Here is a 65759-nt window from a genome sequence, read left to right as displayed (position 1 = left end):
TTCCAGTGTAACAAAACAACTACAGAAAAATTAAAAAGGGAAATTTGCCCCGTGGAAGAATAAATAGCACTATGACTTCTATTTCACGTGTACTTTTATGTTCTATTAAGCACCTAACAGTTACATTCTCCAAACCCCTGGACTCTGGGTGTGATGTTCAGACAGGGAGGCACACAAGCTTCCACACCCGGCCTCCCTCCCCTTCGACCACCCGTAATCTCCGAAGACAGAGCACCGCCCCGTGAGACTAGGAAAGAACTGGCTATTGGTGAGATGTGCTCTCGGGAGGAAATTCCTCCATTTGAATGAAGGGCTGATTCTTACCTGAGTTCCCTCCCAACTGGGTGTCCTTGGGAAGGGAGGTCTCTCCTGTCCTAGATTCTGTGGCACTGCTCTCTCCCTATCTGCTCATCTTCTGTGTAATTTGATTAGAAATATTTATTTTTTTATGTGCAAGCTCTTCCAACTGTTTATAGCTTTTCACATTTTTTTCTGAATATAATAAGCTCGTTACAAGAAATGCGAATAGATTAAAAATTTAGAAAAAGTATAATTCCTCTATAATTCAACTCTTGGAGATATCCACTGTTGAAAGTTTGGTGTATATTCATCTAGAACAGGGTTTCTTAATCTCAGATCTGTTGGTATTTGCGGCCAGCAAATTCTTTGGAAAGCTGCCCTGTGGATTGTAGAATGATTAGCAGCAACCCTGGCCTCTGCCCACTAGAGGCCAGTAGTAGCCTCACCACCACCACCACCACCACCACCACCACCGCCTAGTTGCGACAACCAATAATGCATCCAGACATTGCCAAATGGTTTCATATTACACATACTTTCGGGCAACTGGCTTTTCAACTTACATTTTTTTTGTTGTTGTATCTTAACAATAGATTTTGGTCATCTTTCCATTTCAGAACATCTGGACCGATTACATTCTTCAATCTATTGTATCATGATTTATTTAACCTGGTATCTTATATGGATGATCATTTGGATCATTTTTAATTTTCTTACTTTTACAAATGTAGCTTGGTGAAAAAAAATATTTAAAACCCAAACTGTCTGTAGCCACTTGTAAGGGAAGAAGAAAGGCATATTTCATAGCAGAGGGAAAACAAGTATCCATATTGCTTCCTTTTACTTGTAAATCTTGGTGGGTAAAAGAGAAAAGGAAGTCTGAAATGTGGAAACCTCCATCCATTTTCTGTACTGTTAAAGCTTGAGGCCAAATTAATGGTCCCTCCAGTAGTCTAGATGTTATCAAAGCTTTAGAAATGCAAAGAAGGTCCAGGAATGGAGAGGGTTAGAAAGCAGAATTGTTCTGCATACCGAGAGACAAAGTAGCAAACAAACGGAAGGAGCGGTGTTTGCCTGTTTCTGCTTGCCAGGGTAATTTTACAAAGCCCCTGATTGTGAGGCCTGCAGCTCTCCAGAAAGATACTTTGACAAAACAGGATAGAGCACATCCCCCATGCCTCTTGTCTGAGTCACTATATTTCTTAAAAGTTAATTGACCCTAGCCCTTGCCTTTTCTTACACAGGATAACATCTCATGGGGTTAGTCACTATGCTTCTACTACCTATAACCAAATGTACTTTAGTAAACTATAATCAAATGTACTCTTGCACCCAAACTTAGATGTGATTTTGCATATACTTAACCTCCACCACCTACCTACCAATGGGCTGAAACACTGCTTTAGAGGAGTCCAACAGACCTCTCTGAAAGACTCCTCCTGGGCTATGGGCCTCAGTCTATAGTCCTCAGTAAGGACTGTGAATAAAACTTATTTTAATTCTTTAAAAGCTTGATTTCTTTCCCCTTGGGTATTTTGACTGTCTCTAAATAGTCCATGGGAAAGCAAATCCTGAAAACACAGAACTGATAAAATGTCAGGAAATGCCTGAGGTGGAGAGAGAAGGTCAAGTGACAAGCAGGATACCAGAGCCCATGGACAAATGTGGCCAGTGAGAAATTCTTCATGGGAAAGAGGACAAGAGGACAAAGGGCCTTTACGTATGAGAAAGTCTAATATTAATTTTTGAATGAGTCAGTTTGTGTGGTTGTAAAAAATCCACATTCAGATGGCTTGGGAGGTGTTTTTGTTGTTCTGCTTTGTCTTGTTTTATCTTGAAAAGGTAGGTAAGGAAAGGGTATTGAATTTCACATGTACATTGGTTCAAGTCAAAAAGACAAGACAGGCTAAAAGAGGTGAGATGCAAGTGGGCTTGAGACAGAACCAGAGCTCTGAGCAAGATAGAAAGAACTGTGAGAAAATAAAACTGCCATAACTCACAGAAATCACAGGGAGGGCAATGTACATCCTACAGGGTTAGGATTCCCAGGTGAACTTCATTTAAATCTCAAGGCATAGGGTGACTGTTGGCTACTGACTCATGCGAATGGCACCGCTATGACATCCTTCCTGAACGTACACCTTTAAGTTTTTGTACAACTTTTTTTAAAATTCATAAGTATGTATTGACTTTCTACCATCCGCAAATGTAGCAATGAGAAAGCTAGTCAATTGTCTGAGATCCATAAAGATGATGTTTGCGTTCTTTTAGTTAAATTGCCGAGTCAAAAAACATGATAACCTAAAAATTTGGAAAGCCATTTCGAAATGTTCTTTCTTATCTGGAGATTTGATTTTCATCCAGGCGTTGCTTTTATATTTTATATTTACTAATGGTGTGATGTGTTTCTCTATATTTAATTCTTATCCATTAAAATTGTATATTGATGTATCATGTGAATCCCTTAATTGATTTTTCCCCAAAACATCCAACTAGTTTTTTAGAGCCACAATTTATCCAGTAGTTCAAGCTTCCACCACTGATTTGTAACGCTTCCCTCATGATATTTTAACTTCTCTGTTTTAGTATCTGCTTCTGAGCTATTCTTTTTATTTCATTGATTTGCCTATCTTTTCTTATGCCAGAACCACAATTATTGTTTTAGCTATTATAGCTTTATGACTAAAGCAAGTACTTCCTCTTTCAGGAATAAGACAAGAATGTCTGCTCTCACCACTTCTATTCAGCAGTGTGCTGGAAGGGCAAGTAGGCAAGAAAATAAAATAAAATGCATCCAGATCGGAAAGGAAAAAGTAAAACTAACTCTATTTGCAGATGACATGATCTTGCATATAGAAAATACTAAGAAATTTACTTAAACTATTAGAACTAATAAATGAGTTCAGAAAAATTGTAAGATTTAAGATTAATAAACAAAGTGGTCCAGGTATATTAGCTTGTGCCTGTAATCCCAGAGCTTTGGAAGGCCAAGGCAGGATGATCTCTTGAGGCCACAAATTTGAGAGCAGCCTGGGCAACACAGCGAGCTTATGTCTCTTAAAAAAAAAAGGAAAGAAATAAAAATAAAAAGATTAATACACAAAATGAATTGTACTTCTACATGCTTTATTAAAAATCTGAAGAAATTAGAAAATAATTCCAGTGACAGCAGCATCAAGAAAATAGGAATTATAAAATAGAAATAGGAATAAATTTAGTAAGAGAAAAGTAAGTCATTTTTGTTTGTTTTTTTTTATTGTTGTTGTTTTAGAGACAGAGTCTCTCTCTGTCACCCAGGCTGGAGCACAGTGGCATGATCATAACTCACTGCAGCCTTGAACTGTGGGGCTCAAGTGATCCTCCAGCCCCAGCCTCCCAAAGTAGGGTAAATCTTGTACTCTAAAAATTAGAAAACATTGTTGAAAGAACTTAAAGAAGATCCAAATAAATGGAAAGACATACATGCTCCTGGATCAGAAGACTAGATACTGTTAAGATGACAATTCTCCCTAAATTGATGTACAGATCCAACACAATCCCTAAAAATCCCAGCTGGCTTGTATGCAAAAATTGAGAAACTAAACACAAAATTCATGTACAAATGTGAGGCATCCAGAATAGCCAAAATAATCTTGAAAAAAAGGAAAAAGTTATAGGATCCCCACTTCCTGATTTTAAAACGTACTACAGAACTATAGTAATTAAGACAGTGTGGTGCTGGCATAAAGATAGACTTATAAATCAATAGTGCAGAATCGAGAATCCAGATATAACCCCCTATAATTATGGTCAATTGATTTTCAATAAGGGAGTCAAGACAATTCAATGAGAGAAAGAATAATCTTTTCAAAAATTGATGCTGGAACTGCTGGGTACCTACGTGTAAAAGAACAAAGTTGGACCCTTCCTCATACCATTTATAAAAATTTATTAAAACGGACCAGAGATCTAAATTTAAGAGCTAAAACTATAAAACTCTTAGGAGAAAATATAGGAGTAAATCTTTGTGACTTTGGTGTAGGCAAACCCTTCTTACATACAACACTCAAAATATAAGCAACAACAACAATAAAAATAAATTAGACTTCTTTAAATAAAAAATTTTGTTTCAAAGAATATCATCAAGAAAGTAAAAAGATAGCTTAGGTAATGGGAGAAAATATTTACAAATCATAGTTTGTAAGAGATGGTAGTGAATTCTTGTCATTTTATGCTGTCTCGGCATCCATTTTAAATACTAGTTGGGCTTTTTTGTACCAGGTGGCTCTCAATTCCTATTGGTGTGCTGCCCTCCTCCCTCTAGGACCTGTGAGTAATACGCTGCTTCTGCTACTTCATGCATTTTGTTGTGCTGCCTCTTACATGGCTCACCTGACTGACACACCCAAATCTAACTTTTTTACTAGCCAGGGATCTCCTAGACAGTGGCCATCTTGGTAGGAATAAACTGGATACAGATCAGACAGCAACAAAAGCATCTGCCAGGATAAAGAAGTATCTCATGAAAGGACACTGTAAGCAGCCATGACCAAATTCCCTACAGCCCAGGGCTAGAGTTTATATAGTCTCTATCCTAAGAGAGATGTCAAGACTAAATTAGAAGGCCCTGGCATGGTGGCTCATGCCTGTAATCCCACTACTTTAGGAGGCTGAGTAGGGTAGATTGCTTGACCCCAGGAGTTTAAGACCAGCCTGGGCAACATGGTGAAGCTCTGTCTCTACTAAAAATACAAAAATTAGCCACCTGTGCTGGAGCACACCTGTAATCCCAACTACTTGGGAGGCTGAAGCAGGAGGATGTCTTGAGACTGGGAGGTTGAGGCTGCAGTAAGCCATGATCACACCACTGCACTCCAGCCTGGGCAACAGAGTGAGACCCCGTCTAAAAAAAAAAGAAGGCTAATTTAGAGGAAAACATATAATGAAATAATAGTTCATTACGTGTATCCATAGCACATAATGAACCCCTACTACTCGACAATACAAGAATAAATAACCCAATTTGGAGATGAGACCTAGATTCCCTTAGATAGCCTGTCTTGCCCTCTCTTCTGTCCAGTGCTGTCAGATCTCTGACCAGCAATGCAGTGTGGTCAAGTGAGAATGTCAAGAGCTGTTGTAGAAGCAGAGATCTAGTTGAAGCTACTTTATCTAATGTTTACTCATGAAATCTTACCTGCCTAGCCCTAACCTCATGGAAAAATTGATCACCTGTGTTTTGGTGCCCCTCTATCTCATTCACACATCTCTTGAGGCATTTGTAGCATTTTCTTATACATTCTTATTCACATGCCTGTGTTTTTCTTAGCAGCCTGATAACCATTAACATGTGTCTTTATCAACTGGCACAGCTCCTGGCACTAAGGGGAAGCTCAATGAACATTTGTGGAATGAAAATCTTTATAAGTGAAGTACTGTAGCCCAGAAAAGACTTGGATGGAAAGCCTAAGAGGGTCTAGAACCTTGAAGGAGACACACCAATAGAGAGGGGCAGTTGGAAGTGGGGGCGGTAGACTGGATCCAAGGACCAGGAGAAAGGTCTGTTAGGCAGAACATATGTTCAGGCAAACAACAGGTGCTGATCCAAACAAATAGTTGGCATCATGAGGGCTGAGCCAAAAGTACAGGGTGTCTCTAGAAGAGGAGAGTGTAGTTCCCAGGAGCTGGCAAACAGGCGCTTGTCAGGGATGCAGGCAGGTGGCTGGCGTAGGAAGATGTGATGGCAGGAAGTATCAACTTACCATCCCCAGCATCTAGCAGGTGCCTAACAAAAATGTTTGAGTGAATCAATGGCCCCTGCCCTCCAGAGGATTACAGTCTGGTTGAAGAACAAGGCTATGATACATAATCTTTGAAATTAAGAGCTGTTAAGAGAAAGTCCCTCAGATAACAACTGGATGAGTATGTCCTGAATTCTCTCCTTGCAGCCAAACCAAAAGTTTCCTGCAAAGCTTTATGATACTTAAGTGATTTTGAGGAAAATACCAATGATAACATAAAATTCTTAAAAGTTTTCAGGTCACCTTTTTCCTGTTTCATTTCATGTCCTTCCTCGTCTACACACTCATGTATTTTAGTTTGTCGTTTCTTTCTTCTTTTAGAAACGTGGCCTCACTGGTTGGGCACGGTGGCTCATGCCTGTGATTCCAGCACTTTGGGAGGCCGAGGAGGGTGGATCACTTGAGGTCAGGAGTTCGAGATCAGCTTGGCCAACATGGTGAAACCCCGTCTCTACTAAAAATAAAAAATAAAAAAAATTAGCCAGGCGTGGTGGTGGGCATTTGTAATCCCAGCTACTTGGGAGGCTGAGGCAGGAGAATTGCTTGAACCTGGGAGGCGGAGTTTGCAGTGAGCCGAGATCACACCATTGTACCCCAGCCTGGCATCAATAGTGAAACTCCATCTAAAAAAAAAAAAAAGAAAAGAAAAAAAAGAAAACAAAACAAAAACAAAAAAAGAAACATGGTCTCACTATGTCACCCAGGCTGGAGTACACAGACACCATCATGGTACACTATAGCCTTGAACTCCTGGGCTTAAAGGATCCTCCCATCTCAGCCTCCAGAGTCGCTGGGATTACTGGTGTGCAATACTGCACCTGGCTCTGTGGTTTCTTAACTGTCCTTGTTATCAGCCCTGAAGAATGAAGCCCATTTTGCACAACAGCACAATTTAGTTTTAGCTTTTTTTTAAAAGTTATTTTCAGGCCAGTAGGGGAGATTCTTTCCTTCAAGCCAACTGAGACCAGTAAGTGTGTAGAACAGAGAAAGTTACTAAAAGAATTTGAGACTCCCTCATTCCCTTTCAATCTTTTCAATGCAAGTATGGTAACACGTTGGGGACAGCTAGGTCAATGATTCATTTAAAGGCAAAAATGACTGCAGAATTCAAAATCCCTAGGCCAAGGATGACATTAAACAGAGAAAACCAATCATGCATATTTTACACATTGATCTCTAGGGTAGAAATCAAAGAAACTCCCGTGCCACCCCAGATTTGTTTTATGGTCTACAATTTGGTTATGATAGATTTCTTCCACTTATAGTCACACAGTGGCCCCTAGAGAAATGGTCTATGAGAAAACAGTCTTCCTTTGTGAGAGTAAATATATGAAAAGCCTTGCAGTCCCCCTGCTAATAGTGCCTGCAGGTCTCCGGCAATTATATTCTCTACTTTGGGATGTGTAGATTAAATGAAAGGTTCTTATGTTATGGTAGTGTGGCCAGACATCTAAAGAGACAACATGCATCTATTAGAAAGGGTATAAGCAGCAAGCCTTACTGTAGTGTATTAAAGAACCAGTTAAGGAAGTCCAGGCTTGGTGGCTCATGCCTGTAATCCCAGCACTTTGGGAGGCTGAGATGGACAGATCACTTGAGTTCAGGAGTTCAAGATCAGCCTGGGCAACATAGTGAAACCCTGTCTCTACCAAAAATACAAAAAATTAGCCAGGCATGGTGGCACAGACTGTAATCCCAGCTACTCAGGAGGCTGAGGTGGGACGACTGCTTGAGCCTGGGAGGTAGAGGTTGCAGTGAGCCGAGATTGGGCCACTGCACGCCAATCTGGGTGACAGAGTGAGACCTTGTCTCAAAAAAAAAAAAAAAAAAAGAACCAGCTCAGGAAGAAAAGGAAATGTTCTTGTATAGCTACACTTCCACAGCTATAGTTGTGAGCCTATGGTCACAGCTCACTGCAGCCTCAAGCTCCCAGGCTCAGGTCATCCTCCCACCTCAGCATGCCGATTAGCTGGGACTACAGGAGTGTGCCACCACGCCCAACTAATTTTTGTATTTTTTGAAGAGATGAGGTTTCACCATGTTGCCCAGGCTTGTCTCGAACTCCTGGGCTCAGGCAATTCTCCTGCCTTGGCCTCCCAAATTGTTAGGATTACTGGTGTGACCCACTGCGCTTGGCCAAAACTTAAAGTTTTATATATAATTCACACCCACTAGAATAGCCAAAATGAAAGTGTTGAAGAAGGTGTAAGGCAACTGAAACTCTCAAACATTATTGGGGGAATATAAATTGTATGACCACTTCAGAAAACTGTTAGGCAGTATCTTCCAAAGCTGAGCATACATAGGCCCTATGACATAGCATTTCCACTCTTAGGTATACGATACGCCTAGCAGAAATGCACCATATATTTACCAAATTTCACATAGTAGAAAGTCCATGGCAGCACTATTCAAAAAAGCCTCAAACTAGAAATAACACAAATGTTCAACAGAAGTAGAATAGATAAATAGATAGTGGTATTTTCATAATGGGATTCCATACAACAATAACAAAAAATAAATTACAATCTCATGTAACAATAAAAATGAATCTCACAATGTTGAGTGAAAAAAGGCAAATGAAGGAGTTATATATGTTGCCATTTATATAAAATTGAAAAACAGACAAATACAACAAGTAATGTATGGTGTTATAAATCAGGATACTTGTTACCCTTGGGAGGGGGCAGTGACTGGGAAGGGCATGAGGTGGGCCTCTGGGATGATATTCATGTTCTGTTTCTTCATCTAGATTTTGGGTACATGGGTATGTTCTCTTTGGGAAAATTCAGCGAGCCGTGCACCTGTGATTAGTGTGCTTTTCTCTATGTACTTTTACTTCAATAGAAAATTTACATAAAATGGTTTAATGTAATTATAGTCTGTATGTTTACTAGGCAGTTTTATGTAATTATAGCCCAGGATCATATTTGCAATAATAATCCAAATCTCAATCCTTTATGCTGCCCATAACTGCTGATCTACTGATCAGCAAACAACAGGTGCAAACAACAGGCTTTTATTTTTTCAGTGTTCAATTCTCCAGCTATATCTGAGAATTCCCAGAAAATACATAATTTTGGGGAACCATCAGTTTTTGGTGATCTCTTCGTCATGTATAATCAGGGGCTCTGTGGACCCTCTCCTCTGTTGTCCACTGTTACTTTCATCATTTCCGGTGCTGGCCTTGCCACTGCTGTCCTTCTCTTGACATCTCTTTCTCTCTCCCAGTCTCCCGTGCCCTCTTCTCTCTGGCCAGTATATCCACATGTCCAGTTCTTTCAGAGAGGACTCCCTCAGCTCTGCCATGTGAGCTCTTAGATACAATTCTAGCATTTCTACCACTGCCTTACCCTCCCAGAGCTCACAGGTACCCTGGGACCAAAGGGGGACTGCATGGAAGGGTAGCAAGTACCACTGGGCATTATGCCTGGAGCTCCTGCTCCTCTGACTCCAGACGCTACTGCTCAGTTGACCCGCTCTAGATACGTTTCTTTATTCCTGGTCATCTGCTCTCGGGGGACCAGTTGAGAGTCCCTAGTGTCCTGCATCCTTCAGGGTTCTCCAGTTCTTTAGATAGCTCAGTAGACCTCTGAACCTCAATTACAGACAAGGCTCTAGTCCTTTCTAACCAGCAAATACATCACCTGAGCCTCTTGTATCCAGGACTTTACCAGTTTTGGAACTCAAAGTCCCACGAGCCCCTCAGTCCCAAGCAAATCAGGATGATTGGTCACCCTACTAATCTGGTTTCTGGGTCCCAGAATGGGCCCCACCAGAGACAGCTGGACATGTACTTCATTTTTCCCAAATCTCCATGGCAGTTAGGAGGCTTATGTGCCCAGAGCACACACAGGACCTTCAGGAACAGTGTTGCTCATGTCCACATGCAAGTCTATTGGTAAGGCCTGGACAAGCAAATTAAGAAACTGAGAATTAAAAAAAAAAAAAATGAACTTGGACCCACAATCAGTTGAAGATTCTAACCTAAATGTGGCAAACCTAATTCTTCCTGGTCAACATATCTAGCCAACACATCTACCATTTCTAGCCAGTTCTTGTCTTCTGGCTTTCCAGTTAGGTCCTTACATAAAGACAAGGCTCACAGGGAAGTCAGCCCTATGATAAGGATTATCAGAGATCAGCAACAGAGGGAGGCAACTGGACACTGAATATCCTGGAGATCCATCAAGGAGAGAGCCCAATTCTTTAGAATGGGTGTCAACCAAGGAGAGAAAATTCTCATTCTAATGGGCTGCAGAGTGAAGTAAATAAGAGATTGATCCAGTAAAATTGCATTCAAGTTGGAAATTTGTTTTGTCATTAAAGCAAAAGAATAATGAAATACTAGCTAGCCCGTTGTTCTTAGATAACACTCTGTGAGTAGTGTTGATCTTAATGGTCCTTAAACATGTTCAGGTGAAAAATAGTCTGAGGTGAAAGTGCTCTTCACCAAAAATAAAACAAAATAAAAATATGATAAAATACTGCTATGTTAAATGTTCACTAAAAGAATATATTAGTGCTCACACTAGATTTAGTATAAGTAAATGGTAAACAATTATAGATAGAACTGAGAAAATTTTCCCATTAACTTTTTTTTTCCCTAGAGAAATGCCATTATTTGATTCAAATTCAGTTAAAAAAAATTCTGGTTTACAGAATAAGTAGAGGCTGAGTTTGAGAACTACTGCTTTAAGGAACAAGACTCCTTAGGATTTGTACTTGGGTTTGCTTCAGATCTGTCTGTTTTCTTAAGCTAATAGAATACTTCCTACCACAGTCTTGGTTTTGCTCTTAATTTACCTTACAAATTCTATTATTTATACAGTTCAAGGAGGAATCAGATGGCCAATTTATTGAGGTTTTACTCTGTGGAACAAAAGCTAGTTTCCCCTTCCTCAACATGGTCGGGCTTACTTCTTATTCTCATGCTTCTAGTATTCGCAGGCGATGACAGAGGGCTCCTGGGTGACTGTGTATACTTGCTGCAATGCAGAGCCCAGGGATGTGGTCCCACAGCCAACAAGCCTCATTCAGCAACTAAGGAGGTGATTTATTGGCGGGGGGAGAGGGGATGAAGAAGAGCCAGTTGCAAATGAGTGTCCTGTGACTCTAAAGGACGATGTTGTTGGTAAAGAGCCATGAAGGTCATCCTGTTGGCTAGCTTGGCTTACCAGCTGGAGGGCTGCTGTGCCTAGAGCTTAGCAAGCTCAGTTACAACTCTTTTGCAGTGGGAGAGGCTTCAGTGAGAAAGGCTGATGATATCTTACTGTATTTCAGCGTGATATGATGTTGACAACAGGTCCTACATAAAATTGTGGGGCCTGGCAAAGCATCCCACTATTGGCCCTGGTAAGCCTTCTCCACTGTGTCCCACCTCCATCACCTAGCCTGCTCTCTCTAAATTGCTTTGACTTATGAAGTGCAGACTTGGCCCAATTCGTAACTACTTCTTTTTCAATTTCCTCAGGAGCAAAATTATCTCACAATGCAGTTGTTGACCAAATGAGGTAACACAGCCAGGCATGGTGGCTCATGCCTATAATTCTAACACTTTGGGAGGCCAAGATGGAAGGATGCTTGAGGTCAGGGGTTGGAGACCAGCCTGGGCAACACAGCGAGACTTCGTCTCTACTAAAAATAAAAATTTATCTAGGCATAGTGGTGCACACCTGTAGTCCCAGCTACTCAGGAGGCTGAGGCAGGAGGATCAACTGAGCCCAGGAGTTCAAGGCTGCAGTGAGCCATGATCATGCCATTGCACTTCATCCTGGAGGACCGAATGAGACCCTGTCTCCAAAAAAAAAAAAAAAAAAAAAAAAAAAAAGGAGAGAGAGAGAGAGAGAGAGGTAGCATGAGAGGCTTGGAAAGAGTAAGTTAACTCTTTCCAACTGCTCACAAGTTAAATTCATCTTGGTTAATCCTAGTTGGAGTAGTGAAACAGAATTCAACTGTGTTTCGTAAACCTCCATGAGGGGGCTCCCTTTCATTCCAAATTCAGTGTGTGGAGTTCAGTGCTTTTTTCTTATAGCCTTAAGTGAAGGGATGGAACAGAGCACGTTGCCTCATATCCCCTCAGCCCAGAAATTGGACATGGTTCTCACTGAAGATTATGACTAGCAAAGGTCCTTTTTCTGTATGCCTTTAGCAAATAATCCTCTTAAGAACCTCAAAAACTCTGTCAGTTTTGAAATCCATTTTTATGGGGCAATATTATGGCCGCACCACAGACAAACAAGTGATAATACATGCATAAGTCTCAACTACAACAGAGTGTGGGAATGGAGATAGAAGCCACTTCATGGGGGGAACAAAAGAAACTGTCAAAGGTTGGAATGCTTATGGAAAATCTATTTTGTGCTAGGTGTTTTATAGATGTTTAATTTAATCTTCTGTAACAGAGATTGGTAAACTGTGGCCCAAAGATCAAATTCAGCTAGCTGACTTTTTGTAAATAAAGTCTTATTGGAACACAGGCTTGCTAATTTTTGTTGACGTATTGTCAATGTGCTTTCACCATACAATGGCAGAGACTGCATGGTCTATAGACTAAAATCTTTACAATCTGGCTCATTACAGAAAAGGTTTGCTGATCCCTTCTCTATAGCTGTGTGAGATGGGAAGTATTTACATTTTACGGATGAATAAACTGAAACTCAGAGAAATTAAGTAGCCCAAAGTCACACTGCTAATAAATGGCAGAGCTAGAAGTTGACTCAGGCTGAACTTATTTCCAAAGCTCTCACTCTTTCTGCTATTGTTGCACACAAACCTCCCCAGTTTATTAAGTGCCTATGTAGGCCTGGTGTTTTACGTTGTGAATCTTATTTATTTTAATGAATTCAAACTGCTGTGCATTGTTTTCAAGGATCTGCACAATCCAATTTCAGCTTGACTTTCCTGCCCCATCTCCTACTCCTCCCCCGTGGGCCTAGCTAAAGTCAACCTGGTGCTGTTGCTGTTCCCAAACACACCTTTCACTTCCTCTCTCTGTGATTCATTTCATGATTCCACTACCCAAAAATAAACAGCTCTCTCAGTTTTCAGAACCGGCCTTCTTCCAGGAATCCTACCTTGACCACCCGCTGAGAAGTGCTCTCTCTCCCTCTTCTGACATGAAGAGCAGTTATTCTTCCTGGTGGTTTAGTGCTGATCATATGCTGCCTTCAATTATCTTTTTACAGGCATGTCTTATCTTCCAAAGGAGGCTGTAAATTTCCTGAGTGTGAGGACTGTGCACACTCCTCTCCACACCCTGGTAGAGTGTGTCATCTGCATTGGTGTTGTATAATGGTAGGTCAATTTGATGTATGAACACTCTTCCATTGAAATAAACCTGGCTTGCCCTTCCACACAACTCAACATGTAACCGAAAGCACAAGACCAGCACCTGGATGTGGGGTATAATGCGTGATGAAATGAAGAAAAATGCAGGAAAAAGTGTAAGGAAATAAGCATCTCACCTCTATTTTTAACTCTTTAACCTGCAGGGTAAAAAAAAAAAAAAATGTAGCATTAGCTTTCCTTTCAGCCATGTGAGCTAACAGTGCCTTTCCTAGGACAGCAAAGTGATTTCCACCATGAGATCTGGAGGCAGGCCTGGGTTGGAAAATCTCTGCTATTTATTGGCTGTGTACCTTGGGCAAGTTACTGAACCTCTCTAAGCTTCAGTGTCCTCATATGTACAATAAAGAAAGTAATAACTGCCTAATTGGGTTGATGGGAGAAGCAAATGAGGAAATACCCTTAAGACTTTTAGCTCAGTCTCTGGAATATATTACACTCTTAATAATTACCAGCTATTATTTTTCCATAGCACCATCCCTAGATGGGCACCAGATCTAAATATTTAAGACCAACTGAACTCTGTCCACCTACTGCTGTGCATTAACCATCCTTCCTGACTGTGTCATCAAACAACACTACTACAAGGTGGCCCATTGCAATCTGAGGGCTTACCAAGGAAGGGGATGATGAATACCCTACCCACAGCATCTATATTTTAATGAGATGTGAGAAGCAGGAAAACAAATTTCATCTCTTTCCCTGCTCTCTAAACACTACTTATAGCAGACATGTGGTTCCTTCTCTAACTTTAGGGTTTTTTTGTTTGTTTTGTTTTGTTCTTTTTCTTTTGCTTCTGTCAACTCTACCTGTAGTTCTAAACTGGAGACAGAATTAAGAAACAGTCATGTGTCCTGGTCTGCTAATGCAATGTCTCAGGGTCTCTTGGGTAAACTCTCTTTGATAACAATATCTGCCACCTTCTAGAGAACCCAGTACCTCTGCTTTGCTCTACTGTTACCTTTAGCCCTGCCCACCCATTCCTTTCTTCCCTACACTTTCTCAGCTGGTTATCAGTTCAGGGCACACCTGAGTTTTCAGATTTAAGTACCAACTCTACAATAGGATGAGGAATTGGGGTTGACGTAAGCAACACACAGATAGAGAAGCTACTGGTATTAACCATTAACCAGCTTGCTTAGCTGAACTCTGGCTTGACAGCTCGTATCTCTTTCTCTTTCCACTTGGTCTAATTTTTCAACATTGTTCTTAATAGCTGTCTGAACTCTTACAATAGTTACTCCCCTGGATTCTGTGCTTACAAAGCCTGTCACATAATCCTTATCTCTAGAGATCCCAGCCTGGTATAAACTGTTGTTCTGGTTTTCTAGCCTCTTCACATAGAGGAATCCCAAATATCCTAACAGATGTAGCTAAGAATATAATCCCAGGTAATCATCCGTCTCCCACCTCGCCCTGCATTCCATTTCCCCTCCAAAAAAGTCTTGATATAAGATATATAATAACTCTCCATAATGCTTCCATTTATTTTTATTGAGTACACAGGATGACTGGTTCCTTTTTCAGTTGACCTTTTGAAGCTGTTAAACTGGTTTCTCTATATCAACAGCTGAAACAAATTGCCATGAATAAAATCTCACAGGGGAAAAACGTGAATGGAGAACATACTGGTATAATTTAAGCCCATAAGACACAATTATACAGGACAAAAGTCCCCATTGCATGGACATGGATGGAGGGAAACATTTTATAGCCTAATCTGGGAAATCTCTGTACATAACTGTAAGTGTTGATAATTAAAGCAACTATTAAAGAATCCATTGCTAATGGATGAAGTGCCTCCAGAAGCAGCCAAGAGAAACTGAAGCTATTATAGTGAGTCCTACAGTAGGAAAGGGATACAAAGTTTGAAAAATAAGAGAGCTAATATAGTTAAAGTTGTGAACCAGAAAAGATTTCTGGTTGAGAAGAGTCAGGAAGTTAAGCTGGGAAGTGAGTGCAGCTGGAGTACTAACTACACGACAAGGGAAAGTCTGCTTCGGGGATCAGGCCCAGCAAGAGGCTCAGTGAGGTTGTGGGGAGGGAGGCTTACAGAGCCAGGGCACCGAGAGCTGGCCAAGACTTACCTCTACTGGAAGAGCACCAGCTCTGTGTCCACTCTGGGTTGTTGTCCACCTCTTAAAAAGTTTCTGCTTGATGAGAGCGTGTGGCTCCTGAAGAGTCCCTCTGAGTTTTGTAGAAGAGAGAGGGGGAGGGCTACATTCCTGGAGGGACTCCTGAACTGCTCTGTGTGCAGCACAGCTGGAAGCACTCGGTGGGACAGGCAAAGCATGAGGCAAGATCCCTGTGCCAAAGAGCTTCAAATTGGGGAGACAGAACCAATAGATTGCATGAAACATCCCAAGAGCCAATGAAAACAGTATAAAATGAAACGAGTATTTTGTGGTCCAGTTTATCAGAATGATAGGCATTCATTGTGGGGAGGAATATATAGTAGGGAAAGGGGAATTTAGAGAGAGAAAAAAAACCCTGTAAAATGGAAAGCTGAGCCCCAGCCACTGAATAGAAGTCTTAAGAGTGAGATCCAGTCCCTAGATAATTTGGTGTCCCTTCAAATTAATATCCTTTTGCAGCAAGAGATGTGAAAGTTGATGATTATTTTCATTAATAAAATAAAATCTCTCCTTATGCTCAAATAGGGGATTTGCTATATGCACTAACTAGAGCAGAATATTCTACTTATTTGGAATTGTTCTTTGCTTCACAATTTTTCTAGTGTTCATAACTAGAAAGCATTATTCACTCACGCTCACAAAGGGCAAAGATAACTTGCTTGGTGTAGTTACACAGGCTTGGTCAAAATATTTTTTCTGAAAGTGCTATGAGGATAGCAAGACCACTGGTGGCATACGAAAAGTGAACTTTACTTTTTAATCTAAATGCTTAATGGTAATTCCTTCATAGCAAAAATTTATTCACACATCACTTGCAGAATCTATACACAGGAATATGTTTTTAAAGTTTCTCCTGTATTAGTTATTTATTTATTGGCTCTCATACCAATAAAACATTTGCCACATTTCTATAGTTTTTGTTCTCTCTTCAGTTTTCATTTCAATTGTCCAATTAGATAATCTCAATGGGAGATATACTAAATGAATTAAAATTAATAGTCTAAAAAATATCTTATTCCCCGTGCTATGCCACATATTGTTCAGTTTCAGAATTCAACTGCTAGCTTCTGATCTTCTTAGGATTGGGATAGGACTCTAATTACACCAAGAAACATGCATGTATATATCGCAGATAAACCTGCAGCCCTAGGAGTGTTTTTACATTTCTATCCAAACACACTTCCTTCTTAAGTGGGAGTAAAAACTAATTTACATTTCATCACTTGTGTTGTAGTGTTGGTAAAAACTTGAGTTAAATAGGGCTGAATCTCTGATTAATTCCAGTAATATTTTAGTGCATCCATGAATTGAGGCCTGGGGCAGCTGAGTCTGCCCTTAGTCTGGTCCTCACTTTGTAACCATGCTCATGTCACTGAAACTCTCTAAACTCAGTTTTCGCATCTGTAAAATGTGGATATTAATATCTACAGAATCTACTTCATAGGGCCACTCAAAGCTCAAATGAAATAATGAATGTGAAAACATTTTTGCAAGGAGGACGATGTTGGACATCTGTAGGCTATTATTTCACTAGTGAAGGAGAATATGAGATTATTAAAGAAATATTGCAAGGAGAATCCTGTCTTACAAGACTCCTTGACTTCTTGTCAAACAACTCTCTTAAATCCATGGTTCATAATATATGAGGGAGTGGGGTGTTATTGGAGAGAGCAATGGCTTGCCAGTGTGTGACACTAGGTCAAGTCTCCAGCACCATACTAAACTGAAATGCGTGAATTTGGGTAAATCACTTAACCTCTTCAGTTTCTTCATTTGTAAAATTAGATGTTTGGATTAAAACCCTTATGTATTCTAGATAGCATGGATAGCAGGCTTTTCAGATCGAGATACTTAGGATTTGCTGAAATATGCATACTGCAAGCCCAAGCACCTGTCTTCTTCTTCTTCACTGATGTGTCCTACAGTGTCATACACTAGGCCTGATATATAGCAGTGCTCAGTAAAAATATATGTTGAATATAAGAATGACAGTTCAATCACTGTATCAACTGATTTATGGGGTAATTTTATATAATTTAATGTACTTTTGTTTCTTTCAACAAAGGTGAATGGTTAAATATCAAATTCCATGTAATTAATAAGAGCTACTTTTCTGAGACTTATTACCTAAGTAAGTCCACAAGTCCAAAAAATGATTCTGATTTTGGTTTGAAGAAAAAGACCAGCATGCCTTAAAAGGGATGTAATATTTAAATTCAGGATTTTCTGGAACTTGGCTTTATTGCCTTGTCTATGCAATTTCTTCTAGCAGTAAAATGTTAAGATCTAAAACAGCCAACTTTATTTTTACTCCTTCCCACCCTCACCCTCACCCCCTCATCCTGGACCCATTTTGGCCTTCCAAAATGCTCTGTAGATCTTCTGAGTGACAAGTTGTTTCTAGGCTCAGGATCTTTATACTTAAGATTCCTTTGATCCCAAATCACTTCCCTCCTTCCTCTGTACCTGGCCAACTCCTCCCCCTTCCAGGCTCAGCTAGAAACTTTGTCAGAAAATGTTTCCTCACCCCTAAGACTATGGTAGGTGCCAGTAGCACCCTGGACATTTTTCTAATGTAGTGTGTCTATATCGGGTCATTTATCACATTAGATTGTCATTAAGAAATTAACGTGAAGAAGGTCAGAGCACAGACACTGGAGCTACACTGTTTGGGTTCTGAGCCAACTAGAAGATGAAATGGGGAAGGAAGGTAAATTGGGTGAGGGTGGTAACAGTAGTACCTGCCTCATAAGGTTGTCAAGAGTATTGAATGACTAAAGGGTTCATATACAAAGCATATTGAACAAGGTTTAGCACACAGTATCAGAATCAGCAAATACCAGAATATCTGAGATTCTGATTCTGGCACTAAATATTATTATTACCTGTTTGGTCAACTCGAGTCTATAAGCTCTTTGAGAGGAGAAACCATATTTTATTCACTATTGTATTCCTAGCACTGTAAATGCTCCATAAATATGTATTGAATAAATAGATTTATCTTTTCTCCTTCACTGAAGCCATATCTCCTTAGTTGATCAGAAACAATAAACCTGGTGATGAAGCCACAATGCTTCCAGAGAAAAGACGAGTAGGTGGGGCGTGCTAGTCAAGTCAGATGCCAAAGCAGTCTTATTGAGAATAGGAGAAAGTTTTGGTGACACCACTTAAAAAGCTGTGACTGGTGGTACGTTATAAGAAAATTAGCATGCCAATGGAAATGAAACTGAGACTACTGAGTGTAGACACAGTAAAAGAAAACAAAGCAGTTTACTGCCTCATTCAGCCTACAGGGATGGAGTCATTTACTTTTAGTCTATCTACTGGTATAGAGAGTCTGTATGTCATTACCGTGATACTGTGTCCACTGTCCACACTCCTCAGCATGGTTCACAATGGCATTCTGGGTCCGTTCCTACTTCTCCAGTCTCAGGCAATGTTCTTCATTTCAGCTGCCCTGTCCCACCTTTCACAGCATTGCAGGTCTTTGCCCTTACCTGAAGCGCCTAGCTCCTTCCTCAGAAAACCTACATCTACGCTTAAGACTTGGCTCAGGCGTCACCACTGGGGAAGTGATTTCTGACACCCCCAATTTCTTCAGCACCCATTATCTGCTATGCAAGCTCAGTGATAACAGCTCTGTCTCCTTGCGTGGTTATCATTCTTTCACTGGATTGTGCTCACGGCTTGAGTCTTCATTTTGGTGTCCCTCACGCTGAGCACTGTGCAGGGAAGAGAGCAGGTGCAAATTAACACACTACGTTTTCTACTATTGAATGAATAAATGGATGGAACTATATTTTGTTCACTGTTGAAGGGACGGATGGATGGGGCTTCCTGGCTTTCGCTTTCACACTCTGACTCTGAATGTTCCCATTTTTTCTTCTTGTTACGTGGACTTAAATTCAGCCTCTGAATCCGACTGCTGAACGATCTTGGGTAAATACAGCCTCTCAGAGCCTTATTTTCCTTATTTGTGAAATACAGATTATGTGAATATTAAACACATTAGATGGTTCCTGGTTTATAATAAATTTCATGTAAATGATCAGACGATCTGCAAGTAACAGTTTTGTATCTTCATTTCTAATCTTTATACATTTAACTGTCTTTTCTTGTTGGGTTGGAGTAGATTTCCAGTACCAAGTGGAAGAGTAGCAGTGATATTGAGCATCCTTTTCCTGTATCTAATCTGAGAGAGAGAGAGAGCATCAAAAATTTCTCCATTAAATCAGATACAGATTTGTTTAAAAAGCTTAGTAAACTAAATATCTTTCTAGTTTTTGGAGTGTGGAGGTGAGTAAAATCTACACCTTGACCTATGTTATCTACTTTTCCTGTAACTCACAGTTGATTTTCCTTCTCTTCCCAACCTTGAGGGATTAGAGGTTCCAGGCTATATGAAGCCCAGCAAAGAAACAGTGTCTTTGCCTTTAGCTAGGAGAAACATTTGTAGAAGGCAGGCTGTTTTAGAGCCAGTCTTCAGCCCAGCTAATCCCAGTGATAACATCCCCTCCTCCTCCCTCCACTTCCTTTGGGAAATACTTTCACTTTCCCCTTCCCTAAATTCTCCTGTAGGGAATAAGATATACTTCAAAATCTGAAAATGTTAATGAAATATGCACTTTTATACATTACGTTTCAATAAAAATTTACTTTGAAAAAGTATATCTAAGACAAGTTGTCCACAAATGAACAGTGATGTTCCTCACAGCTGCTTTAAAAATATTCATTAAGTGTATACAGCAAATTTCTTATGAGTTCCTACTGTAAAAGCTGAGCACAGTGTTGGACTCTTGGGACAAAATTAGGAATGATACAGACATAGAGATCCCTACTCTTGTGGAGTTTCCAGCTAGTTGCAAGAGAGAAAAAAGCCAGGTAAACAAAATTTAAAGCGTTTTGAATAGAAGGAAACAAAGGACTAGCAGAAAATAAAGGGGGCTACTTCAGATAGAGTGGCCAGAGAAAACTGCTATAAGCAGGTGACATTTAGGTTTAAGATGAGAAGGAGCTACCCACAGAAAGGCTGGGGCTGGAGGTGGAGTGTTGACTCCAGGCATAAATGGGGGAAAGGCCCTGATCTGGGTGGGAATAGAATATAAGTTTTAGGACTTAAGATGAAGCAGCTAAATGCCACCAGGACACAAAACAAAACATAAGATTGGAAAACCAAGCTGTATGTTACCTACTAATAAACCAACCAGGCTAAACAATCACTTTAAGGATTGAATTTGTTTGTTCGTTTGTTTTTGATAGAGACCAAGTCTCACTTTGTCACCCAGGCTGTAGTGCAGTGGCATGATTAGAGCTCACTGTATCCTTGACCTCCCGGGCTAAAGCAATCCTTCTGCCCCAGCCTTCCAAGTAGCTGGGACTACAAGAATGCACTACCATGTACAGCTAAATTTATTATTATTATTTTTTTGCAGAGATGGGGTCTCACTATGTTGCCTAGGCTGGTCTCAAACTCCTGGGCTCAGGGGATCCTCCTACCTTGGCTTCCCAAAGTGCTGGGATTATAGGTATGAGCCACCATGCCCAGCCTTTTTTTTTTTTTTTTTTTTTTCCTGAAAGAACCAATACAAGAATGAAAACATGGCTGAGTTCTCCTAATAGGCACTGAGTGATCCATGTGTCCCCATCATTTATGTCCTAGAAAGTGGTCAGTTTACCACACATAGTCCTAATTCTCCAGCCTGGATTATGGAGTTAGGGAGCTGGCGGTGGGAACCACAGTGTCTCTAATAAGGAAAAGAACATTTCACTGGAAGCTGTTTTTCATGTGAACCTACCCCTTTTCCCCTGTCTTGTTCTCACATCCCTCTTTCCTGAGTAATTTCACCATGAAAAATTCCAAAAAACATTAAAATTCTGAGTTTGCTCAGAACTATTTCTGTTGAACTAGGCAAAAATCCAATTCAAATCAGATAAATAAAATGGTGGGGGAGGAGAATTTAATGGTTCCCAGAACTAAAAAGTGCAAGGATAGATTTCAAAATGCTTGGAATGAAGAGCTCAAGTCAATTTCTCTTTTTCTGTGTCTCCCTGTCTCAGCTCTTCCACTCTCTGTATTGACTCCACATTCAGGCTATACATTCCAGCATGTTCAGCTTAATGTTATTTTTTTCAACTAGCAATTCCAACAGAGAAAGTGGGCTTCTTTGATTTTATCTTCTGGGTCATATGCCCATCTCTGACACAATTACTGGTCTGTGAGCTATGGGAGGCACTGATTGGCCAGGCCTGGGTTATAGATCCAGCCTCAGAACTGGGCGATGAAGTGGTAGAGGTAGGGAAAGATAGACCCTCTTCCAGACAAGACTAAAGTTGAAGGAGGGGTTGTTCCTCAGAAGGAAAATTAGAGTGCTGTTACAAGAAAGTGGGAATGAATGCTGAGCCGTCAAAAAATAGCAGCCACACTTGACAGTTCATCTCTTGGCTTCCCTTCTTCCATACAGTTTTTAAAATGCCCCCACTTAATAGCATGCAATTATTCTACATATGCATGAAAATGCATTCACCCACAATCCAAAAGGTAAATGCATTTTCACATGTCTAACTCGTTTCATTTCTCTTGTTTTTTCTTTGTGTCTAGCTCCCAGTCCATTACCGTTAAGTAATTTTCATTCTCTCTTTCTGACAACATATGATGAAACTACAAATCTGATTACTCCCCACATAGTCAGTATAAAACAGTAGAGGGTAAAATTGAGTAACTCCTACAGGAAAGCAAGGAAAGGGTAAATAATCAGTATGGAGACTGTACCATAGGATGTGTTACATTCTGCTAATTAGAAATAGCAAGAATTATCTGCCTCACAGGAATTGAGTTCTTTGGCCAATTTAGCTACCTTCAGCTTTACTCTCAGAAAGGATTCCTGTTGACTATTTTCCTCCATGATCACAACTGTAAAGGGAATTGAGGAGGATTCCCGTTCTTGGGACCGAATTGTTTTAGCCACCCCCCGCCTTCTCTTGTATTTCAGAGGTATGGAGTCTATCTATGCTCTAGACCCTGTCCTGGGAGTTTCTGTCTTTTAAGGAAAAGCCTTAGAGATGACTCATTTTAACAGTCTTCAGTTTAACAGCCACCATCTTGGCCTCTGCCTAGGGCAACTTGAAATAACTATCTGCAGATGAGGAGGACTAATGGAGTGGCCTTTTGATGCAAGGTGGTGTCCTAGTAGATAGCTCTTTAATTAGGGTGACCTGCTTTAGAGCTGTCACCTAGGTATAATTATTAATAGCACCCATACTCACACTCAGAATTGTCCCATTTTGATAAGAAATGATATGGTCACCCAATTAAAATGGGGTTAATTCTTCCCTTCCTCTGGCAGGAACAGCACAGCAGGAGGAGTTTGATGTAGACTCAGGAGACAGTCTATTATCAGTTTTTTACTTATGCCTTTGCTGTCACTGTGCAAGAGGCAGAGGATTTTAGTTTTCCAACGTGGCATGGCTCAATATATCTGACTCCAGACCATTTGGGTTTGCTGGCTACTGGTAGAAGGGGAATCTTTTAATCACACTGTAATTTTTTCCTCTCTGCTACTACATAGGCCAGTTTCAACATTAGCATGGCTTTTTCTTTGGAACATTTATAAAAACTATAAGTAGACCAAACTCTCTAAAACCCTGACATTTGTCAATCAAGACCTCTCAAACTCCACCCTGGAAATGCTGGGGTCTGAGACCTCTCACTCAGTTTCCTGGCTACCATATCACAAGAATTTCCAGTTCTCTAGCCTGGCACAGAGGGATCTTTCCTACTTTCACCATTTCTCAACTCAGCCAATTTTACATTTAAGGATCTGCACTACAGCATCCCACTTCCAGCTATATAGAACTCTTTTGGCTGCAAGAGATAGAACTTAACCCAAAATAGCTTAAGCCCAGAAGGGAATGTTTTGGCTCATGTAACTAAAAAGTCTAAGGGTACCTTGGCTTCAGGCATGATCAAACAAGTCATAAAAATTTGCTTATGCATACATCCCTTCCCACACCCCTTTTCTCAGCTTTGTTTCCTTTAATAGCTTATCCCTCATACAACACTGAATTGGCTAATTGGCGGGTCTTGATCACTACCTGCCAATGAAGTGGAGGTGAAGATGGGCTCTGCCCTTCTCTAAACCACAAGACCTAAGGGTGGAAATGGGGTTTTTTCTCAAAGGTGCTGTTACCAAAAAAAGGGAAAGGGATGCTTGCTAGGTTAAGAAAAACAACAGAGGTCCACCCATTTTATACTTGAAAGCTTAAAAAAATGTAAGCAAATCTGTCCAGGCTCAACTCTCTGAAAGATGAGGATGAGAATCATTATTTACTTTGCCTCAAAGTGGTGAAGAAGAAAAAGAAAAGGGCAAGGGTAAAATTTTGTTTAGTTTAAAGATGAAATGAAAATCCACAGGCTTGAAAGTTTGGACTTTCCCGAAGTTGTGGTGTGCCTTTCCAACCTATTGTCAACTTGGAAAAGACTTAATCTTCAACAGTGGAGGAAGCCTCCATTCTCTCCTTTCATTCACTTGTCTGTCACCTTCCCCTGAGGGCCTCAAGGGCAGGAGAGAGCATATGACAAGGAGGAAAGAAATGCCATTTCCTTCTGGTCTCAGACTCTGCGTATCTTAGCTGGGAATATGCAGTTTGTTCATTTCAATCTCAACATTTTCAACACTAAGTTGCAGGAATTAGTTAATTCAACAAGTATTTGTTGAATAAGAATCCCTTATCCTCTTTCGTTCCTCTTTGTTACCCTTTGCTTCTCTCCAAGACTTTTCTCATCAGCATTTAAACATCCTCAAGGCTCTCTCATCTTAAAAACCGAACAAATAAAACCCCTACAAACAGAAGAATGTCCTTTGATCCGACTTCCTTCTCAGCTACCACCCTGTTCAGAACCAAATTTCACATACTACGTGTCTTCTTTACCGTCTGTATTTCCTCCCTCCCAAGCCTTCCTCTGGCCACTCCTGTCCACTCCTGCCACTCACTGGAACAGAAGGCTTATGGAAAGAGCCCCACTTTTACAGAACACGAACCCCAGTAGAAGGCAGCATTATAGCCCTTAAACACTGTGAAGTAATTGTGTGACATCTGTCTTTTCAACTGGAGTGTGGGCTTCTTGGGGGTAAGACATAGCTGGTAGTTACTCAGTAAAATATCTTACTGTTGAATGTTACATGTCTATTCCAGACATGGAGACTAGCATGAATAAATGTTAAACAAAACTTTGTTGAAGTAACGAAATAACTGAGATTGGAAACAAAAGGATGGGACAGGTTTGGAATGGCGTGAAATAATGAGTGAAAGTTCAATTATTCTGAGCTCAAGTTAGAAGTGTAGGAGAAGGAGGAGAGTGTGTTGTACTAAAAGCAAGGCAAAAAATAGTTTCAATGGGCAATGTTATATGTTAAATGCTACAAGCAAGTATATCATGTTTTTCAGACTGAACACTATTAGAGGCTACTTGATTTGCAAAACAATAATCAATTCTTTGGGGTGGAGATGGGGAGATTAGTTTCACTGGAATGTTACCAGGTTGAGAATGTGAAGGAGCAGTAATTTGTAGGGTCCAGAAAATGCAAGGATCACAGCACAATTAATTTAGGTGGACAGTCAACAGAGTGGGCATACAGCAGGACCTTTAGGGTGGGCATACAACAGGAACTTTTGGGAGGTGGACAGTCCTATCTGCATGCTTCTCATCAATTCTACATTTTAATCCAGCCCATCTTATCCGTGAGGTTAAGGATCTCTAGAGAAAGAGAACTCTAGCATAAACTTTACTTAAATGTAAGCTAAACCCTTCACCCAAATGTTTTAATCATATGGATTTAAAATGTGAAATGACAAGTGGAGGTGACACGTAATTATGACCTTATTTTTTGAAACAGAGTCTCAATCTGTCACCCAGGCTGGAGTGCAATCACGGTTCACTGCAGCCTCAAACTCCCAGTCTCAAACGACCCTTCCACTTAAACGACCGAGTAGCTGGGACTACAGGTACCCGCCACCACACCCGCTATTTATTTTATTTTACTTTTCGTAGAAACAGGGTCTCACTATGTTGCCCAGGCTGGTCTTGAACTCCTGGGCTCAAGTGACCCTCCCACCTCGGCCTCCCAAAGTGCTGTGATTACAGGCATGAGCCACCAAGCCCAGAGACTTTTCTTTCTTTCTTTCTTTCTTTTTTTTTGAGACGGAGTCTCACTTTGCTGCCCAGGCTGGAGTGCACTGACATGATCTCAGCTCACTGCAAGGTCTGCCTCCCAGGTTCATGCCAGTCTCCTGCCTCAGCCTCCCGAGTAGCTGGGACTACAGGTGCCCGCCACCACGCCCGGCTAATTTTTGGTGGTTTTTTTTTTAGTAGAGACGGGGTTTCACCGTGTTAGCCAGGATGGTCTCCATCTCCTGACCTCGTGATACGCCCGCCTCGGCCTCCCAAAGTGCTGGGATTACAGGCGTGAGCCACCGCGCCCGGCCTCCCAGAGACTTTTCTATCTGATTACTTTTCAAACACATTCTAGAGCATCCTAGAACTTGTCCTTTCCTAGTTCAGTTTATTACTTTCTGCTCATGCTCCAGGAGAGAATACAGCTTTTAGTCATTTAGTCTCTATGTGGTCCTTCCTTGATTTTCTAAGGGTCCTGAGTCTGTGGTCCCAGAAATAGACAAAAACATGTGCAGGGCATCATAGACTCTTGCTAGGCTGGAAGTAGAGTTCCTCTCTTGTAGCCAATGTCCTCTTCTCCTCACCCTTCCACTCCCGAAATACACACACTCAATATACAGTGGCCAGCACATCTGTTTTATGGGACCAAGAAGCTGAATCCTAAAGGTTAATGAAGGAAAGATACGCAGAAAGTCCAGCACTTTCCTAATTCAGCAGCACACAGGGTTTCACGTCTGATATTTAATTTACGTAGTTTATTTTCAATCTCAATTTAATTGCTTTTCTTGAAAAGATGTTTGGGACAAGGTCAACAATGAGGGAGGAATGTCACCGGGTCGGGATCTGGAAACAATCAGCTCTGTATGGTTTTAAAGATGAAGCGCCAAGATCTTAAGGAACCTGAATTCCTGGTGAGCAATCAAGTTCTTTAATCGGCCCCCAGCAGGATGTCAACGGCGTAAAAGACAAAAAGAAAATCTATTTTAAAAGATAGATTTTGTGTTTTTAGATTAATTTTTAAAAAGCGAACCCTCACAAACTTCCCAGTTTTTAAAGAAAAGGCCTCTCCCACCGCAGAGCCCTCCCGCACCATGGGACAGCTCAGCGGCAGCGTCCCACCGGCTGCCCGCAACCGGTGCCGCGAGCTCGGAGTGCAGCGCTGGGATCTCGCGTGCTCCGGGACAGCGGGCTCCTTGAGCGCCGCGGGGCGGGGCGTGGGGCAAGACCCGCCGGCCGCTCCCTTCCCCACAGCGCTTAGAGAAGCAGCGAGCGCCTTTCCTCCCGTCCCGGAATCCTAGCCTGGCCCGAGCTACCTCCTGGGCGCCCGCTGCTGCGGTGGCAGGAAGTCCCCGGGAACTACAAATCGAGGCATGCTGGGAACATTCTCCCGCTCCTCCCAGGAAATGTCCTTTGTCCAGCCCTACAGGAAGCCCCAGTGAGGAGTCAGCCGGGCAGCCAGCCAGCGAGCCAGCCAGCCAGCCAGCCAGCCAACCAGCCAGCCAGCGGGCCACCCAGCGGCCGCTGCAGCCGCCGCCGCCGCCGCACAAGGGCAGACGCGCTGCGGTGCGGGGCTGGGGCCGGGGCGCTCGGTGCCCTAGCTCCTCGCCGCGCCAGCCGCCTCGCAGGTAGGAGCGTGGCTGTGGCTGGGCTCAACCGCCTCCCGGGGATGGGGCTGATCGGGACCAGACCCGACCGCTGCGGGGATGGGGTGTGTGTTCGAGTGCGGTGGCGGAACGACTGGGCGAAGTTGTGCCTCGTAAAGTGGACCGTTGTCCGCTCCCCTGGGGCGCAGGGCCCCGGGCTTATGGGGTGCTCTCGCGCCCCCAAAGCCGGGACTGTGCTCCCTCAGGGGTATGTGGCGAGGGGCGGGGAGGAGGAGGCTGAGACTTGAGGGAGGAGACAGCGATGCAAGAGGGAATAGGACCGTCCCGCCGACCACCGAAGGGGGCATCAGAGACCCTCGGAGAAACCAAGCCCAGGGAGGAGCTTGGAAGGCAAGGAGAAGGTGAAGGGCTTTGTGTGCAGCTGTGGACCTTGACGGACTGCGCTCTCCTTGCCTTGTCTGTTCGTGCCTCCAGCCCCACTGGGGCTAAGGGAGGGTGGGGGGCTCCGAGAAGGGCAGGAGAGAGGCGGCAGGTCATCTTGGGTCCTAGTGAATGAAATGTGTGCCTCCCTTTTCCTCTCTTCTCCATTCTAGCCCACTCAAATGAGCGGCTTTGGGGCTGCCATCAGACCGGGCAAATGACACAATAAGGACGGGTGGGTGGAGAGATGGGCAGCAGCTCGCAGCCCAAGAGGGGTGGCCGTCTAGCCCCGGGAGGCATTCCAACCACACGTGTCCATGTAGGTAGGTGGTGGGGTGGTGGGCAAAGCTGGAACCTGCACCTCGCGGGGATGCCGAGGCTCAGGATTGTGCATGGAGGCACGGGTGAGGCGCGTGTTGGGAGGAGTGGGTGAGTGAAAGGTTGAGGGGGAGCAGCGACACAGAGGCGCTGAGTGTACCTTATGGCCAATGTACATTATGGCCATGCATCGGGAACTGACTACCACTTCCTCTGGGACTTTCCACGATTTTCCTTTTTCCTAACCGCCTCCCCCCACCGCCCCCGCCCCGCCTCCCCCACAGGAGTGAATCACCCACCCCTTACTACATGAACCCTGGGCTGAATTGAAGTTGGTGATGTATCCCTGTCCTTGTAGTGGGCATGTTTGTCCTTAACCTGTAGGATGACACCAATACTCCGCATCCCCTACTGCGTTACCCTCCTCCCTCAAGACTGAGCGTCTGGTGAATGCGGTTGGATAATGGCTAGCGAGTTAAATGTCTTTGAGTAGCTGTGGTGGATGAGTGGGCAACTTTGAACACAGTCCAAGTGTGACTGTTGTAACTGAACTCAGCATGCCTAAGGGGCCACACTCACTATCTCTCCTTTCTCCCCTCACCTGATTTTTTGTTGATGCCCCCAACTGTTTACCTTCTTCTCTCAACAAGCCAACATGTGGATATTATTTAATGTGGAATACGTTTGAGGAACCAAATGAACCTTTAAGAATGCCACTTACATGGCCAGGCAGGAGTATGCAAGGCTCATGGTTGAAAGAATGATGCTGTAGGACATGGAGAGAGCCCTGAGCCTGATATAAATGGCTTTCGAGGTGAAACAAAACATTTCTTCCTTAGCTTCTTTGGGAGAGATGAGGCATTTGAACTGAGATAAAGAATGGAATCGAGAAAAAAAACCGAGTTGTTTAGGATGAGGCCATGAGGATAATGAAGTGAAGGGAAGAGGCTCTGTGAATTTAGATGATTTCTAGTTAGAACATATTGGCTGTGTGTGTGTGTGTGTGTGTGTGTGTGTGTGTGGGAAGTGGGGGTTGTTGTTAAGGGAAAGTTGATGTCAAAAGTTCAGCCATGCCCAACAGAGAATAAGATGGCATCCTATTGAACAAGATCATAAATATGAAGTCAGGCTGCCCTTTACATTACACAAAGGAACACATAGATGGCTTTTCAGAACTACTGGGATAGAGGGGTAAATGGATGCTAGTCAGACAGAAGAACCGGCTGGATTGATGCGGCTGGATTGAAGTGGTAAATAGTGACCTCACATCAGCAGCATGACTAAGGCTCATGGAGTTGCATCACATTTCCTCTCCCTCCCCCACCAAAACTCTTTGAATTTCCTCAGAATCTACATTTTTTGCCTAATTACTAGTGTCCTGTGAAGGGAAGGAGAAAGGGTAAAGGTTGGTTGTAAGGATGATAAACTAAGGCAAGAAGGAGCTTGTCTGCTTATGTAGAAAGAAAAAAATAGCTGCAGTGTCAGTAAGAGGTCTGGAGCTTGAACCTATGTCAGTACCATATGGGCTTTTCTTTGTATCTAAGATTCTACTTCTTTTTTCTTTTCTTTCACCTGCTCCTTAACAGGTTTCTCAGTACCACACACTATGTAGAGTTAATATAATCAACAAAAGTAACTCCTTACTTTGGGATTTAAAATTCTTCACAATTCAGTGCCTACCTACCTCTCTCCTTTACTGGACCTGTGCCACCCCAATTTACCTACCCATCCTTGGAGCAAATAGCTCCCCAGTCCTTGAAGATGCAACAGACATTCTTCTACCTCCGTGACTGTCAGGTTGAACCCCATGCTTGCTGGACATCCCTGTACCTGTCCCTAATTATTTTCGTACATATCCTGGCTCAGCTGATTAGCTCCCTTACAGAACTCTTCCCAAACTTTGCAGTCAAAATTAATCTTACCCCTTGGTAATTTGTATTATTTCAATGACACCTGCTTTAGGTGTTAATATCTAACAAGTGCCCAAAGGATGTTTGATTTGAAAACATGAATAAATCAAAGAAGGAGTGAAAGGATAAAAAAAATCTTAATTATCTTGCCTTTTCTTTAGAAAATGGGATGGAGCCTTTCTCATAGACCTGTGATGATTCATTGCAATTGTGAAAATAAAGCATCTAGGACATGTCAGACTGAGGCTTTTCCTTTTGCTCCTGGGTTAAGAGACCCTAAAAGTACCTATCATAGTATCTAGTACAAGGACATTCACAAAAAGTTTGTTGAATAAGTTATTTGCCAGCCTACATTTTAAACTCTCAGGCAGAATATGGAGTGGATTAATCCCAAGCAAATAATCAACAATTTTTGTCATTGTCCTAGACTGAAGAAGGTAACTGTTTCCATTCAATTATGAAGGTGCGAAGTGCTCATTAGAAAAGCAGCACTACGAAGACTGTCCTGCTATTTGCAAGTAAGCCAGACATTTACCATGCCATTTTTATTTTTATAGCCCAAGCAATCTATGAGGATTAAAATGTAGCATATAGAAATAGAAAACAAATCAGACTTTCAAATTTTCCCCAAAGACACTACAATTTAGTAGTCCCTCACTTATCTCGAACTGGGCAATTTTTCATGCTTCTTTTTATGTGATTACAATAATAGTCGCCACTTATTGAACATCTGTATATCAGCTACTAAACTAGGTGATTTACATGTCTAATCTGATGACTTATTTAATCTGATGACTTACATATTGTTATCTCCATTCTAAAAATGAGGAAACTAGGGCTTGGAGAGAAGGTAAGAAGCTTGCCTGGAGTCCCAGATTCTGAACTGAGTGTAGACTGGAATTTAGGTCTGCTGACTGTCAAGCCTGTTCAGAATTTGCTTTCCATGGGAGAAAACTGACAGTTCTTTATTCCTTCTCCTGAAGTCCTCCACTTCCCAGATTTCCTACCAGTAACGTTGTGCTTCTAAAAGCATCCTCATGGATCTTATTCTGAGAAGTACTGTTTCTTCATAGATCTGTTATTTTTATGTCCTTAAACTCTCATGACCATCAGTTGCAAAGGCCAGGTTCAGAACCCCTAATAAGACCTTTGGGTAAAGAACTGTGTGTGTTTGGAATTCTTTTCTTTTTTTTCCCAGTCTGTCTGAATTCCTCTTGCCAGGCCAAGTCTCACTTCTTTTGGGTAGCCTTTTTCAACTACACCAGGCCACCCTCAGCCTCTCCCCTAATCTCTTGCATTGTTTGAAATTCTGCAGTTCAATGTTTTCTTAATGAAAGTAGACTTGAGTGGGTTCCCACACGTGACAGGGACTTTATGTCCAGAACACAACCTGGCATATGGTAGACTTTCAGAAACTGAGTTAATGATGAATTGGTAATGACTAAAATGCAGAAATGGAGGCACAAAATATTATTTGCATGTTGATAGTTTGCTTATATTGTAGAAGAGGGATAGAAAGAGAGGATAATTATTTTCTTAGTTAATTTTCACCCTTTTCATGTAACTTCCAAAAGAGGAAAGTACCTTCTGGAAATATGCCAGAGCAGACCACTGTAAGCTGAGTTTTCTGAGCTTAACTAACACTGGCACTGAATGATTATAGTGTTTAATGATTTTGGGTAGCGGGGTGGGGCATTGTTTAGTACCTTTCCCTTTGCTGTCATGCCAAATCTCTCAGATGTCATGCACATCTGAGAAAATCAGAGGGGTTTCACTGGCTGCACTTACTGGGGGAGAAGAAGGCTGGGGAGAGGAAGGAAGATAATTCATTCTGTTTTCATCAGAGCAGCAAGATTTGTGTGGGGTATAGATTTGGCATTCATTACATCATGTATTGATAAGGGATGGTTAAAAGATCAGTAGCTTCTCGTCTTTGGGTGGAAGAGAGTTTCACCTATCACTAGATTGAACACATTTCCTTAGGTTGACTAAACCTTCTTTTTCTCTGACCTCAAGGGTGCAGAGAACCTTGAAAGCCCTGGTATAAACACAGTGTACTATGGGTTGTTAGAAGCACATTAGTCATGTTAAAGGAGAATAGGAGAGTTCTTGGGATCACTGAATCTATTCAGCAGGTCATGTTCTGTGCATCCATAGGCCAGCAACAGTGTTCCAGCAGGTGTGTGAGAGGGTCACATGCGATACTTCAGATTTCTCCTTCCTGTGGAGGCTAAATTTGCTATGGGTAGTTAAAGGGAAAGGGCCTACTTTTTATTCAGAGAGTTACTTCAGATATACATGGTCTTCTGAGAAGTTTATCAGGATCTTACCATAATTATAAAACAGGAATAAACTTTCTGGGTTTCATTTGCTAAGAAATGTTTTGCTTTGGCTCATCATCTCAGAGCTATTTCATGTGCTTAGCACATCTTTGATGCTTGATGAAGTTTAGCAGGGCACTATAGGAAGACTTTTCCAATTGTTGAAATTTTTTGTCCCCCATACCTGGAAGCCTTTGTGAATTTCAAAGAATCACTTTATTTTTGTTTTGCTAGTTTTGAAAATAATCTTTCAGGCAGGTATTGACAATGATTTCTGATAATAGAAGGTGGTTTAGAAAGTAGAGGTGGTTTAGGAGGTGTTTAGAAATAGAAGGTAGAATAGAAATTTCATTAGAATGTAATCTTTACAACAGAGAATCTAGAATAATGGGTAGTGCATGGTAAGGGTTTGATAAATATTTGTCGAATGAATGTGTTTTTTTAAAATTTCATTTTAATTTGTTCCTAAAATGATGGCACAGACAATTTTTTACAATGAGGTGTGGGTAAGGTTGTATGCTTATAAATTATATAAGCTGGGGAAGATAGCTTACATATATGTACATTATGTACATATATATATAAAATTTCAAAAATATTTTAGAGCAGTTTTAGGTTCACAGCAAAATTGAGAAAGTAGAGTTCCTGTCTGCCTCCGGCCCTCACACATGTACAGCCTCCCCCACTCTCAGCATCCTGCTCCAGAGTGATACATTTGGTACAACTTATGAACCTATATTGATACATCATTATCACCCAAAATCAATAATTTACTTTAGGGTTCACTCTTGGTGTACATTCTATGGTTTTGACGAATGTATAATGATGGGTATCTACCATTATAGTATAGTGCAGAACAGTTTCACTGTCCTAGACATCTTCTGTGCTGCACTTATTTATCCTTCCCTTCCCCTAACTTCTGGCAACCACTGATCTTTTTACTGTCTCCATAGTTTGCCTTTTACAGATTGTCATATGGTTGGAATCATACAGTATGTGACCTTTTCATATTGGCTTCTATCATTTAGTAGTATACGTTTTAAGGTTTCTCCATGTTTTTTCACGCCTTGATAGCTAATTTGATGTTGTCGTGTTGTGGATTTTGGCCATTCTAATGAGCGAGTAGTGGCATCTTGTTTTAACTTGAAATTCTCAAATGACATTGATGTTTGTATTAGTTCATTCTCATGCTGCTATGAAGAAATACACAAAACAGGTAATTTATAAGGAAAAGAGGTTTAATTGACTCACAGTTCTGCATGGCTGGGGAGGCCTTGGGAAACTTACAATCATGGCAGAAGGTGAAGCAAACATGTCCTTCTTCACATGGCAGCAGAAGAGAGAAGTGCCGAGCAAAGGGGGAAAAGCTCCTTACAAAACCATCAGATCTTCTGAGAACTCTCACTATCATGAGAACAGCCTGAGGGTAACTGCCCCCATGATTCAATTACCTCCCACCTGGTCCCTTCCATGACACGAGGGGATTACGGGAACTACAATTCAAGATGAGATTTGGGTGGGGACGCAGCCAAACCATATCAGTGTTAAAAATCTTTTCATGTGCCTATTTGCCATCTGCATATTTTCTTTGGTGAGGTGTCTGTTCAGATCTTTTGCCCATTTTTAATTGGGTTTTAAGAGTTCTTTCTATATCTTGGTTAACAGACTTTTATCATATATATTTTTTTGCAAACATTTTCTCCCCACCTGTGACTCCTTTTCTTGTTATTTTTTTTAGTATATGAGCTTTCCCCATCTTTTCCTTTTTTAGGGGGGGAATGTGTGCCAGATTTAATTTAATATAAAACTAGTTTACTCCAGAACTGAGAAACCAAAATGTGAAATTAACTGGAAGACACACTCCCCTTTTACCACCCCCCTTATAACAATAAGCATCAGTTGAATTTAACCAGACTGCAGCCACAGCCTACACTAGTCTGGGGGGCAGTTGCCACAGGACATCCTTTGTTTCTGTTTCTCTACTTCCTAATATGTGCTTGTGTTTATTGATTGAATTGGTGGTGTGGTAAGTATTCCTGGTCAACACTTCCTGTATGGCATGTAATCTTTATTAACTTTCTTAAGAGCCTTCATTTGTTTCCCAGCCTAATTCTGGACCTTTAGGGAAAGGGTTTTCTAGGCTGATGATTCTATGTAGGTGAGAAGAGAAATCAAGAAATCCATGCCTTTCTTGTTGTAGTAAGAAAAACAAAACAAAACATGGAACTCTTGAGAACTGCCAGAGAATAAAACTTTAGTCTGAATAGCCACTCTTAATGTTAAATGCAAATCTCCCCGGTATTTGAATGCACTCCCTGCCCTGCCTCACCCAGCAATTTCTTTAGTCTCATAATTACTTTGAAGATTAAATGTTGGTCTTTCTTCATTCGTCATTTAATTTCTGTGACTGCTAGTCCCAGTTTTCCTTGGGTGGGAGAGAAGTAGTTGTCCTGTCATAGTGGGACAGTCTGGTAGCATTCCCCACAATGAACATAAACAGCACTGTGCCACCTCTGTTTGCACAGCTGAATCAAGGGTTAAACCCTTGGAGTGGAGGGAGGACCCGCACAGGGGCATTTGATACAAACAAAGCGTGCTGGCATTTGGGCCAAGAGATGTAGAATTCTTTTTTGAGAATGGTCTGCCTAACTTTTGAGGCGAATTGCCATTTCCTGTCATGGCTACCTATTTAGCAGGGTAATTAAGCATGTTTGGCTCCTGGTGCTAACAGGTTATTGGATCCAGTTGGGAGAGTTAGATTGTCTCTATGACTCTACTTTACCTGATGTGATTTTGCCAAATCACTAGATTTCCTAGTCTTTTTAGGTCTTCCTTTTGAGACTGAGGGGAAGAAATAATTACTCCTGATTTTATCCATTTCAAGAACTATTTGAAGGTCCATTGTGTGAGGGAATTATCAAAGTGAATAAAATGTTTGTTCCCATAAGGAACTTAGAGTTGGGAGGTGGTAGGAGAAAAAGGAGAGCCAAAAATAAGATATGAATTATTATAAGTATGATTCTATTTAAAAAACTAATATTAGGCAGAATAAGAAAAAGTATCTTAAGTCATACAAAGTGAAAAAATAATAATAATTCTATCTGAGCACTTACTATCCCTATAAGGTAGGTTCAGTTGTTCTCTCCATTTTATAGATGAAGAAAACTAAGGCCAAAAGAGGTTGAACAATTTGCTTAAGGCTAACAGCTAGACTGGATTCACACAGGTCGTATGGCTCCAGAATCTTGTTTGGTTTTTGGTTTTTTTGAGACAGGATCTTGCTCTGTCACCCAGGCTGAAGTCCAGTGGTGTGAATACCTTCTGGGCACAAGCAATCCTCCCACCTCAGCCCTCCAAGTGGCTGGGATTACATGTGTATGCCACCACTTCTGGCTTTTTTTTTTTTTTTTTGGAGAGACAGGGTTTTGCCCTGCTGCCCAGGCTGATCTTGCACTGCCGAGCTTAAGCGATCCACTGGCTTTGGCCCCCAAAACTGCTGGGATTACAGGCGTGAGCCACTATGCCTGGCCAGAATCTGAGCTTTTAACCATTACAGGTGCTGCTGCCTCCGGAAAAGGACAGACTGTAACCCATGCTTTGAGGACGAAAAGCATCTCAGGAAGGGAAAACAGGGTGCCTTCTGGGGGATTTAAAGCAACCCTTTTGGGCTGGGGTTAGGGGACAGAGGTTAAGATGAGGTAAGAGAGCCTTAGGCTACATTGTTAATGACTTGGAGTCTGTGCTTATATGACAAAGTCACTTAGGGGTTTCTGAGCAGAATAATAAAGTGACAACGTTTTAAGATTGATGCAGTAGTGACATGTAGGTGCATGTTAACTAGTAAGAGTGTGTACTGCAGTGATAGTGGCAACTGAAAAAAAGAGAAAAGTGAAAAGAACGTGGCAACTGATTTGATTGAAAGGGGTGAGGGAGGGGTCAAAGTTGAGTCCATGGTTTTGAGCTTGTGAGTAAGAACAAAGACGACTTTAACAGAAATGGACACTGCCAGGAGGAGCTGATTTGTAGCAAAGATTCAAGAAAGGAACTAATACTTGTTTTTAAATCTGACATGGGCCAGATACAATACAAATGGAAATTCATTGAGTCTTTATAGCATCCTTTCAAGGTAGCTTGTTTTCCCCTATTGTGTAGATGATTAGACTAAGACTCGAAGAGGTGAAATAGCTGTCCCGGGGCACACCATATGTCAGTGGCAGACTTCTACTTTAACCCGTGCTGTTGACTCCTTCGCATGTGCTTTTCCTGTTTCTGCTGCCTCCTGTCCCTTGTCACATGGGACATGCGGGACAGCACCTCAGGACTGGAAGGGACATTCAGCCTCCTCAGTTGTAATGCTTGGGGCATCATGAGAAATGTGGATCTGGAGTGCAGGTCAGGGGTTGGGTGAGAGGTTCAAATTTGTGAGGTCTTTGGATAGAAGAGCTGTATAAAGCTACAGGAAGAGGCAAAACAGTTGAGGGAGAGGGAGAAGAAATGTAAAAAAGACCCTTGAAGGCTGACCTATTTTAGGAGTTAAGAAGAGGAGACAGGGTGGTCAGTGAAGTATGAGGAGGACTAGGACAGTGTAATATTGTGGGTGCTAAGCAAAGAGAATTTCCAAGGAGAGTGTCTCAACAAGATTTCTGGGCCATTTACTGAACTCCTATTAAACGCCAAGCACTTTACAGTGTTGATGGTGAGATCAAAGCAGAAGAGGAGACCACTGCATGTGGAAGGTAGAAATACATAGCTGATAATTGATGTGGGTCTGGATCACTAACTAAATGTTAGCAATTAACACTGTCTGCTGAGGTTGTCCCATCTGGAAGCCCGAGTTCACTGGGAAACTGTGAGAGTGTGGTGGTGATGTTAAGTTTTTAACTAGGGCTCACTAGCACTTATTCCTCCTTTTCCCAATAGCCTGTAAGATTTATTTGGCCAAAAAGTGGCATTGCAGGATAAAATATAATATAGTTTGATAATTGGTTTTAGTAATTTAAAAATGATACTGCAGAATGAGGCAGTCTCCCCTTTTAAGGAGTTTCATAGTTTGAATAGAAAAATGTCTTTAAAGATTTTTTTAAATGGTATAACCAGTACTATTGAGGCTTCATGGTCTTCCCCTCTCCTTTCTCTCTCTCTTTCCTCTCTCTCTCTCTCTCTCTGTCTCTTTCTCTCTCACACATACACACACACAGACGATGACTTTTTTCAAATAGTATACAAAGGACTCAGTATTATTCAGTGTTTACTCTAACACTCCATTAAGTCAATGCTAATTCAAACAACTGCTTTTTTTTTTCTAGCCAACAAGATGTTCTGTTTTTCTCTAGTAAAAACAGCAGAGAATCCAAAACCTGTTAAGTCAGAGATCACTTCTGAGGATCACATGAAGTTACGTTTGAAGAACATTTTCTATGTTTTTTTCTAGAGGAAAAATAACTGAAACTACAATAGGAAAAAAATTATCAGGAGTCAGGAAGAACACAAGAAAAATGCAGTCAGTGAAATGTTGTCACTAAAGCCAGAGCACTAAACTCATGAATATGACAGAGCGGGTTGGGAGAATCTGGTGCAAGGGAGATTGTACCTAAAAGGAATCCAGTAATCCGAAGGGTGGCCCCATCCTCTACCAACTTGACACCTTTGTGAATTCAAGTTATGAGATTTGCTCATTATCTGTGGATACATTCTCTACAGCAAAATGTACTTGGAGTGGTGCTGTCCCTGCCACTGGGCGCACATCTATACCACTTCCCATATGGGGACTGAAAAGCTGTTAAAGCACAGGGTGGAGCTAAGAAACTGTATTTGTAGTAATGGGTCACGTTGGATGAACTGAGTCCTTGATCCCATGGTGCAGTTAAATGTGAACTAGGCCTCCCTATGTTGCAGTTTTGTGTAACTCCCAGAATGCCCTTCTTTATCTGGGTATTTGCATGTTATTCTTTGCAGGCAAGATAACTTTGCTAACACTTTGAAGATTTGTTAGGAAAGAGTTGATGACTTTGTCCAGATTGTAATTCTTTTTCCTTTGAGAGGAGAAGGATTAACTAACAAAGCATTTTGTGTACTGGGTAGGTTATGGTTTGATTAATGTGATTTTACTCACTGCCCAAGTAAGCAGCTGATAGGAGCCATAAACCTGGGGTCAAGCTTATAAATTAGATACGTCCAAGAGAGGCAGGGTGTTACAGTCTTGAGGAACAACTTCCCTCCCTCTTAGTGCACCTGTCACATAATGTGAGTGACTAGGAAGTGAAGAGCAGGTGAACTAATGATGCTGGGAGACCCAGATCACAGGTGTGAATTAGCCAAGCACCAAAGGTTATGTTGGATTGAGTAGCAAGGGGAGATTGAAACCAAGGTTAATATGCCAGTGATTTAGGCTCGTGTCTGCCCTTAACTGGTGTGTTCATTGGCAATTTACTTAACCTTTCTTGGTCTCCATTGCCTGACTCATCTGTAAAATAGGGTGTTAGGTGAGATCACCAAAGTGGTGATCTCAGGCAGGTTCCATTTGCTAGGTCCCTCGCTCTCCATATGTGTTTGAAATTTACTGATATTTTTGTCTGTGCTACTGCCTGCTTTTGGACTTACTGCCATTATCTTCTCTTTTCCACCAGCACGCCAAAAGATCTTGTGGCATATAGTGGTGAAATTGCTCTTATCCCCCTTACCCAAAACCACTCTGTATCATTTTTGAATTCTTATGATAAGGAAATGTATCATGAGTCCTTAATAATAGTGGTTTATAACAGGGTTTTTGTCTTTGTTCCATGGATCCTTTCAGAGTCCAAGAAAAAGCTATGGGCCTTCTCATCAGGAGAAAGTGTCTACAGACACATTTCCATACGGTTGCAGGGAGTTCACGGATTCTGAAGGCCCTCAGGCTAAGAACTCATGCTCAAGAAAAATACCATTATTCTATTTGCAAGTTTGTATAGTACTGTTGCTCTCTTTGGGAAATGCTAGGAACTAAAGGTAAGGAACCCAGACTGAACCTGATGAATGACTTAGTAACGTGATGTTCAAGTTATGAATGAGTCCCAGACACGCAAGCCTCCTTCTTGAGACAGATGCATCACTTCCTGGAGGAAAGCTGTGTCCTGTGACTGGGTGTGTGCATCCTAGATTTACTGTGCACCATTGGCTGAAACAGAAAATATCTGTGAGCTTTCAGTTCTCATGTAAAGTAGGAGCATAATATCTTCTAGTTGCTCTCTTTGTAGTGTGATATGAATCAATTTGACTGGCATCCTCAGAGTTTCTCTGAGCACTGTCTGACAACACTATCTAAATTTAAAAGTTCTCAGTTTGGGCTAGTAAAGTAGTTCTGTTCCTGTCAGAGTTCATCTCGTGGAGATCACATTTTCATAAATCACTACTGTGTTATCTTCCTTTTCATCTGTACATGATCTTCCATTTTTCATCCCCTTAGAAGGTGATTCTAGGGAGGACCAATAATTGATGTACTTAATCTACTGGACACTCACATCCTTTCATTAGTTTGTCTGTCCTGGGGATAAAGCATTCCCCTAATAGAATTGTCACAACTAGGACCCCTAATCCAGTTTATTCCTTCTTGGTTTGGAGTGTAGAGTTGCTGCATTAATGGTGGAAATAAACAAGTTCTGGTGGGCAGGATCATTTTTTAGTTGTTTGGAAATATAAAAGTAGATGAAAATGGAAACAGAATCTGATTCTATTTTGAACATAACAGCTATTCCTTTATCTCATTTTTAAAAGGAGCAAAAAGCATCAAACTTAAGTTTCTATTAGTATCTTTGCTCCACTGCCCCTTCTCCCACTTCCCATGAGCTCTGTTCAGTATTAAGCCTTGTAACCACTCTTGTTCTGGCATGATTTATAAAAGCAGGCTATTCCTTTTATGGAAATCACTGATATTTTATTATGTTCTGGCCAAAACTTAAATGAACATAAATAACCCAAAATTTCAGAAAAAAATATAATTATCCATTTCAAAACTTTTTATAAGCTTTCTAGTAAATATATAAAAGTAGATAAAGTAGTGTAATAAGCCTATATATACCACCATCCAGCTTCAACAGTGGTCAATATATGACCAATATTGTTTCATCTGTACCCCAGCCCCTTCCCCTTTGTCCAGGAGTTATGTTGAAGCAAATTCTAGACATATCATTTCACTTGTAAATATTTCATTATATATCTCTTAAAGATATAAGAACTCTTTGTACACTTAATCTCAGTACCAACACCTGACAAAATGAAGTTCCTTGATATCAAATATCTAATTAGTATTCACAGTTCCTCAGTTGTCTTATAATTTGTTTCTGTAATTTGTAAGTTTGAGTTGGCATTCAAATAAGGTCAGTATATTGGGGTTGGTTGATATTGTTTATGTTTTTTGACCTACAGGTCTCTCTACTTTCCCCTTTCTTTGCCATTTTTGTCACCGTTGCATTGTTATTGAAGAAAGTGGATCATGTGTGTTACATTCTTTCCTATGATCTGGTTTTTGCTGATAATCTGTTATTTTTAAGGAAATACGAGTAACAGGTATGTAATTATTTAAAACCTGTTTTTAAGTGTATGCAAATGTTTTACTTCATGCTGAAAACTAGCTGTGGAGGTTAACACTTAATTAGGCAGGAAAATTCAGGCATCAGGTGACTTCTTTACATTTTTATTCCTGTTTTTTCTTTTTGGAAGATATCTTGGCAGATTATAGGGAGAGGTGTCACTTACCCACTGCTGAAATGCACTGGGCTGGAACACGCCAGCCATTCTTCATCAACAACACCAAACAGTTATTTTGGGCAAAGAATTAGAAGAGCAGTTTTTTTGTTGTTGTTGAATCTACAGTGGGAAGCTGGGGTGACTGAATGTGTGCCTCAAGTCCTTTGGCCCCAACACCCCTCTCTCCTTATTTGCTATGATAAGCATGCTCTTGAGGGCTATTCATTACAGTGGAAATATGATCACAGAATCATCTGGGTTGGAAAAGACTTCCTGAGGTCACCTGGCCCCGTCTGGCAACGTTAATGTGGGATTCCAGCATCAACTTTCCCAGAACAAGGCTGTCTGTTAACAACTCACATAGCTCACATAAACCCCTGGTGCAGTCTTAACCTGTTTTCTCTTTTGTCCTTCAGTGAAATAGATGATTAAATTGCATGTCTTTCTGCTGTAGGAGTGTTACACAACTAGGACCCCAATCCAGACAACACACACATGTGGCTGTGTAGATCTTTAAGATTAATCTTGATTTTTCCCTGCCATCCTCTATAGCACATATACCCTGAGACTCTATTCAACTATCTGTATGTAGTAATGATTTTCATGAAAAATGTTTAAATGCGTAAATATGATGCAATTACTGCAGACTACACCTTTAAGCTACAGTATGTATGATGGTTAATTTTATGTGTCAATTTGGCTGGGCCACAGAATGCCAAGATTTGTGGTCAAACATTATTCTGGGTGTTTTGTGAGGATGTTTTTTAGATGAAGATAACATATAAATCAGTGGACTTCGAGTAGATTGCCCACCATAATATGGGTGGGCCTCATCCAATCAGCTGAAACCTGAATAGAACAAACAGACTGATCTTCAGAGGAATCTTCTGCATCTGCTCTCCTGGGTCTCCAGCCTGTCAGCTGACCCTACAGATTTTGGACTTGCCAGACCCCATAATGGCGTGAGCCAGTTCTTTATGATAAATCAATCTCTCTCTCTCTCTACACACACACACACACACACACACACACACACACACACACACACACATCCTATTGGTTCTCTTTCTCAGGAGGACCCTGATTAATCAGTGTGCAAAAACAAAAAGAAAAGACAAGTATATGTCCTCAATTTATCTGGCTATTTTTTGAAGATGTGTTTTATATTAAAGAGATGCAAAGATCACTGGAGACACCATCAGCAAAATTGAGAGTCTGGCCACAACTCTTCTAGTAAAATCTGACTTTCAGTCACTTTCCCTTTCTAGCCTTAGTTTCATCTCTGTAAAAGAAGGTTAAACGAAGGGATTTCCAAGGTCTGTGATTTCCTGAAATGCAAACATGGAACATTTGAGCCAGCTGCTGAGAAAGTATCTAGAGATAATAATTCTGAGGGCTGCCCAAAGTTTCTCTTACTAAACAAAACAACTGAGGGTGTAAAACAGTAGTGGTGGTGGAGCACAGGGAATAAAAAACCATCAACAGAAGGATTTCCTGTATATAAGGAAAATATACAGGAAAATGGATCACCGTGATTTATGTCGCAGAAGATTCTAATCAGTTAAATGTAAAATATGGATAGTAAATGCCAACGGGAAAACCTGTAGCTTTTGTGACTTCTCAGCTGAGGGCAGATAGTCTAACTTTGAGGGCACTTAGGATCTGTGTCTGCGCTGCACTAATTCTTATTTCGTGCAGGAGGAATAGGGTGGTGGTGGAGGATTGGCATTTGTGATAAGCTGAGGCCGTCAAGCCAAACTGAGGGGCCCTAGCCCAACCGATGGACAGGAAATGTCTGACCCCAAGGGCATTTGTGCTATTCCTGATCACAGAGATTGGAAGGAGCCTCAAACTGGTGCTGACCCATGGGGATGTAGGTTGGTTTCTCTGTTGCCTTGGTTTTGAGCCTTCTTCTTTTTCCACCTTGGGCTTCCCTCTCCAGGTAAAAAAAAGCAGTAACCACAAGGCAGAAACCATATTATTTTAGCTCCTCTTGTCTGGACAGTGGGCAACACTTAGGTGCAGTAATCTTTTGGCTGTCCCTGTCTGGAATTAATGTTCACCTTCACGCAGCAGTCTGCCACTTGGGTGGCTGGCATTTTGGGTTGGGCAGTCTGGGTTTGTGCCTGGCCAAGCCAGCTGAGGGGAAGTTCGCCTGCCACGTTTGGTTGTGGACACATTCTGTGTAAGGTGCTTACCCCTTGCTCAGTAGAGGCATCCCCTGCAAATATGGCGAGGTGGCTTTCTTTGCCCTTTGGGTTCCTTTTGACCATAAACTTACCAGTGAGGAGGCAGGACCTTGATGGTCATATCCCCCGAGAGGCTAGCTGACTTTTTACCCAGTTGGTGCTGAAGATGGACAAATGATTAACCCCCTGGAATCTCTGGTTAGACCCCAGTTGTGGTCATGAGGTCAGCCTTTTGAACTGCAGGCTGAAATTGTTTTTCCAGCGCTCTACCCAATCGGGTGTCCCCGCCTGGACTCTGCTATGGAAGCGCTCCCTTGGGAAATAGTGGTGGGCAGGGGGGCGTGGGAAGAGGAGGGAGGAAGCCTCCAGCTGCTGCTGGCCGGCCCTGCGTTCCTCTGAGGAGGTAGGGAAGGGACCCTCGAGATGAGTGGGAGACAGGAAAGGAGCTGCAGTCTGGAGGCCCGAGTGGGAGCCGCTCCTGGCCCGCCGCCCGCCGGGCCGCTTCCTTCCCCTGACATGACAGCCCTGCCGGCCTGGCTCCCCGCCACCTGGCAGCTGCCGCCGCGGCACATGACTCCTCCGCCCTCTGCCCTGGGGGCTGGCGGGGCCCAGGCGGGGCCCAAGCGGGGGCTGGGAGTGATCTGCTTTGGAACTGGCCGTCCCTGCTGGTCGGGGCTGCCAGGTGCGGCCCGCGCTGCTTCGCTGGGAACTGGCCTTCCTTTTCCAGTCCTAACGCGCTTGGCCATTTGTCCCTTCTAGGAGCCAGCGGAGGGGAACACCTGCTGTCTCTACCTGAGAGAGACGCCGCCTGGGGTTCAGCTTCCCTGGCCTCAGTGTTCTTTACACGTCAAACGGGTCACCCTGATTTACCTCCCAGTTACTGGAGTCAAAGGAGATGGACCCGCTGCAGTGCATAGGAAGGTGCTTAGGTCCGCTCCAAGGAGACACCGCCTCCGCGGTGCCATCCACGCCAGGGGCCGCGTGACAGCTTGGGGTCCGCGCAGAAGGCTGCCTCAGCGAGGCGGCAGCTGCGCCCCTGCTTTATCTTTTAGAGGCTGGGAGACTTGGTGCTATTTCTGGCCTTGGTTTCTATGTAAAATCCAGGTTGGTGGGGGAGTTGCGTACACTCCTCTGCCCTAACCTCTTCATAGGAAGTTAGGTTAAATCCACAAAGTGGTGGGGATCTTGTTCAATAGGGATAGATTTCACAGGTAGCCCCAAAGTGGGGGATTTGGCGAATGTGCCAATAAACTTGGTTTAAATTCTAATTCTGGCTCTGCTACTGGCTTCAGTTACCCTCCCCTATCTTCCCACCTCATTCCCTCCCTTCCTCTTTTTTTTTTGAGATGGGGTCTTGCCCTGTTTCTCAGGCTGGAGTGCGGGGGAAGGTGGGGGCAGTCTTGGCTCACTGCAGCCTGGAACTCCTGGGCTCAAGTGATCCTCCTGCCTCAGCCTCCCAAGTAGCTGGGACTAAAGACATGTGCCACCACACCCAGCTATTTTGTAAAAAGTTTTTGTAGAGAAGGGATCTTGCTCTGTTGCCCAGGCTGGAGTCTTTTTCTCTTTTTAGAGACACTTTATCACATTCACCTCTGCTCTGTAGCAGTGTCTTCAAAGTGATCTTTCTTTCAAGTGGGGTTGAGTTTGTCTAGAAGGCTCTTGAGCATTTTCCCAGTGATAGGGTGATAGGCCTTACTTTTTTGAAATTGGGGTAGGGGAAAGAGACATGAAAATATCACAAGTTCTAGAAACCAGGATTTGAGCAGTCTCGTTGAAGTTGCCCAATCCCATCTTGAAGTGATCTGCATCCAAGAAAAAGGTTTTGTGATGGTGGTGGTGGAATGTTTGGGGATTAAGAGTTTGCTGTGTGGATTAACAAGCTGGAGCTGGAAATGTCTAATGAAACTGACAATGATGCCTTCCTGGATCAGCTCACCTGTGTGTCACATGACAAGCTTGAAGAGGACTCAGGAACATTCAAACCCAACCTTCTCATGGAACAGAAGCCCGAAGGGGGCAAATGCTTAAAGTCACACAGCACAATGGTTGTGTTGGCCAAAAACCAGAGTTGTCTCCCTCAGTGATTACAACCAGATGTAGAATTAGTTTTGTATGCCCACCACTCTATTGCTTTTCCCCCTTAAACTTCTATTCCTTCTTATTGGGGGAAGGAGAGCTCCCTTACAGATGGTGTACGTTAGGGTTTACTGAACCAGGCACCCACACCCTATTTAGCTTTAGACCTATACTCTGTTTACAGGATGGGCAATCAGCAGCTGAAAACTATTTGAATTTGGAATTAAACCTTTCTCCCTCTACCTAGCTCCCTTCAGCAACTAGTCACTCCCTGGTTCTTGTATCCACATGGTGAGTTGTTCATTAATAGAACCTTTAGCAGCAAGGCTAGGGGAAGCTGTTTGTACTTGCCAAAGGCCATTCTCCATGAACGTAGCTGGGAATAGGTGACCCCCAATTTAGAATGGGGGTATGTATAATTTTCTTAAGAAGTTGGCTGAAGTTTCATCATAGTTATAACTACCATTTATTGTGTCTCTAACATGCCAGCAGCTTTTACAAACATTAATTTTTGTGGCTCGAGAAACAACCCTGCAAGGTAGGAGGCAGCATCCTTGTTCTTATGGATGCAGAATCTGAGATTCAGCAAGGCTAAGAAACTTGTACAAGGTAAAGTGGCTGGCAAAGAGCAGAGGATTCAAACCCAGGTCAATCTGGCCACAAAGTGATCACACTGCCCTGCTGCCCACTGGATATCCAGCTCCAGCCTTGCCTAAGAAAACATGTTGCTAGTTTTTGAGAATGAATGGGAAAGGAGCTGGAACAAAATATGCCTGAATATCTGACACTTTATACCATGGTGTCTAGTGTTTTTGAATATTAAGTTTTCTAGATTGAGGTTATCACAACTCTTGCCCTTGTCTTCCTTTTTATTACTTCTAGAGTAATTGCAGGTTTAACATCTTCTATCATGTTAAAAACAAAGTTATTTTTCTGATTAAAAAATACCTGTTTATGTAGAAAATACAGATGTACAAAGAGGACAAGTCTCAAACTATATACCAGCTTCTGGTTAAGAATGTGTTTACGGGAGCTAGACTTGCAAGGGTATGTATCCCTGCTCTGCAATTTATGATTTGTATGACTTTGGACTAGTCACTTCTGTGCCCGTTTCCTATCTGTGAAGTTGGAAATATCCTACTTTATTAGGTTAACATCAAATGAGTTAAGAGCTGCAAAGCCCCCAAAGTGACTGAGAAGTTTAGTATTTTAATAAACTTCTGGTCTTCCTCTCTGATCTGTGTATACATGTGTAAATATACATGTTAGTATGCATATAAGCCAAAGTGAAATATTTTTCAAACCAGCTGCTTTTCATATAATTACATCGTGATCATCTTTCCTAACTTCTAAATAACCTTCTCCATCACCTGACAATTGCCTAAAACCCCATGATGTGCTGGCGTGAATGGAACTGAATCCGTGTTACTGGGCATGCAGATTTCCAGTTTTGCACTAACATAATGCATTTTAAAACAAATTTGAGTAGTTGTTGTGCCATGAATGGTATCTGGGTGACAGGAACTTCAAGCTCTTTTCAGAGCACACCTAATCCTCCCTCCCCTAGTCTAAATGAAAATAAGGATCAGGAACTACTCCCTTCGGAGCTCAGAACCTGCCTTAATTCTGAGGCAGCACTGTGAACTTTTCATACGTCAGCCCTAAGTGGGGAACTCACTCTGGTTCTCCCCTCTCCCTGCCTTCAAATCTAGAAAAACCATGTTTCCACGTTTAATATCTGATGTCTCGGTTCCCAATAAATCACAAATCAGAAAGTTCTGTTGTTCCATTATTGCTATGTCTGAGGTGCCCCATAAGAAGCCTGTCCATAAAAGGGCTTAGAGGGGAAGCCCTGCTCCCTGTTTCCCAGATCGGACTCCTAAATCCTGTCCTTCAGGATGGAGTGCTGCAATCCCTTTTATGCCATGCTGGGCACTGTACCTTTGCTATTTTAGTTTTATGAGATTCTGATGACATGCTTATTTGACTTTATTGACACAGAACCCTCCTGCTGGTCTCAAGATTGGTAGAAACCATTGATTAATCCCCTCTTAACCCCCCCTGCCCCCCGCCCCGCCAATGCCTGCACTGTTTTCCACTACTAGCAAATCAATAGGTCATGTTTAATGACACTACTCTTGCCTATCCACTTTCAGGTGTATTATATATGCAGACTCAAGGGATGTACTTGTTCATTGTGTCTGAGCTCCAAAGAGGCAAGAGTGATGGGCAGAAGTGATTTGGGGTCAGTAGTCATGGAGTATACCTCTTAAAAGGTTTACAGCTTTAATGAGATTTTTCTCCTACTGTCTTAGACAAGAAATCTCCAAATGTTGGAAACTTGGTGCTTTAAACAGTATACATTCTAAAGGAATTCAACTGCATTTCAGGACCTGTTGACTGACCAACCTCAGACACAGCCATATCCTAAGACATTAAAGGAAAGGGCTTGATGTTCCAATTTAGGGAGCGTATCATCATCTCTCAGAAAGAGTCTAATATGGTGATGAGTCTGCCAAAATTACAGAGGGGCTAGCATGTCTTTGGGGTGTGCTAGAATGGCATCAGGACTTAAGAGGAAAAATGTGTGTATTACACGCTTGTAAAACTCAAAGCATCAGTTACTCTCTGCAGTATTTTCCAAAGTGCTTTTTCATTAGTTTCCTTCTAACACCCTCCCTGTGAGAAAGGTTAAGTAGCCTTACCCTTCTTCCACTCATGAGGACACTGGAACAATAAGAGGTTAATTGACTTGCTTTGGGCTCTCTAGTGAGGCTGACCCAGCTGGAATTTCCAACTTCCGCTGCCTGGAACTCCAGCTTACCATTCCAAAGGCTCTGTAGAACCAGGGCCACCTCAGAGAAGGCCTCCACAGAGGCAGGAAGAGCTCCCAGCCAAGCAAGGGGCATCTTGCTTAGCCATGTTCTTGCTGTTTGGGGACTGCTGAGACAGAGAGCTAGTCTCTTCAAAGTTACAGTCCAAGATCCTCGACCTAGAAACTGTTTGGCTGCCTGGAGCTAAGCTGTAGGAGTGATGGATGGCAGAAATAAATTATTTTTGGCTCAACTGCTCAGTCTTGGCAGGGGGCCCTTTAAATTTGAAATGTTATCCTGACATCTACAAAAGGTTTAGGAATCTGATGTCATTTTCTCCCTATGATTCACATGTTGGCCTTTTCTGTAGAGGGGTTACCAATTATCTCTGGTGTATGTTCCTGTTAAGGGTTCTCTACAATTCGGATACTGTAAAATATGTAATTAGGATGATAGAGACTGCTTCTAATATAGAGGGTCCCCTGTACCTCTTTTTCTTGGCCCCACCAGGCCTACTTGAATCATCTTGGCTCACTCCTCCCTGCAAAGCAGATCCTCACTACAAAAGCCAGGTTGGTGGTGCTGTTGGTGACATGGTCTTAGGCAAGAAGTTACTATACTTGATGCTTCTATTATTCTTGTGTCTTGATGTACTTTTCCTCTGGCTCCTTAAATTAGCCAAAATACTTGCACGATAACCAAAATACTTGCAAGGTTGCTGTGGGCTGGAGGCGAGCAAGCTTAATGAGTATGAAAAGCATGGAACTTTGAGGCAGCACAATTGCTTAATCCCCACTCTACTGCTTATAAGTTTATGTAGCCTTGGGCTAGTGGCCTCTTCTTTTTGAGTTTCAAGTTTTCTCAGCTGTAAAAATGGGAACATCTAGTTCACTGTTAAACTATAAAACCACACTAATAGACATCCATATCATAGCCAGAAGATCAAGATTTGGTCCAGTGAGAGTTGGCATCCAACCTCATAGTGAGGTTGTCACTGTTCTTCTGCCACCCAGTCCACCCTCCTTTGCACTCACTTGTTTACTTTAAAATGTGGAGTGAAGTGAAGGTTTGCCATCTGGGGCTTGGAACTCCATACATTTTATTAGACTTGGAAATTAAGGCTAGACGTGGTGAGGGGATGAGACCAGACTGACGTGACCTTTCTTTGTGTTTTTCTGGAGCAGGGATTCCTGGTCACCTCCCTTGCTCTTTTCTTCCTGGATGAAACAAGAAGATAATCAGGGTGTCTGTGCACACCAGGACTCGGAAGACAAAGGGATGGGTTCTGATTTTGAGGACTCTGAGGACAGGGAAGGGGACCCAGAAGAAAGAGAAATGGGCTCTAATCCACATGACACAAACAAGAGAGAAGGCCATCTGGAGCCGGAGATGGGCTCCAACCCACAGGACTCAAGGCACAGGGAAGCAGTGCCCGACATCTGCACAGGTGAGGAGAAAGCTGGGATTTCTACGCAAGTTGCCAAATTTACACTTACTTCCAGCTCCTCTAGAATCATAACTAGGGACAGCATTCTCTGTAAGGGAGTTCCATAGAGGGGACCATTAAGCAGGATTCTGTACTGACTTGCCTTTCTTGTGTTAGCCTGAAGAGCATCCTTTTTTTAGCCCAGTCTGAGGTGAGCTGTGAAGAGGCTCACTCACTGGCGCAGTACTTTACAGTGTAGAGAATGCTGCTATAAATTAACCCCTGGAACAACACTACAGTAGAATTACCCAGCTAGTAATAGAATCTACCTCACAGTGTTATTGGGAGAGTTAAATGAGTTGCTGCATATAGAGTTACTAAGCACAGTACTGTGCAAATAGGAGGTATCCAGATGTTTACAGTTACGTCCTCATCTCCCTTTGCAGATAAGTCATCTCACTGGTAAGTGACCTGCCTAGGTTCACGTGGCTAATTCCCAAAGTGCCCATGGCCTCTGCTAAATGCCTTACTCTTACTGACCTGAAAGAGTGAATGCTGGGCCTCCACCCACCTCCTTGTTTCTGTCTTTGGGCATTCATTACTTTATCCTGCTCAGTGCATGCTCTGGGGACAGAAATGAGCTAAAATACTTTATGGCCAGGACTGAGAGGTTACATTCCTTCCCCTGTGACACAGTCCCAGACTCCCTGCTGCCCTCCTCCGCAGTGCACACAAGCATGTGGAGGAGAGCACATGTGAGGCCTTTCACATCTCAGCAACTTCCCTCTGCTTGGGGATACGCAGCCAGAGACCAACAGGTGTGTGTCCTGGATCAGCCTCTAACCTGGGCTCACCAGCTCTAGGCTCTGTAATCTCTTTCTCTATTCCCCACTACTATCCCCCTCCCCCCACCCATAGCAAAGTCCTGAAGGTGAGTTCAGTTTTTTGTTCCATCATAAGCTGTTTCAGACTGACCAAATGTACTTTAAAAATTAGTCCTGAGGGCTGGGCGCAGTGGCTTATGCCTGTAATCCCAGCTCTTTGGGAGCCGAGGTGGGCAGAAAACGAGGTCAGGAGATCGAGACCAGCCTGACCAACATGGTGAAACCCCATGTCTACTAAAAATACAAGTTACCTGGGCGTGGTGGCATGAGCCTGTAATCCCAGCTACTCAGGAGGCTGAGGCAGGAGAATCGCTTGAACCCAGGAGGCGGAGGTTGCAGTGAGCCAAGATTGCGCCACTGCACTCCAGCCTGGACGACAGAGCAAGACTCTGTCTCAAAAATAAAAAGAGAAAAAGAAAAAATTAGTCCAGGGCCTGGTTAGGCCAAGTGGTCTTTCTCAGGTTGGCAGACTGTTCTTGTCTTTTGAGACTAGAATCTTAAAAGGCATTGGTAGCTCTTGGAGTGAGTAAACCTTTTCTCCTGAGATCTTACGTAGTGTCCCACCTGGCACAGACTTGAATATCCTGAACACAGGCAGTCAGGCCTTCAGATGGCTCTGCTAGGCAGTGCCTCGGGTCCAGCTAGTGGGGCCTGGGCCCGAGGAGGCTGCCTGAAGAACTGGTGGGCAGAGGGGGCAATGAGTGCACTCTCCTTTAGGCCTTTCCCTGGAGGATCCAGTTGAGAGAGGCTAAACTCTCAGGGGGCCTTGGAGGGGCAGGGATCCAGAGTGCCTGAGGGAGGGGATCACAGTTTTATTACCGAGGTTTCCTCTGGGCTTATCTTTTGAATGCCAAGTATAGTAATCCCCACTGCCACCTTTTTCTGTTGCAGAGGGCCAGCTGAGTGAGGAAGAAGGCGTTTCTGTCCGTGGGGAAGAGGATGACCAATCTGGTGTAGCTGACATGGCGATGTTCCCAGGACTGTCTGAGTCTGACAGCATATCCCGGAGCCTCCGGGAGGACGGCGACGAGAGTGCTGGGGAGAACCGGCTGGAGGAGGAAGAGGAGCAGCCGGCCCCTCCCGTACTTCCCTGGAGGCGACATCTCTCCCTGGGGAGTCGGCACCGAGGTGAAAAGCCCGCCCACCGCCGCTTCCACCGGCTCCACCACCCCATGGCCGTGGACCTCGGGGAGCTGGATAGCCTGGTGGCCAGCATCATGGACGCGCCCACCATCTGCCCCGACTGCGGGGAGAGCTTCAGTCCTGGCGCCGCCTTCCTGCAGCACCAGCGCATTCACCGCCTGGCTGAGGCCGCTGCCGCCGCCAGCCTGGAGCCCTTCGGCCTGGCGGGCGAGTGCGACGCGATGGTGGGCATGATGGGGGTGGGTGTGGCGGGGGGCTTCGGGGCCGGGCCCCCGCTGGCCCGGCCCCCGCGCGAAAAGCCCTTCCGCTGCGGGGAGTGCGGCAAGGGCTTCAGCCGCAACACCTACCTGACCAACCACCTGCGCCTGCACACGGGCGAGCGGCCCAACCTGTGCGCCGACTGCGGCAAGAGCTTCAGCTGGCGCGCCGACCTGCTCAAGCACCGGCGCCTGCACACGGGCGAGAAGCCCTACCCGTGCCCCGAGTGCGGCGAGGCCTTCAGCCTCAGCTCGCATCTGTTGAGCCACCGGCGCGCGCACGCGGCGGCCAGCGGCGCGGGGGCGGCGGCGCTGCGGCCCTTCGCCTGCGGGGAGTGCGGCAAGGGCTTCGTGCGCCGTTCGCACCTGGCCAACCACCAGCGCATCCACACGGGCGAGAAGCCGCACGGCTGTGGCGAGTGCGGCAAGCGCTTCAGCTGGCGCTCGGACTTGGTGAAGCACCAGCGCGTGCACACGGGCGAGAAGCCCTACATGTGCTCCGAGTGCGGCGAGACCTTCAGCGTCAGCTCGCACCTCTTCACGCACAAGCGCACGCACTCGGGTGAGCGGCCCTACGTGTGCCGCGAGTGCGGGAAGGGCTTCGGGCGTAACTCGCACCTGGTGAACCACCTGCGCGTGCACACCGGCGAGAAGCCCTTCCGCTGTGGCCAGTGCGAGAAGCGCTTCAGCGACTTCTCCACGCTCACGCAGCACCAGCGCACGCACACGGGCGAGAAGCCCTACACGTGCATCGAGTGCGGCAAGAGCTTTATCCAGAGCTCCCACCTGATCCGCCACCGCCGCATCCACACGGGCAACAAGCCGCACAAGTGTGCGGGCTGCGGCAAAGGCTTCCGCTATAAAACGCACCTCGCGCAGCACCAGAAGCTGCACCTGTGTTAGGGGCTGGGTCCGCGGGAGGCTGCCGTCTGGGGAGCCAGTGGGGGGTAGATATCCTGGGACTGACCCAGGGGACGGAAGTGGGGAAGGGGCGGGAGGGACAATCTGAGAGTGACTGGGGAGCCTTTGGTGTTTGGGGTTTCCTGAAGTGGGAGGAGTGTTGAGTAAGTTGGTCTTTCCCGGTGCTATACCTGCCTCCTCTCCATGGAAGAATTGTTCAGGAGATGCGCTTGGGGTGATGACTTCCTTAAATACACGCTGTAGGGGGTGAAGAGCTTGGAGGACCAGGCGCTTTGAGGACCTTGAGGAAGGGCAGTTCGTGGGCTGGGGTGGGAACAGGATGGCGGGCAATAGACTAGGGTAGGCCGCGATGGCCTGTAGAAGGTTGCGGGGAGAGGGTTTAAATGAGGGTTATGGGGCGAAATAAAACCAAGTATAAGTGATTCTATCTTGGTCCCACCAAGAGTTTGCCCGATCTCCACACATCACCTGTTGTCTCACAAAAAGTAGGGGAACCTTGTCAGTCACATAGGACAGGATATTTAATATACTTTTCCTTTCTCTGAGCCACAGTTAGCTGCTATTTTGAGGCATCCAAGGGAAAGTGGGCTGAAGAACGCCACACTCATTTCAAGGGGCAATGTCTGGGGTTTAGAAATTCATTTATAACTGGTTCTCTGATGTGGGAAATCCTGATTCTGTCCCGGGTTCTTTGCTACTTCCTTGAAAATACTCTAGCTTCATGCTGGGTCAAGGTGGTTTACCTGGATGACCCCCCTCCCCCGCCCTCGCCCCATCCCAGGTGTGTGCCACACCCAGTATTTCTTTCAGGTCTCAACTGTGGTGTTTTAAGTGCAGGGAAAAGGAACAATCACAGCTATGTGTGCCTTTCCTTTTCCCACCTCACCTTGATGTAGGTGTTTCAAGTGAACTTTAGACCAACAGTTGCCCAGTGACCTGCTAAAAAGTCAACTAGCTCAGAGTTTTGCTGGCCTTTATGTGAGAAATCCAAGAAAGTGTTCACTTTTTTGGGATGCAAGACTCCTTGGTCTCATTTGCCTTCACTTTGCATTTGTTAGTGACCTCCACTAACCCCCACTTCCATGCATATTGACGAGGGATCTAGTCTAAGTAAGAATGTCTTTTGCCTGCGCGTGGAGGCACAGTAGAAATCTCAAGGCTTTACCCAGAAGAGCCCAGTCAGGGAGAGGTGTAAATGCAAAATTGCCAAATAGCACAAACAATGAATGTTTTCTGGTTGTTATATAGATGCCAAAATAGCACTTTGATATTTGCAAAGTGCTTTATGCTTTTTAATAATTGTTAGCTGTTTCTCACATCATTGTGAGTTAGATCAGTATTATGACCGCTGTCTTAGGGAAGGCCTGGGAACAGGAGTGTGCAGGCTGTCCTGAAGAGAGGCTGAGGACAGTGTGAATAATTGTAGCCTGACCTTTTGCATTCTCCAGCTCAGCTGCTAGGAAGACTTACTTGTCATGATTTATATAATAAAATAAGGACACTGAAAATTCTTATGCTTGATGAAAAACTTAAGGCTAGCCTAGAAGGGCCAAACATGTCCTTATTGACAAAGCTGGTCTTTGTCGCCTAATTAGGGTATCCTAGCTATGTTCCATTTCTAGTAAGGGGCTGTAGTTAGATGACTCTTGTATAGATTTCAGTTACTTATGCTGAAGATCCCTGTGCTAGGTTAGCCTTTAGAAGTTAGAGTTGTGGAAAGCAGTATTGTTTTCTTCTCTAGTGATTGTTACCCTACACATTTCATGGAAGCATCTTCACAAAATATCGGACACAGTGGAAGGGGGAAAAAAAGCTACGAGATTGTTTTTACACTTTTAGCAAAGTTTCTGTGGATGCTAGTAATTTATACTTGATCAGTTGTATTCTAGTAAAGAACCTCTTTGGGGACTGTAGGAAAGCATGTTTTTGTGGTTATAAAAACACTTAAAAATCCTGATAATTCTGGGCTTGTATAATGCCTGTTGATCTTGCCCTCTTAATCAGTTTATTGTTATTCACAAATGCAAATAGGTTTTCAAACTATAGACAGTTTTGAAAGACATTAATTCTCGTTTTCTTCTAGTCAGGAGTAATACAAGCAAACAAGTGTCCGTTTTGAATTCTGATTTGTAATCTGAATACTAAGCATATTAGACCCACCTGAAAATAATATAGCCAATTTCTAGGTAATCTTACTGCTTTGTGGGTTTCTTTCCATGTACATCTACCTCTTCCAGCTGTTTTAAGTTTTCTCAAGTCTGTGCCTATGAAATCTCATCCAACTTTTGATTATTCATGGATTGATTATCCGCTTTTTTTTTTTTTTTTTGCTGCCATTGCTATGCCTGGTCTCGTCTGCATCAAATATACTACATATCAGCAACTTTAGAGAATGGGTTCAACAGGGAGTGGAGAGTGAAGCTAATGTAAAATAGTTTAGTGGCAGTGGGAATCTTTGGACTTCATTTACCTCTCATTATTTCTATTACCATGGATAAAAAAGTCAGCTGCTACGTTGATATCCCTTCTATGAGCACATTCTTAGCAGAAGAAAACAATCCAACTACCAATACCCGACCCTATTGGTGCATTTAAAATGTGATTCCATTTTTTCTTACAATTCTTCAGGGAACTTACCTGCATTAAGTGAGGTTAAATGCATTCAGGAGGTTGTTTCTTCTATCTAGTTTTAGAATAATATTTCTTCGGCAAACCCTGCTAACTGCGGTTCACCCTTGAAAACGTTAATCTGAGGACTTTTTCCACCAACTCATTAATGATGGTGGAAGCAAGTGTATTATTTGTTTCCTGGAGAATTTGATGAAGAGCAGTCTTCCTCTGCTGCCCTTTACTAAGCAAAACCTGGAGCAGTTTAAATAGGCTAAATGGTTTTGATTAAATCTTGAGCTCCGAGTTGGAAGGAGAAAATGAGAAGTTAACCCCTTGAGCCATGTGGTCTCTTTACAATCAAGAGACTGTACATATGTGAAAAAATACAAATTAAGGACCTGTGTTCATAGACAATCTAAACTGTGTTTCTGAAGTTTGTGCACATTTTTCTTCACTGTAATGTTATTTTACAGCTGTTTGTTAAAATAGTGAATAATTTAATGATCCTAAAAGTAACAGGTTTCGTGTGAGTGTGCTTGTATACGTGAGAACTGCCTTATTTTCAGGTTGTTTTATTTAACGATGGTTCCTTGGACAGCATTCTGGTGTTCAGCAACCAATATGGAATATTTGTCATTAAATCCATATCAGTCTTTTACCATGTCATTCTTCTTTGCCACACATTAAATGTTACTCAGCTCTATCTATGGAAGCTATGTTCTTGTAGAACAAGGGTTGACAAACTACTAAATCTGCCCTGTATATTTTTGTACATAAAGTTGCATTAGAATACAGTCATACCCATACAGGCACATTTGTATATTATCTGTGCTACTTCACCCTGAATTTGCCGTGAGTGGGCCTCTGCCCACATTCCAATTAGAAAAACTGTACCTGGTCAACCTGGAATTCTTGAGGTTTGATTAGTTTAAGCTACAGACTTTTCTAACCTTGGAGAGCTTTTTGGATTGTTTGCCTTTTAAATGAAGAGAGCAATTAATTGGAGTGAGGCCTAAGTTCCTGTAGTTTTATAGAAACTCCCCAGGCGATTTTAATGGGCAAACAGGGTTGAGAACTCTGTAGGACCAATTAGAGACCCCCAATTCTTTCTTGGGAATTACAGTAAGTATAATAATACATAAGGCTCAAATCCTCTCCTCCGCTGGGGGGTATGGAGGCAAAGGGCAGTGCAAGGTGCATCAGGCTTTGTCTGCTCCTGGTAGGCCACCTTTCACACAACTGCTCCAAATAGTGAAGACAATATTATAAGTAAGAGCCAGGAAAAGTGCCTGTCTTGGCTGTCCATCAGATGACAATGGAATAGGTGTGGAAGGCTGCTGCTGGCCTTCACCGTCTTCACCACTCATAGTCAGCCTTCCTCCGCTTCTCTCAGATCTTTATTCCCCCAACTCAGCTCACAACAAAGCAAAACCCCAGGCATGACTCCTTTTCTCAGCTGCCCTTGGCAATCACATAATTTCCATCCTCTCTGCCCCTGGTGGGAGGGGAGGAGAACACCTGGCCAGCCTCCAGCATGACTTGCCTAGTGCTTGCTCCACTGTCTCCCTATCACAGCTGCAAGTACCCTGTAGATTGTAGTTTTCTGCTGCTAGACTGGTTTCAAGGTCATCTCTGCTAACCCAAAGCACATTCCAATGGGTTTCAATTTCTTGCTGCTCCTGTGGGATCCAGGGCACTGTTCACAATGCTGTCTGCATCCAGCTGGCGCCCTGTCTCATTCCAGCAGCTGGGAATGCTCAGCTTTGGAAGCCAATGAGGTGGGTGGCAAGGTGTTCCATATACCATGTTGCCCTGTGTTTTTAAGGAGGTTGAAAAAGGTGTCAGTGTACGTGCAATGTTTAAATTGGCATTCCCACACATATATTTGAAGGATTTCCAACCTGAGTAAAGAATTGCCAGACGCCAGTTCCTGGAGACCAGGGATTCATTGGAAGCAGTTCCATGCATTCTTTTTATTCACTGAAGACACTCCACTGAGATGCTTTTCTGAAAGCATCAAGGGCTGAGGTAGGGAGTGGTTCTGCCTGGGTGTTTTGATACCATCTGTGTATGACTGGCCTTCCCCAGGCCCCAAGGCTGTGACTCATTAAGAGCAGAGACCCTGAGAAGTTCACCCCTCAGCTGAGTGGGCAAGTGCCAGGCATAGTGCTCAATGCTAGAGAGACAGATATGAGAGAGGTAGAGATGCTTACACATTCCAACACCATTTAAAGGTGAAGGTGAAGGCCTATTTTGTTTTCTGCCTGCCCAACCTGCTTGGGTGAATTATTTTGCCAATTATAAGTCTGACTTTAAGGATTTGGCCCCTGGGGCTACAAGGGACGGGAGGTGGACCGGGGGGAACTTCATGTCAAGGCTTCACATGTTATGCTAGGGCAAGATGGTACATTCAGCAAAGGCTCAGCATTAAGCAGATTCTCTGCCAAGGACTCTGCAACTATAAGTCAGAGTCCCCACCACTGCTGCAAATCAGGCAATGCCCACTTTAGCTGGCTTTGTTGGGTGAGGGAAGGGACAGTGTGTAACCTTGGAAAAGCTAGTTCACTTTGTCAAGGGGCTGGAAAAGGATCTGGCTAGACATTTCTCTTGTCAAGTATAGCATTAGCGAATGTCTGAAATGAGGGTCACTTCAAGGTTTTAGCTGAAGTAGCTCTGCCGATTTCTGTATTGAAGTTAATAGAGTTGGTAGAAATCACAGACATGACTTCACAGCCTGAGATTCACTGGACTGACACAGCCACTGCTGAGTGTTGCTGCAGCCTAGACCAAGCCCTATAGGTATTCTTGATCTTGCTCCCATCTGTGCAGTGGAAAGATGTGGGTATGAGGTGTGGGGAAATCAAAACAAATGACAAACACGAAGGCTCTTGTAAGATTCAGGGGCTTGTGTGAATGTTTGGAAGCAAGGTGGTTACCAGGTGGTTGTGCTCAGTGCTGCAGAGAAGGAGCTGCTGAGGGGTGTCCTAAAGTCTTGTGTCATAGCTCCTGGGAGCCTAGAAGGAGGAGAGAGGCAGTTGCTGTGCATATGGACTGTGTCTTCTGGGATTTCCAGCTCCTGGGGCAGGGTGATGAGGGAGTGAGAAGGCATGGCCTCCCTTTCCTGAGAACAGGAAGAAAGAAGGAACTAGTTCTGCTTCTCCTTTGAGGGTGTGCTGTGCATGGAGTGAGCAGGGCAGAGCTTTGGCATTAACTGGCAGTGGACTTGAGCAAGGCATGACTTTTCTGGGTTTCTGATTCCTTTTCAGTAGGCACTGTCTCTATTGGTCCTGCCCATTTTAATTTCTAGTGATTGTCAAAGAATTAATTTTAAAACCTTCTTGGGAAACATCTATAGCTTAATGCCAAAACAAAAGGCTGTATTTAAGTCAGCATTAAGTTCTGCAGTTCAGTGGTCATCAGATATCAGGGAGGGAGGGAATCGGTTCCTACTTGGCCCCACTTCTTGACCCTTCACAACCCTATGAGAGGTATGATGCCCCTTTCCCATTGAGGTGCCAGGTGCCACTAGAGCCAGGGAAGGGCTGGGAAACCACTTTCTCAAATAGCTTTGGCTTCACACAAACAAATAAGCACATGGAGGCTTGTGTTATTATGAAGTTTAGCTGCAGAAGTGTGCAGGTGCCAGAGGATGCAAATCTTACACTTTTACAGCCCAGTGTCACTGGCAACAGACCTTAGAACTGAGCCATATCCTTCATTTTGCGGGAAAGGAAACAGACGCAAGAAGGTAAAAAGATTTGCTTAAACTTCGATGGAAAAATTGAAATAAGAACCCAGGATTTTCACTCTTCACTCTTATTTGCAAAAATATTATTCTTCTAAAACAAAAGAATACTCGCTTGTTTTTGCCCTCCACCCCTTTGCTTAGTTTCTCTCACCCCCAGCTACTTTCATTTCTATACCATGAGGCACCTGCCTGTCTCCATTTATGCAGCACCCACGTCCACAAGCTGATGTTCAGATGGGAGGTTGGGCTGTATGGGCCAGACAAATGGATTAGATAGCTGACTTCTGGTTAAACCTGCCCTCTGCCCTCTTTCTAAATGTCTCTCATCCCAGGTTCCCCGCCCCCCCGCCCCCCCCGCCCCCCCCTTTATGAATATGTTGGTAGGGCAACCTCCTAGTTCTATGCCTTCACCTCCCTTTTCATCTTAAAAGTAGCAAATCCTAGGTCACCATTACAGACGGTGGTCTAGGTGAACATTGAGAAAGCCATCTCACTTCCCAGGCCTCAGTTTCCTCATCGGTAAAATGAAAGAAGGAAAGGAGCCCACAGTTAAAGCTGGAATAAAGGTCCCTAGATCCTTCTTTAACTTCAATTTAATAAAAATTTTAGAGATGAAGTCTTGTCTGATGTTGAATTCCTGGGTTCAGGTGATCCTCCCCCTCAGCCTCCCACTAGCTGGGAATACAGGTGTGCCCCACCATGCCTGATGAAGCTTTCTTTGCTCTAAAATCTGAACTCCACAAAGACATTGATCTGCCCTGTAGGAGCCAGGGAGCTTTTTTCATTTACCCACGATAGGTCAGCAATAGGTGTTTTCCCTGCTGCTGAAAGAAGTTCCCATAATCAGAATTCACTGCATATTTTACAGGGATCAGTGCAAAATGAAATGTGGGGTCCCATGGCAGCCCCTTAAGCCAAACACAGGCCCTGGGTGACCTCACCGGCCTTGTGCCCAGAGAGCTGCTCTGCTCAGAGCTACACCAGGGATTTGACAGACTCCAGCTGGTGCAGGAGGGAGTTAGTGCCAGGCTCATGAGAAGGGTATTCCTACTTTAGTGGCCAGCGTTCATGCTAAGATGGCAATAGGCCTGGAGTCCATCTCACGCCCACCTCTCTGTGCTAGTACCTGTTTTGGAAGAAGGGCTGACTGCATCAGTGCTGGTTCTTCCATTTCTTGAGGAAAGATTGCGCTGTTCAATAAGGAACTTCAGGTTTCCAGAACAGATTACTGACTGTTTTGGAGTCTGCAACTGACCTCAGTGCTCCCTGCCTTTGGGGACAGAGTGGCTAAGCCACTTTCTTTTCATCCAGCCTTCCCTCTCCACTTCCTCATAATGAACCTCTTTCATGCCTCAGATCACCGACTCCATTCCCTGCTCATTACCATTGGGTGGGATCTTGGGCCAAGATAAAGAAAAAGAACGCCCCTCAATTTTCCACCAGAGTCCCCTGATGTCTTAAGAAGCACATGTAGACAGAGAGGTTGCGTGGTCCTCACTTGAGTCAACTAAGAGTGGGAGATTCTCTTCTGAATTCAATTTTCAAAAGCAGCTTTTCCTTTTTTTGTAGTATAAAAATGCTCTGGGCCTTGCACTATTTCAGGTTTTGGATCTAATTCCCAGTCCCTTTATAACCTTGGCAGCTGGGCTTTGCCTTCATCAGCCTTTCCCTTTCCCTGCTCATGGGCCTCTCACAACCCCACTCACTCTTCATATCACACAAATGAGTTCATTCTCAGCACCATACCCACTATGTGGCATATCTCTTTCCCAGCTCTCATCATGATGATCCAGCTTCTTCAGGTTCATCAACACCGTGAAAATTCATCTTTGCATTCTTTCTTGCTTTGTCACTCAAAGCATTCTGCTCCCTGACTCTCCATCCCTCCTGTCTCCATCCTAGCAGTTGAGTTTGCTTGTGTTTCATCCTTCCATCCATCAGCCCATGTGTCTGTTTTGTGTCAGTCACTGGGGACAGAGAGATGACATGGTGAGTTACTGTCCTTTGGACATGGCAGTATAGGGGTGGGGAACAGGATATATAAATGAAAAATTAATGGCAGTGGTACTATGCACAAAGCATGGAGGCTGTAAAAAGAGATGCTTTGGATGGTGAATAAGGAGCTGGGAAGGATGCACTGGCAGGAGAGCTTGGCACCCTCTAAGCAGAAGGAACGCAGTGCACTGGCCTGGGTAGATGTAAAAGCATGCTGCATGCAGGAAGCGCTGAGTTTGGAAAGTTGTTGAGGCACAAAGTAGGAGAATCTGGGGATAGGGCAGGGATTGATGAGAATTAGTCTGGGGTGATAGGCAGGGCTCAGGTCTTCAGAGGCCCTCTATGTTATGCTAAAGCTCACAGGCTCACCCTGACAGTCCTGGGGCTCCCCCTCGTGGTTGGTTTTAAGAAAGGGCGTGACATGGTGAGACTAGTTTGGAGAGAACTCTGGCAACACTGCTGAGGATAGGTTTCATGGGTGACTCTCCAAGACAAGGAGGCCTGTTGGGGGTACGAGTAGGAATGATGTTACCAGGGAGGAAGACGACACATTCAAGAGGTGTTGTGGAGGTAAAGTTGGTAGCGCTGAATGATAGGTGGGCGGAGTGGGGGGCTGCCATCCAGGTTTCTGGCTTGAGAAAGTGTGTGCTTGGGAATTCTGTGCCAATACCCAGTCCTGTCTAAACTAGTGGCCATTCTGTCTCAGGCCTGCCGCAGTTGCCCCTGTATTCTGTTTTGTTACCAACCCATAAATCAGGCCTTCATTTCTTACCTAGATTCTTCAAGTATCCTCTTCATCTCTTTCAGTCCATCCTACAACGTGCTGCCAAGGTAATCCTCCAGGGACAGCTGAACAATTCCCATTGCAGAGTGAATGATGTCCCAGCTTTTAGCATCACCATCAATATTCGTAGCTAGAGGAGACATTCTTTTCCCATAGATTCCAATTTTTGAGAGAACATGAGGCATGTTGTATGTGTGGAGTAATTGAATGTCAAGTTGTCTTTTTTTTTTTTTTTTTTTTTTTTTGAGACAGAGTCTCACTCTGTTACCCAGGCTGGAGTACAATAGTGCAGTCTTGGCTCACTGAAACCTCAGCCTCCTGGATTCAAGCAATTCTCCTGCCTCAGACTCACAAGTAGCTGGGATTACAGGCGCCAACACCTTGCCTGGCTAATTTTTTGTATTTTTAGTAGAGACGGGCTTTCGCCATGTTGGCCATGCTGGTCTCGAACTCCTGACCTCAGGTGATCCATCTGCCTCAGCCTCCCAAGGTGCTGGGATTACAGGCGTGAACCACTGTGCCCAGCCCAAGTCGTCTTTAATGGGGACACAGAACTCCTACTCTGAGGTCAGTGAAGGAAGCAGGCAGGTCGTCTCCAGGGGTGGCCCCGGGTGATCCTGTGTGTGCGCATCATGTCTTTCCAGGTGTATCTTCCATTTCTCCCTGGCGTGGTGCTCTCTGGTCTGGTCTCATTGTTCCCTAAAAGTGACCCCTTTCCCACCTGGGTCTTTGCAGACTCCATTGTCTCCACCTGGAATACTTTCCCTCACATTCCTGTCTGTTGAAATCCTACCCATCTTCTGATATTTAGCCCAAATGCAAGGTCTCCATGAATCCCCTATGGGAATGGATCTCCCGGAAGCATTTTCCTTTCTTATGGCACTCTTCACATTTACTGTGCACTGCACCTAACACGTCTCCTATTTTATCTCCCGCACTGGACCACTAGACTGGGAGCAGAAGTGGAAAATCGGAGGCCTTAATCCTGGGGCCAGGCTGTGAATGTGTTTTCTTAGTTTGCATATTTGTTCCCCACCAAATTTAATTTATTAAAAAATTATAACCTATGTTAAACATACAGGAAAGCTGAGAGTATGATATAATAATGTATATTTGGGACTTATCGCCAAGAATGAACAGATTTGCTGCTGACACCTCACCACCCACTTTTTAAGATATAAATTATTGCACATACAGTTGGAACACTAGCCCACACATCCCTCTCCTGGAGCAGATCTTCACACTGCTTTTTCAAATTTAGAGTTAGTCACTAATATTTAGAAATCACGGGATTTCACATCATAATGGTCACTTTCCTGCCGGTTCTCACCAGTCCATCACAGGCTCTGGCCCACCCTGGCCCTTGGAACCTGCCTATCTAGTCTGTGGCTTAGTCTGGCACCCGAGCTCTCTCATCTGCCCTCTGTACATGCTTTCCAGAAGGCGAGGGGCCTCCTCATGCCCCCCCGTCCTCCTCTGCACCACTTCTCGGTCTGTGCCTACTGCCTGGACCGAGGAATTCAAGGCCTCATTCAAGCCCCACTGGCCTCTGTGGCTTTTCCCAGGGACTTCGGCTCAGCTCCATTCTCAGTACTCATATACACCTAGCCCTTAAGCTGGTGGTTGAGCATTTGCCTGTGCTTTGTCAGGTACCATGCAAAGCCACCCACTCAGGTGGAGAAAAAGGACTCAAAAATCCCGGCCAGGTCAGGCTTCCTTGTTCTTCCCTCTTAGCCTTTGCTGCCCCCGTGTGGTGCATCACGTGAGGTGCAGCGGGGCTTGGTGCAGGCGCTTTACCTGCTTGGCACTCTCAGGTGTAAGAAGGGATGGCAAATTTTGTTGGCCACAACACTGCGAGGCGTTTGTGCTTGTTCAGTTGAGACTGTTGACTCATCCGGCCCCCTCGTCTCTTTCTTTGAACTCCCCTCGCTGCCCGTCGGAGATCTGTCATTTTCCTTCATTTCCCTGTGAAAATTGCCCTGGTGGTTTCCTAAGTGTAGGGTTTCACTAGGCTGAAAAACCAGGGGAAGGGCTCTTGTCCCTGATTCCACCACCCTCCGTTGATTCCCGTGGTACTTGGCATTAACATATGGATCGTGCGTACGCCTTACAAGAGCTGGAGAGATGCTGGCTCTTGCATTTTGTGCGGTGGCTGGGGAAGGAGGGGTATTGCATTTTTCACCTTACCCCACTGCCTGGGGCCACTCCCCCCTGATGCTAGTGCTGATCATCTGTTCCTTGGGGTTTTGAAGGTGGTGGAAACCTGTTCATCTGGGCCAGAATGTGGTTCCCTTTTCTCTTCAGAATGAACACTGAAACTAACTCCATTGTGGTAATCAAATTCAACTGATTAATGATCTGTAAATTTCCTGTGTAAGAAAGAAGTCATTTTGATGTTGGATGTGACTCTCATCATGGCTGTGATACACAAAGGTCCAGAGGGAGACAGCTTCCACCCCACACTCTGGACCCATAGCAACCTCCTCACCTGCTTCAGTTCAACTCTGTCCCTGATGCCCCTGACAGTGTTTCTTTTGACTGTGTTGTCATTGATTGGTTAATGACTATGTCATCACTGAAGTCCCCAAACTTGTCTTGATTGGCCTCCTCTCTTCAGGGAAATTGAGAAGAATGAGAGAACCAGTGATTAAAGAGGAGATGGAGGGAAGAAAGAGCCTAAGAATATGGAAGAATAAAGGAAGAAAGTATGTGATTTAAAGAAGAGGAGAAAGGAGAGAGAGAGGCAGTTAAATCTGGGGATATGGGATAATAGACTTCTAATTTTGGGCTGAGTAGAAGGTATATTTTGGGAGAAGTTCACACTTGTTTTCTTTACTTGCCCAGGAACCCATGGTGTGGCTCATTGTGTGATTTGAAAGGGTGAAATGCAGGGTTATGTATGATCAGAATGGCCAACACACACATAGCCAGGAGTGTTCTAGAGACCTTCTAGGAAATTGGCACCGAAGCTGGTAGAGGCTGAATGCATTTTTGTTTCTTTCAGCCCTGCTCGGGGCCATTAGGAAAGGCGTGCAGTCTCTTTCAGATGCCGCTCAGGGATTCTCCTGGGTTCTAGAGAATCCCCTGCGTGCGCCTGGGCAAGAAAGAGGTAACCCAAAAAAGCTGGGGCCCTCCAAACTATCAGCACCCCATGCTCCAGTGTTCTGCTGTACCGCTGACAAGACCAGTTCAGGCTGTGTGATTCCGTGGAAAGATAAGGACTTTCAAGGTCAACTGCCTTTTAGAAGGCCTAGCCATTAATCAGTTAGTGTGACTGTGAACAAGTTTCCTCACCAGTAAAATGGGAATAGTCACCCCTCGTGATAGGTTTCTGATGAGTATTCAGTGAGGGAATATATGTCATATGTAGGTCATGTTGTACATGCCTGAAACATAGTAGAACTTATTCAGTCTTCATCGCCCTTCCTGACCCTCCCACTACTCTGCCCACCCCTCATCCCCAGCTCCATGCTACTCTCCTAGGTAAAAGATGGTGATACCTGGAAATGAAAAGGAACAAGGAAAGTATGTATTAACAGAAACCACGCCTCCCTCCAGGTTAGGCATTAAAACATTTATTGCTCTTTACATTGAACTGCGTGAAGAAATAGGAGATTTAAAAGAAAAGAAATGAAATCCTTTCTCATTTAAGAGGAGAAATGGAGCTCTAGTAGTTAAAAGCGATCCTCAAGTTAAAAGAGACCACAAGCCGGGCGCGGTGGCTCACACCTGTAATCCCAGCACTTTGGGAGGCCGAGGCAGGCAGACCACGAGGTCAGGAGATTGAGACCATCCTGGCTAACATGGTGAAACCCCATCTCTACTAAAAATACAAAAAATTAGCTGGGCGTGGTGGCAGGTGCCTGTAGTCCCAGCTGCTCGGGGG

General features: G+C 43.6%; 1 protein-coding gene across 3 annotated transcripts; it reads left to right on the top strand.

The window, feature by feature from the left end:
- Positions 1 to 26934: 26934 nt before the first annotated feature.
- Positions 26935 to 56049, top strand: ZNF697 (zinc finger protein 697). 3 transcript variants are annotated; one of them, XM_054685694.2, is made up of 4 exons: positions 27227 to 27358; positions 30413 to 30503; positions 49290 to 49552; positions 51307 to 56049. In XM_054685694.2, exons 3-4 carry the CDS (start codon positions 49327 to 49329, stop codon positions 52716 to 52718), a joined length of 1638 nt encoding a protein of 545 aa, XP_054541669.1. In that variant the 5' UTR covers positions 27227 to 27358; positions 30413 to 30503; positions 49290 to 49326; the 3' UTR covers positions 52719 to 56049. The 3 variants fall into 3 exon arrangements, with proteins under 3 accessions (XP_009426441.3, XP_054541669.1, XP_054541659.1); XM_009428166.5 differs by lacking the exon at positions 30413 to 30503 and having other exon boundaries at positions 26935 to 27358; XM_054685684.2 differs by lacking the exons at positions 27227 to 27358; positions 30413 to 30503 and adding an exon at positions 40707 to 40847.
- Positions 56050 to 65759: the final 9710 nt, after the last annotated feature.

This window comes from Pan troglodytes, chromosome 1 (assembly GCF_028858775.2).
Source record: "Pan troglodytes isolate AG18354 chromosome 1, NHGRI_mPanTro3-v2.0_pri, whole genome shotgun sequence".
NCBI classification, from domain to species: Eukaryota; Metazoa; Chordata; class Mammalia; order Primates; family Hominidae; genus Pan; species Pan troglodytes.
Note: the sequence above shows the minus strand (reverse complement) of the source record. Positions and strands in the feature narration are given on the sequence as shown.

Bases quoted from the DNA above. Each gene is read 5' to 3' on its own strand.
- ZNF697 (XM_009428166.5), top strand. From the start codon at position 49,327: ATGAAACAAGAAGATAATCAGGGTGTCTGTGCACACCAGGACTCGGAA. The intron at 49,553-51,306 runs GTGAGGAGAAAG...TTTCTGTTGCAG, and splicing joins AGTGCCCGACATCTGCACAG to AGGGCCAGCTGAGTGAGGAA.